Source organism: Zingiber officinale, chromosome 4B (assembly GCF_018446385.1).
Source record: "Zingiber officinale cultivar Zhangliang chromosome 4B, Zo_v1.1, whole genome shotgun sequence".
Classification (NCBI taxonomy): Eukaryota; Viridiplantae; Streptophyta; class Magnoliopsida; order Zingiberales; family Zingiberaceae; genus Zingiber; species Zingiber officinale.
This window is the reverse complement of record NC_055993.1, coordinates 132,761,349-132,822,296: the sequence shown is the minus strand read 5'-3', so window position 1 is coordinate 132,822,296 and position 60,948 is coordinate 132,761,349. Positions and strand designations below refer to the sequence as shown.

Genomic DNA, 60,948 nt, shown 5'->3' with positions numbered 1-60,948 from the left:
CACCGCGAAAAAAGTTGATTTATAATTTGATAGTACTAAATTCAGATATATAAAGTTAATTTTGTAAATCTTAAACTATTGTGTTGTGAAAAAGTAATTAAATTGTTATAAATCTTAAATTAAGATGTGTACAATTAATTTTATAAATCTTAAACTGTGTTTTGTTAATTTTGTGTACAACTAATGTGACCATTTATTTTAAGCTGTTATGAAAAGTAATTAAAGATAACTATTTTAAACTGTTGTCAAACACCCACTCTTTATATGGATCACCTATCACATTCTGACAACACCCACTCTTTATATGGATCATCTATCACATTCTTCTATAATTTGAGATTGAATGAAAGATAAGTGATCATTGTTGGTACCCCAAAGTTGTTTTGATGTGATCAAATAAGTTAAGTTAGGTCCTATTATGTTTAACCCTGTGTCTAAGTGTGCAGAAACTTAGGAGTACAGGATGTCGAGCAAAAGACGCAGCTAGCGAAAAGGACGACACGGGAGAGAGCCGACATGCTCGGTGCATCTGAGGAACGAGGTGCTGCGGAAGAGTACACAGGCGGACGAGAAGGGAGCTTACGGTGTTTCCGAGGGACGAGAAGCCGGAGCGGAAGATTGTTCGAGGAGCAAAAGACGCAGCTGTCTGAGGGACGAAAAGCTGTGTAAGAGTACGTTGGCGGACGAGAAGGAAGCAAGTAGCAATTCCGAGGGACAAGAAGCCGGAGCGGAAGTTTGCTCGAGAAGGTCGAAAGTTGGGTTTAGGTGAGCCCTATTCCGGATGGTCGAAATTACCTAAGCGAGCGAAGCCGGAACGGAAGATTCGGACCAATGCGAGCAGAACTGGAGCAGGGGACCGAGACCAAAATCAACAAAAGTTGATTTTTGGCCCCGGGGCGCCCGGACCAGACCAGGGCGCTCGGAACCCGATTCTTAGTCATTTCGATATGGCATTTGAATGTTGCGTCGGGGATAGAATTCTCTCCCATTCAGGCGCCTGGAATCCTTACAGGCACCTCGAGCAGGGCTATATAAGCAACCATGCTCTTAGAAGCTAACAAGAACAAGAAATATTCAAGCAATACTTGTAGAGGCTTTCATTTCTGTTTAGCTTCATCTATTCTGTGCTTTCATTGTTGTAAAGAGACTTCTCCGACTGAAGGAGAAATTAGTACGACTTCACTGTCTTAGATTAACAACCTTCCCGATTGTAATCAAGTAAATCCGTGTGTCTCTATCTTTTAGTCCTTTTTATTATTCTTATTATTCTAATTAAGTTATAAGTCAAGAAAGGATTTTTTTGCTTTATTTGTGCAGGGGCTATTGATTCTCCTCTAGCCGACCGCCAAGGGTTCTAATAAGTGGTATCAGAGCCAGGTTACTTCAAGAGGACTAACCGTCAAACGAAGCACACGAGATGGCCAGACCAAGCATCTACCCACCAAGGTTCGAGGGAGAGTTTACGAGCTAGAAAAAGAGAATAGAGGTATTTTTTAAAACTGATTTTGAATTGCTTTTAATAATGAAGTTCTGTTTTTTAGCACCTAAAGGTAAGGAAGAATACCAGTAGACGAAGAAGGAGCAGGCCGACTTCGTGGCAAACGGCAAAGCAGAGTTTCATTTGTTGAGTGTCCTACCGTCACAAGAAGTCAATCGGATCAGAGCTTACGAGTCCACCGAGGAGCTCTGAGAAAATTTCTTGGAACTTCACAAAGGAATCTCGGAGGTGAAACTTACAAAACGGGACTTACTTCGTAACCAGATCAACAACCTCCTATCTTTTTCCATAATATGCCAACTTAAAGAAAATCATAAGAATTATGGATTCATTGGTTATTCCAAACTATAAACTATTCTACGATCAGACAAACATGTTGAATAAATTAATACATGAAAACATATCGGTCTTATTTTTTGTTTCTTACTCCAAACCCTAAATTGCAAGACTTTGGGTTATTACTGTTTTCTTCAAGAAGGGTCGCTGCCTTCGCCGTACATGCATCCAGCTCGCGCGATCCACTCTTGTCGCCTCTGCTGCGACCATTGCTACAGTGCTTTCGGACGGTAGCTACCACGACCACTAGAGTTTGGACCCGTGCGCAATGAAGTCAGTGGCCACTCGAGTCTGTCATGCATATGTCGAATTCGAGTGACCACAAGTGCGATCCATTCCCCGTGGCAGCGGGCGGCGACCACACCAGTGGTCGTAGCAGTGGTCACACAACGCGATTGTGCCGACGGATGTGACAAGTGCTGCACGAGGTACTCTTAACAGTAATCGACAGTGGGTGATGGAGAAAAAAATAGAGATGCAGATGGTAGAGAGGGGAAAAAATAGAGATACAATAGGTGATCATTCGATTAATTCAGTCCATAAATTAATTAAATTAATCAAAAACTAATTTAATATTGACTAACAAATTAACGAAATCAAATTAAAAATTAATTATTTCGATTAACACCGAACTTATTTAAAAAATAATAATAAAAGTTATATAAAATTAATAAGAATTAACTGAATGCGCACCCAGATAATTTTGATTAAAACTAATTAGTTGATAATATCGAATGCTGTGCAAAGATAAACGAAGAGATTAAAATTAATAAATTAAAGAATAAAGTTTTAAATTATTTTAGATATTTTGTTTTATTAAATAAAATACAATTTATAATTACAATATTTTTTTTTAATTTATATAAATTTAAAATGGAATATTTTCTGTTTAAATTTTTTTAAAACAGATTTTTTAACAAATATAATTTTGTTTAAGATTCTGTCTATATTTATTTTTTATATTTATTTTTTAATAAAAATTTATTTATAAATTCATCTATTCATTTTAAATTCGGTCTTAAATCTTATTTCATATATTATATTTTATTTAACTGAACATATTAGTAATTATATAGTAAATCTATTTCTAATTTATTAAAATTTAAAATAAATTTTAATTCTGCATTTATAAAGTTCTATTTTCTCGTTACTTAAAGAGTCTCGTGCAGATATAAACTTCAGAATATTGTCACTTAAAAACTGGGAAAACATTTTTTTTCCATTTTTTTTCTTTCCATTAATTATTTCCCACAAAGTCATGAATTGACTTTAACTTGTATGACCTGCTTGGGAGAAAGTTAACTTTGTAAATTACAAGGAAAAACATTTAGTGAATGTCAAATATTGAGCTTATAAATTTAGACCCTACACACTTCTCATTCTCCCAAAACTAGTTTATTCCGGTCAAAATTTAGGAGTCAATTCAAATTGAAGAAGAAGTCAAAGTCAATCTTATTCTCATGGCTTACTTCTAAATTGAGACCCAACGGGATCATGACGGAGCCAATCTGAATGATTTATCTGGGTTATGAGCCTTGAGCGCTGATGTCAATATCGTTATCCTACGATAGCCTTCTCTTTCTATCGATGTTGATATCATCACCTGAGCTAGCCTCCTCTTTCCGTCGATGTCGACTTGGGCTAGCCTTTTCTTTCCCTTGCTTTTTCCTTCCTCCCACATAAATCTCTTTCTCACCCCCTTTTGGCCCTCCCGGCTACAACTTAGGTAGCCACAAACTTGGTTCCGCCCTTGGATGAGATAGTGATTATCCTATAAATTATATTGAATCAATTGATTAAATTGTGAACGTCAGAAATAATATTTTAAAATTTATTGATTCGAAAGAATATCAAGAAGTAGGAAAATATTTATTGATTCGAAAGAATATCAAGAAGTAGGAAAATAAATGACACTGCTGAAAATATTATTAATTCAAAAATTTCTTCTAACATCAATTAACAAACATTTATATAGACCCAAAATCTTAAATTGCAATATCCTAAAAACTAAAAAAATATGAGAAATTACTAAAATTAATAATTTATCAAAAAAATAAAAAAAATCCAATGAATCCTCTTGCATCAGTCATCTCGGGATGAAAAAACTCATTCTCAAATTTAAAGTAGTGTTAGGTAGTAGCCTATGAGGAAGACCATCTGACATCAACTCGATAAAATTTACTAGCAATTACTAAACTTTGGGAATCGTCGTTGATCTGCCGACGAGCACAACTTCATGGATCCATATTCGCATCCCTCAAATACTTCTCCACCGACTCCATGTATTTCTTGAATGAATCCATGTTAAGCTCCTCAAATCGAGCTCAGGTGATCGTGGTGTAAGAGCCATGAACTCGTAGGGCTTCTTGATAAGTCATTGATACATCGTTTCTCAAGATATTTCAACTGATCCTCCTTGAGGGAAAGAGTTATCTTTGTTCCTCTTCTGAGATTCTTAACAAGAATATATATCATGAGTTTTGCTTTCATGCTGAATAGAAAGTTTGTCGGCACTCCTGAAGTTAAATGCAATTGCAAGAGCATGATAACAGATCTTGGTTTAAATATGATCAGGACCGAAGCCATTCATTCTTTTTCAATGCTTCATGCAAATACCGTAGTGCAGATTGCATTTTCCCAATATCCTGGTACATCATAGCAACATTTATGAAGATTGATGCAACACCATCAATATCCATTGGAGTTAGCGGGAAAGAAAATAAAGATTGATCATGATGCACAACACTCATCAGACACCAGAGTACTTGCATCATGCTGAGAAGATAGGTGGATTATCCTCCACCAAGAACAAGTCCTCTTCAAGCTCTAAACTAAACTGGGAAGCAGTTCCATCACCAAATAAATGTTTCATCCAATCCAAATCGTAACATGGAATATCCTGTGCCATCCATAGGATATATTTTGCATACTATCCTGTGCCATCTATAGTAACATGGAATAGCAGAATCTGGTAGTTCAAAATCATCCAGATGAAAAGTCTTTGGCAAAGTAATGGAATGATAAGGTGCAATAGATTCTTCCAGAGGAAGATCGACTACAGTTGATCGGAATGGCTGTTTTACCTTGAGAAAAGCTTCGCTACAATCATGGAATAGATAGTTCAGAATATATTCTCACAACACCTAGAAGGAGAGATGGCTTGATAGGTGAAGTGCAATGGCAATTTCAGGGGAGAGTATAGAATCACTTTCAAATTTGGATTCTTCATTGTCATCGTCATCGCCATCTTCTTCCAAAACATCTTCATCAAATTCGTCATCATCCATTTCATCATCATCATAAATTAGATCATCAACTATTTCAATTTTATCATCCACATCTTAATTCCTTATAATAAAAAATTTCATCCAACTTATCAAACCAATCAAAGACTTTCTTAGTCCGCAAAAACTCGAGAATTGAAGTTCAATTGGAACCCTGAGATCTACGTACAATTCATCTGGACCATGGTTATGGCGATTGTTATAGGGTTTTGCAAAAGTGGAATCTAAATTAAAATAAGAGAACTTACGACTTTTATGATCTTGCGCTGCTAGACGCTGAGACAACTTTGCAACTTATTTCAGTAGATCTTCAAGCATTCTGTTTTGGGTGGTACGATCACGGTGTGAGACTTTCTCAATCGGAACGTGCTTGTCACGACCACAACTACGATAACCATCCATGCGATCTAAAGCTCTTATACCAACTGACACCGAGTGGGATAACAATTATCCTACTGGTTGCATTGAATTTGTTGGTTAGACTCTGAACCGGAAATAATATTATAAAATCTGAATATGAGAAATAAATGCTATTGTCAAAAATATTATTAATCCAAATACTTCTTCTAATATCAACTAACAAAATTTAGACTCAAAATCCTAAATTCTAAGACTCTAAATATAAAAAAAAATCCAAAAATAGTAAAAATAATAAATTACTAAAAAACCCTCCTATATCATAAATCAAACACTCTGGTTTAGGGTAATAGGAGTGGGGAATGGGAATGAGAATCATTGATTCCCATTGTTAATGTTTGGATTATAGGAATAGGAATACAAATAAGGGAATGAATCCTTGAAATTGGGTAATGACTCATTCCCATGTACCTCCCCTTCAATGAGCCATTACCCTATTTTCATCAATCAAAATATTCCCTTATTCCAAAAATACCCTTGACTTAAAACTAAAATTTTCTCCATTAATATCAAATATCAAAATATATTTATTTATTTTTTCTTTCATATCACTTATCTCTCCTTATTCTCTCTCATTATATTTTCTCTCTCATCATAGTTTATCTCTCATCATTTTATCACACACTTTCTCTCTCCTTAATCTCTCCTATCACACTCTCTTTCCTTTTTTTTTTCTCATTACATTTTCTCTCTCATCATACTTTCTCTCTTCTCAATCTCTTCCATCGCACTTTCTTCCTTCTTTTGTTCCTCATCACACTTTCTCTCTCATCACACTTTCTCTCTCCTCAATCTCTCCCATCACACTCTCTTTTTTCTCATCAAACTTTCTCTCTCATCATACATTCTCTCTCCTCAATATCTCTTATCACACTTCCTCCTTTTTTCCTCAACACACTTTCTCTCCAATCTCTCTTATCACACTTACTCCTTTTTTCCTCAACACACTTTCTCTCTCATCATACTTTCTCTCTCCTCAATCTCTCCCATCACACTCTCTCTCATCATTTTTTCTCACTATATTTTCTCTCTCTTCATCCTCTCCTATCATACTTTCTCTCACATCATATTGTCTCTCATCATGCTCTCTCCAATCACACTCTTTTTTTTCATTTTCTCTCATCACACTTTCTCTCTCTTCATTCTTTCTTATCACACTTTCTCTCTCATAATACTTTCTCTCTCATAATTCTCTTTCATCATATTTTTCTCTCACATTCATCTTTCTCTCACATCTAATTTTTTTCTCTTATTTTCCTTTAAGGGTAAAAAAGGAAACTTTGATTTATTCCGATAGAAGATATACAACTAACCAAACATTGCTTTTAAGAGTGATATTCATGCTTATACCCATTCCCATTCCACAATACAATGATTCCCATTCCGATTCCTATTCCTACGAAAGAACCAAACGCCCCCTCAGACTTATCCGCACTATAATTATTCACCAAATAAGCTCAATATATTTTTATAAGAAAAATATTGAGAATTTTATTAGAATATATTTGAACGTAATTATATAAATCCAGTAGCGTTCAAAACCCAACCATCCGCGTGTGGAATGAGTGTAACGTCAACCACACATGAAATTGGAGCCCTTCCCCTAAGCATGCATGACTTGGTATTAACTCATGCATGCATGCACGCTCTGTATAACCCTCCCCCTCGTTGCTCCGGCCACCTTCGTTCCAATGGTCTGTAGGGGTAGGATCGAATCATCTCGTTCCAAACCAAACCATCCATGTGTGGAATGAGTCAATGAGTCTAACGTCAAACAACAAATGAAATTGGAGCCCTTCCCCTACGCATGCATATATGACTTGGTAATAACTCATGCATGCACGCTCTATATAACCTCTTCCTCCTCGCTCCGGCCAGCTTCGTTCCAAACCAAAATCCACGATCAGTAATGGCGGAGACGGGTCTATCACTAACGTGCTCATGGGCGGAACTAAAAAATTTGTTTGAGGGACTGAATTGCACGTATAGTCTTTTTTTTTTTGCTAAATAAATATAATTAATAGTTAAAGTTTTACATTAATAACAATAAAAATATATGAAAAACACAATTATCTCGGTTTGGGTCATTTGGGTCTTATGGTTAGAGGGACCCACGACTAAATAAATGGAGGAGGGGAGGATTCTTTTGTCTTTGTTTGACTTGGGTCACTTATCCGTTTTGATTGACCGACTATTTTTTTAAAAAAAATCCTTTAGTGAAATGATGATGTTCCACTAAAGATTTCTTAACAAAAGTAAAATGGCACCGTTTTTATCAAAACGGTGTCGTTTTACTAAAGAAAAAAAAAAGTAATTGAGTTGCGTTGTGCGATGCAATCTTCTTCTCTAGTAAACTTGTTGTCGGAGATTGAACCGTGCGACCCATGCTGTCGTAGGCTAGGCGTGAGCCGCAACTAGGGGCTACAAAAGCAGCCCCCCATCGCAGGCCACAAGGAGGGCTCCACTACACAACCCATGACAGGAGGCGCCTCCTATTAGGAGGCATACACTGCGGTTATATAGAGGCTCCCTTCCATAGTCGACTGGGGGAGACATGCAGATGGACTACTGGAGCAGCATGCTAGATGGGATGTAGGCCACCAGAAGGAGCACTGCGACATCATGGATGAAGCTTTACCATATATTAACATTGAGTGAGTGTAGTGTGACTAGTGAGGACTGAGGAGAGCTGAGAGGTTTGATAACAATGGATGGAATTATGTAGTAGAACATAAGAGGGACTGCTTGAGATGAGAGTGATGTATAAGAGGGGAGGCCACAATGGAGGGAGTCATGCAGTAGTGTGTGAGAATTGTATGTGGGAGAGATTACATGAGGTGATGGTGATGTATAGATAAATAGATCCACTTAGAATGATCTATCTAGTGCACAGTAAATAACTTACGGTAAAGACATCAAATCCATTTATAACTAGAACTTTGCCAAAAAGCCCAAGAGGGTAAATAAACTCACCATATATAAAAGTTTATCTAGTCCGCAGCAAATGACTCGTGGTAAGGACATCACAAATCTATTTATGCTTGGGGCTTTGCCAAAATGCCCATGAGGGTGCATAGGCTCACCACAAAGGCCTATCTAGTCCGCAGTAAATGGCTCGTGGTAAAGACATATCAAATTCTTTGACAATTGGTCACTTGTTAAATGTGACTTCATGGGATTTAGAGACGATACCAGACGGTCCTACACTCATGGCATAGGAGGAGGTTGATCAAGATGACTTGGACCCAGCGGTGGTTCACAGATATATGATAGAGCCCATGACATGGAGGGTGCAACGACACCCAAGGATAGAGGATGCAGAACAAAGTATAGACAGTGATGATGATGAGACACATGCAGTGTGGTCAGAGATCATGGGCGGTACTAATTGATACCTCAGCTTCGGTACACTGTACGGAGGATAAGTAGGTAGCCATCATGCATCGCAGAGAGAGAGCGAGAGATGGTACATGAGTCAACACATGTACGCTACCATGGCTCCACTTCAAGATCTAATAGTTCGTCAGACATAATATAAGGGGCTTTGTGGTTATTTTATATGGTTGTGCATATTTTGATGATATATATTTACCTTTTCATAAAAACAATACAAAAGTAGCCCCCACATGACTACTGGCGACAACCGGGTTGGGGGAGGCTGAAGCCTCCCTCAGCCTCCCTTGTGCGTTTGCCACTAGTTGTGTTATTTGTTCTGTTGATGCTGGTGGTGAGCTTGCAGTTATGGCAGGGCAAAGTGGTGGTCGTGGTGGTGGTGTGGTTGGTGATGGGGGAGGAGCAGGGGTGGCAGGTTCAACACGACCAATGGCGGAGCCAATTGTGTTGGTTACTTGAGCTTTAGATCGGGCCACTACAAGAAAAAAGTCAAACAACAACGATTTTTCACCGTTGTCGTAGGCCATTTTGAACTGTTGTTAAAGGCCGTGTTGTTAAAAGGGGTGGCAAAAGACAACAGTTTTTAACTGTTGTCTTTGAAGGCAAAGACAACATTTTTTACAACGGTGAAAAACTGTTGTCTTTTCCTTCAAAGACAATAATTTTTCACCGTTGTCTTTGAGCGTCTACCTTTAATAACAGGGTCTTCAACAACAGTTTTAAACAATCTACGACAACGGTGAAAAACCGTTGTCTTTTTTAGAAAAAAAATAAAAAAAATTAATACACAATTTTCCAATATTATAAATCATTCAAAATACTAAATTTCAAAATAAAATTTAATATACAATTTTCTAACATTCAAAAATAATATTTATAACATTCTGAAGAAATTTCATAAGCAACCAACAAAATTTCATAAGCAACCAACAAAATGATAACACTATTAAAACAAAAGTAGAACAATATAACACAAGATTTTCTACTTAGATGTCGGTGAAGAGGAGGGATTGCAGCTCCTAGTGCTCCTTAATTTGTTAAAGTCTCTTCATTTTTTTAGCTTGTCGGCATTCTTCCCAATACTCTTGAGGACACCTAAAAAGAGCAGAATGAAATTATACAATCCTGTGCACAAGAACTATGTAATTCTAAGTGGTGGATCATGTCTGTCACAAGTTCGCCACTAATTTTTTTGACCATTATGCACAGATTGTAGACAAGCATGAAAATAAGCAGAACCATAAATATAAGCGAATAAAGGATACCTTTCAATCTTCGAAATCTTCTTTTCTGGTTGGCCCGTCTCCTTTTCCTCTCTTCTTTTGTTAACTCTGCCTCTTCTTTGATGTTTCCTTTTCCATGAAAAATCTCCTCAGGGGCAAGCATAGCCGCATCTGAGACGACCAATGGAGCAACCTGCAAAACCATTGTATTTCAGTGACTCGAAACTGTTTTTACCATAAACTAAAAGACAACTCCAAAAGATATTTTTACCTCTTCCATTGCTAGAGCAGGTACATTGACTTGTATAGACATATCCTCAATAACCTACATCATAACTTATGGTCAATCAAGAAATAAATACTAAAAGAATTAAACACTTGATAAGCTTTATTGCTAACCGGCTTTGTAAACGAAAGTCCAAGAATAAAAGGTTGTAAAGATAATTACTTAACACTTCTATTAGATAAAAAAATAGAAATTAATTCCATAAGTTTGCCTAAACATAATGCTAGAGCACCGAGAAATGCACTTCCTAAATGTTGTTAAATTGTAAAATGAGTGATTTTAGCAAATAAACCTACTCCTGACAAACTATATGTATTATCACACATTTTCAGTAAAAATCTTACAACAACTAGCACATTTAATTGCTCTGCTTGCACTATTGTACAGTCACAAAGAATATTCTTCATCAGGCTGAAATCTAACTTTAGAATATCTTAATCATTTTAGTAAGGACTGAAGAGTGAAGAGCATTAGTTGATCATTAGTTGTTTTTGTTGTGTCCAAAAACAATTGGACCAATCACACTGCAAAAATTGTTGTAGAATTTAATATTCATTGGCGTGCTTAGCCATTCAAGGACTTTAATGTTCCATGTTCATACAATAAAAACTTCTGGCATGATGAAATCAAATGTAAAGCAACAGTATCTTTATGCCCTTCACAAGCCTAAAGCAACAAACAAGCAAACATATCATCCTTTGGCGCATACTCCATCTTACATTTTATAAGTATAAAGTTGGCAAATTAAGATATGACATACAACGATTGTACACACCAGAAGCTCTACTGATCTGACTAATCATGTCCACTTTATCAGCATCTCTACATGATGATGCATTTAATTAAATTCCAGATTCCACCCTAGTTCAGTAAATATTCTGAAACTTCCTACGTCTACATTATAAATTTTTCTTTCAACATTATAAGAATACTTTATAAATCTAACAACAGATACTTGGAGTAACTTGCACCAAAATACCACTGATTGTGATCAACAAGAATTCTGACAATAGCAGAAGCTTCAACAAATAAATGTTTATATCAGTTAGAAAATACTAGCGCCCTGCTGGATAAAAGTTTCAACAAGGAAAAGGGACATGGAAACACTAGACAGTGGATGCTATTATAAACACAATGTTCCAGATTGGGCCAATAGAAATTATATTAAGAAGATGGCAGTAACTTACATAATGTCTGTCTTCTGAATGTTGAGAATTCAGAGGTTCACAAAACTAGTAATCGTATTAGATAGCTCTCCTTGACATGGCAATGAAATAAGGAAACATTGGTGTATCAATTTACAAGGGAATATTAATGAAGATAATCTAAAATTTCCTTCATTCACATCTAAAACTAGTCTGCTATTGTTATGAATTCAAATAGCATTAAATGTCATCACTCTGAGAGAAATAGCATAACATATCAAACCACGCAAAATTCCTTCTGTCAAACAACCAAACAATATTAAGATGCAATATTAAATGAACCAGGTTTGTACCAAATTCTAACTCAATGTATGAAATTGAACTCACAGTAACTTGCAGCTCACGACTTACCTTCATTTAATACCTGAGCTTGATAATAAATAGATTAATAGCATTCAGCTGAATACATTGCAACATATCAAGTTTCTTTCGTGGAAAATGTTGAGTAAGGATGGAATATGTTGAACTGATGCCAATTTACGAGTTATGTCCTTTTTATAAAATTAAAAAAAATGGAAAATATTCAACTGAACCTCATTGAGTTATGTCCTTTCATGAAAACATTAATTATCCACCCAAATCAAGATAAAAATCCTGTAGAAACAAGTGCAAAAATGCGAAAAGATCAAACCTTTTTGCAAATCCACGATCTGCAACATTGCGATTACAAAGTGGGCAAGTGATGCTTGATTTAAACCAGTGGCTTCCACCAGTAGTCTACGAATCCCTAACACAGAAGAAGTCAAAGAGGGATAGTAGTTCAACTTCAAAGTAAAATGTGTAGAATTCTTCTACCAATTTAATAGAGCTAGCCATAACCAAAGACTTCGTTGCCATTGTAAATAGTCTCCGACGCTGTGAAATGTATTATGTTGATTTAAATGACACCGACTGCTTGCTCCCCGTCATTCCCCGCTGTTGGAGCGACGACTTCCGCGTAGTCTAGGAAGTCCGAAGTGAATCTGAAAAGATGACTGCTTTTAACAACGCTAGAATCATCAATAAGAAACAACTTAAACAAATAATCAAACTCCAGATGGTTCGGAGATGCCAATTCCATCGTAGTGAATGATTCCAAAAACCCTAACAAACGAGATTACAACCCCAAAAACAAAGACATTAGAGAATAGGGAGAAATCAGGATCAAATGAGACATCAATCCACTGCAAGAAAAGCTTCATCCAAACCTTAAAAGTACATAATCGGGAGGGGGAACTTGATATCTCGGGCTTCCCTCTTCCTTGCTTGCTGTAGAGAGAGAAGAAACCTTACTGGTATAGAGAGGAAAGAAAGAAGGTGGTGCTGTGGAGAGGGAAGAACCCTTGTTGCCGTGGATAGGAAAGAAAGAAGGCGGCGTTATAGAGACAGAAAAGGGCGGTGAGGAAGGAGGCAGCGAAGAGGGTGGTGAGGAGGGAGGAGGCGAAGAGGGCGGTGAGGAGGGAGGCGGCGAAGAAGGCGATGAAGAGGGTGGTGAGGAGGGAGGCGACGAAGAGGGCAGTGAGGAGGAGTCGGCGAAGAGTAGGGTTTTGGGAAAGAGACAGAAAAAAACAAGGCGTAAAACAGACAAATGACGAAGGAGAAAAAGTGGCGAAAGAAAAAACAATTGCATTTAACAACACTTAATAGACAACGATTTTTAAAAACCGTTGTCGTAATCCCAAAAAAGCGCATATAGACAACAGTTTTAAAAAACTATTGTCGTACCCTTTAAAAATCGTTGTTGTATCCCCAAAAAAACATAAATAGACAACAGTTTTTAAAAACCTTTGTCATAGGCAAAAAAAATTACTAAAAGACAACAGTTTTTTTTAAAACCGTTGTTAAAAGGCAAAAAGACAACGGTTTGGTATAAAACCGTTGTCGTTTGAGTGTTGTTGAATGACGTTTTTCTTGTAGTGGGCCCATTTTTTTTTAACATGCAATGACAAGGTATCCCAACTAACAATCGGGTTCCACTCCCACATGGACTTTCAGCCCTAGTATATCAGTCAGTCGATATTAGCTCGGGTAGATTTTATTTCTTGGCTTCGTGACGCCGGACGGGATAGTGATTATCCGATAGGTTATTAAATTCGTTGATTCACACATGAATATCGAAAACAATCTTCTACAACTTGTTGATTCTAAAAGGAATACCAGGAAATAGTAACATAATTACAGAACTGTCAAAAATATTATTAAACAAAAAAACTTCTTTCTAAACATCTACTAAACATATGCTTACAATCCTAACTCTAAGATGCAAAGGAAATAAATCTTAATAAAAAGATAAAAGACTTACTATCCTAAAATTCTGAGACAATCTTAGAATCCAAAAATATTAAAGTTAGACATTACCAAAAAATACCTAAAATACCAAAAATATAAAAAAATAATTTACTAAAAGTAATAAAAAAAGAATCCAACGAATCCTCTTGCATCAGTCACCCCGAGTTGAAAAGAACTTGTCCTCAAGTTCTGAGTAGTGCCAAGTGGTAGCCCAGGAGGAAGATCTTTTGGCGTCAACTCTGCAAAATCTATTAGCAGCTGCAGGACTTTGGGAATCCTTGTCAATCCGCTGATGAGCACGACATCGTGGACCTTGCTCTTGTCCATCTCCGTGTCCCTCAAGCATTTCTCCACCAACTCCATAATGACAAAAAAGAAAATAGTTATGAAAAATAATCTCAAATTGATTTTAATCAATCGAGATTTATCATATTTGACATCGTAATACAGCAAAAAATAATATTTTTAAATTTATTGTATTCACTGTTATGATTAATTCAATGTCATATTTAATATTTTTATTATTAGTTAGACAATTTGTATAAGTAAATCCTTTGGCTTTATTAATAAGATCATCTAAAAATAATTATTCTCTATTTTCTTCGTATTTATTTCATGGTATCAAAGCCATGATAATTTGTTTCGTGCTATCAAAGCCATGATACTCAATTTCTTCCATCCATCACTCTTCTTCTAATCCTTCTTCTCTTTGTTATTTGTTGTTTTTTTTAATTTTTTTGCCCGTCACATTTTGTAACTATTTTTCTTTGATTTCTATTTTTTCCCCTCATCTTTTCCACCCCACAACAACTTCTCTTTCCTCCATTTTTTTACCCTTTTGTCATTTTCTGCTTCTCACAGGAAACAAGGAGCACTCCCTTTTGCCTTCCGCTGTCATCCAAAGGCCGCCACCACTGACCTCTTCGCCACTGGAAAAGCTGCTACTGTCAGACTTCTCTGGAGCCACAGCCGCTGACCACAAGGTAGAAGTTCTTCCTTGTGACATAGTCACAACAGCTACCCTCCAGAGCTTGTTGCTATCACTTGGTTTTATTTTTTCCGTTACTAGCCAAGGGTGTTGGAGTAATCCCAATGATCCGTGCGACCATGTGTTTTAATGTTTGGGCAAAGAGTTTAAATTAGGATTACCCTCGTTATTTGATGTGTGTATGTGAGTGTGCAGGTTTGCAAGATACACATATGACTCAGCTTGATGACTTTGGATCCGGTGAAGGATGGAACATCCGATGGACCGTGGACAAGGCAACAAAGAGAAGGGTCGAGGGAAGCGACTTTGAGACATATGCGAAGGATGACATTGGGGACGAGCCACGGGCTTGAATGCATCTGAGGGACGAGAGCCAAAGGAAGTAGGTTTGAAAGCAAGAGGTCAAGGCTGCAAAGAAGAGTCAAGGGAATCGTGAGGGTTCGAGTGTGAGAGAAATGTACTCAGGATGGGAAACCCTAGGTTTAGGGTTGTACCAATTGAGTGGTACTGGGATCAGTCGACTGGTGGTGATCACAGATAGGTTTTGTGCCCGAAAAGGCTAAGATCAATCGACTGGTAGAGAGTCGTTGGGTTGACATCAGTCGACTGGTGCAAGGACAAGTCGACTAGTAACGAAAAATAGCAGGGTAGTTTTCTTCCAAGCTCTATAAGAAGGAGCTTGGGATGATCGGCCAAGGTGACGAAATTAGACTTGGTTAAAGCCTAATTAGTAGTCACCAAACTCCTCAAGGTTCTCTTGTATCCAAGTGTTCTTGGTTGGTGTTGTGTTGAGGTTTCTCCACCCACAAGGAGTTACTTGAGTAGTCGGAGTTTGCCGGGGCTAATCCACCGAAGGATCGTGATCGTCCACCTCTAGGACAACCGTGGAGTAGGAGCCCTAATCTCCGAATCACGTTACATTGATGTGCATTGGTTTGATTGTTCTCTTTCATTGTCTTTAGCTTTCGTATTCATATTAGTATTTGTATTTCTGCTTGTGCACTAATGAATACATAGAAAGCAAGTAATTGGGGGCGTCGTTCATTCAACCACCCTTCTAGCCGGCCGCAGTATCCCCAACAAGTGGTATCAGAACGAGGCTGCTCTTCGTCAGACTAACTGTCGAGGAAGCTAAGAAGATGACCAGCTTGATTGATCCACCGAAGTATGAAGGAGGAAACTTATGGGACATCACCTTTTGGATGGTGAAGATGAAGAGCTTCTTTGAGACGGATTGGGACACAATGATAGTGGTGGAAGAGCCATTTGAAGTCCCAAATGACAAGAAAGGGAAGAAGCTCCGACCACGATATTGGACGGAGGAGCAAACCTCACGATTGAAGGCAAATGATAAGGTAATATTAATTTTAATTGATATGTTGCCTTCTAATGTGATGAGTTGTGTAGGTGAGTACAAGAATGCCCATGAGTTGTGGATCAAGGTAAAGAAGGTTTTAGGAGAATATCTCATGCCTACAAAAAGAAAATCCGAAGAAAAGGATGAAGTCGCTCAAGTTGAGGAGGAGTCAATGGAAGTTGAGTCATGCTTAACATCCGAGGAGGAGAAGGATAAAGAAATGCCATCTGTAAGTGTGGATGAGGAAACATCTGCAAAGGTTGAAGAAGCCAAGATGGATGAAGAAGAGGTCTTGGAGGTCAACCTAATGAGCACCTCCACCGAAGTGAAGTCAAAGGATCACATCACTTGCTTTAGGTGCAATGAGAAGGGACACTACAAGAGTAGGTGTCCAATGGATAAGAAGAAAGTAACTCCTAAACCCATTCAAGTTAATTTGAATACTAACAAAGGTTGTAGGAATGAAGAAGCCCAAAGAAGGAAACTACACATTGTGTGCTTCACGTGTGGGGAGAAGGGCTACTACTACACCAAATGACCCAAGAAAGGGAAGATCAAGAAGCTAGCGCATTTGAAGAAATGAGAGAAGAAGAAGAGAAACTCAAGTCAAGGGGGAGCTTCAAGAGTAAGGGAGGTATACCCTAATTTGAATCGTAATTCAAGTGTTTATTCTCCCATTCATGCTAGGAATAATTTTCATTATATGCCCATGCAAAAATTTAGATTTAAATATTATGATAGGAATATGGTTAATGTAGATCAAAATCCTAAGAAATTTATGCATGATAAACCTAGACATGTTAGATTGTCATTACGTAAGGAGAAGAAGGTAATGGAGAACCTAGGCAGAAATCCCAAGAAGGGGAGACACATGCCTAGAAAAATGGGTAGATCTAGGAATGTTCATGATGGACATGTTGACTCTAGGTTTATGAACCTAGAAAAGGAGAATCAAGCTTTAAGGGACAAGCTTGATAAGTTAGAACAATTCCTTAAGAGATTCAATGTTGGATCTAAGGAATTATGTATGGTGTTGGGTAGTCAAAGATCCAACAATGATAGATCAGGTTTGGGATACCGATGTAGCACCTCCAAGACCAAAAAGAGATCATATGGTAGGGTGGCAAATGATCATGGCAAGGGAGAGTCATCCAAGTCCAAGAAGAAATATGGTAGGGTTGCGTATGACTATGGCAATGATGATGTGTCCAAGGTCAAGAAGATAAGGAAATCTTCTAAGAGACATCATTGTGGTTTAGCTACAATAGATGAGTCATCTAGGGAGGTGACTAAGGTTAAGAGCTCTAGGGGGAGCTCTAAGAGTCAAATTGGTACCCATGGCAAATGGATCTCAAGTGGATTTTATTTGGGAGTCTAAAGGAGCCATGGATTGTGCCAAATGGTTTGGAGATGAACTTGAGTCTTAAACCTAGGAATTTGATACACATGGAATGTGTTTCATGCTTGGAAATATGACATTGGGGTTATATTGCATGATAATTAGTTTTGGATGTATAGATGCCATATAAACCAATGCTAGGGATGCATTGTGGGTAGGTATGAGCAAATGCATCAAGAGGAAGCCAAAACTAGGACTTTAGATCAAGGTTCAATTGAACCATTTAGGTAGTTTTGGGGTTTGTGTCAATCTTGGGATTGATGATAGATACATTTTTGAATGTATTTTTCCCAATTAGACATTAGTCAAACAGACATCTTCATAAAATTTTGAAATTTTTGGAGGTCTGTGAAATTTCTGGTGTATTTCTGAAATCGGGTCAGAAATATTGAAATTTGCAGAAATAGGGTACCAGTCGACTGGTGTAGATACCAGTCGACTGGTGTAAATACCAGTCGACTGGTAACAGTGGATTTCGAACACAAAATGCTTCTGTGTGTTGATTTCAATAGGGGTAGTCGATAAGTACCAAGAGACAGTCGACTGATATCAGCCTGAAAGTGTTTTCAGTGCTGATTTAAACCGTGTCAACTAGTTTAGATGTATGAAATCCATGGGGGATAAATACATGAGTTTAAGGTCAGTTTGGACGACAAGTTTTCAACAATTGGGATATTGCTGGAGAGCTTTTTAGATGTTAGGCAAAGGGGGAGAAGTAAGGTTTAGTTGAGAAAATCTTACGTGCCTTTGCATAGGGGGAGCCTTGTGATAGGTTCTTAAATATCCCTATGGGGAATTCCTAGCTCAATGGAGAGCATAGGTGTAGGGGGAGCCTTGTGGTAGGTTCTTAAATAGCCTTATGGTAAAATTCCTAGCTCAATGGGGAGCATAGGTGTAGGGGGAGTCTTATGATAGGTTCCAATGCATGTTTGCATTTTCATTCAACGGTGTAAGTCCAAGTGTGTAGCCTTGGCAACGTAAGTCCATTCGGTGGTGTAAGTCCAATTGCGTAGCTTTGGCAACGTAAGTTCATTTGTTATTAGCATTGTTATTTGTTATTTATTTTCCCTAACTTAAACGTATTGCCAAACATCAAAAAGGGGGAGATTATTGGAGTAATCCCAATGGTCCATGATACCATATGTTTTGGTGTTTAGGCAAAGAGTTTAAGTTAGGATTACCCTCATTATTTGATATGTGTATGTGAGTGTGCAAGTTTGCATGATGCACATATGACCCAGCTTGATGGCTTCGGGTCTGGTGAAGGATGGAGCATCCGAGGGACCGTGGATAAGGTAGTAAGGACAATGATCGAGGGAAGCGACTTTGAGGCATACGTGAAGGATGACATTGGGGATGAGCCGCAGACTTGAATGCATCCGAGGGACGAGAGCCAAAGGAAATAGGCTTGAAGGCAAGAGGTCAAAGTTGCAAAGAAGAGTCAAGGGAGTCGTGAGGGTCTGAGTGCAAGAGAAATGTACTCTGGATGGGAAACCCTAGGTTTAGGGTTGTACCAGTTGACTGGTACTGGGATCAGTCAAGTGGTACTGGGATCAATCGACTGGTGGTGAGCACAGAGAGGTTCTGTGCCCAAAATGGCTGGGATCAGTCGACTGGTCCATGGACCAGTTGACTGGTAAAGAGTCGTTGGGTTGGCACCAGTCGACTGGTGCAAGGACCAGTTGACTAGTATAGAAAAACTGCAGGGCTGTTTTCTTCCAAACTCTATAAGAAGGAGTTTGGGATGGTCGATCAAGGTGACAAAATTAGACTTGGTTAAAGCCTAATTAGCAGTCACCAAAGTGCTCAAGGTTCTCTTATGTCCAAGTGTTCTTGGTTGGTGTTGTGCTGAGGTTTCTCCACCCACAAGGAGTTACTTGAGTAACCGGAGTTTGTCGGGGGCTAATCCACCGAAGGATCGGGATCATCCACCTCAAGGACAGCGGTGGAGTAGGAGCCCTAATCTCCAAACCACGTTATATCGACGTGCATTGGTTTGCTTGGTCTCTTTCATTGTCTTTAGCTTTCGTATTCATATTATTATTTGTATTTCCGCTTGTGCACTAACGAATACGTAGGAAGCGAGTAATTGGGGGCGTCATCCATTCAACCCTCCTTCTAGCAGGCCGCAAGATCCCCAACAAATGGTCTATGCAAACAACTAGCTTTTTATTTTGTTTTCTAATAAGAAGCCATACCCTCACATAGTCACGTCACGTAAAACAGAGCACCATCATTAGGAGCATCTCCTTCATAGCAAGCCACAGCAGCAAACTTCAGACAGTAATAGTCTATAGTGTTAGTATATGATAAATTATTATTATATAAGGTAGATTAGTCTTTTATTATTATTTTTATTGTCTATTTATATTTTATTTTCCTTTATATACCTAAGTTTTTGCAATACAATTTACTAGCCTCCTTTTTGCGGCTACCTCTTTCTCTCCTTCGCTCTGTTGTCTTTTACACTCTATTTGCATTTTTTATTTTGTTCTCATGGTATCAGAGTCAATCCATCTCCTCATCTCCTCTCTTAGTGAATCGTGGAATAGTTTTATTTTTAGAATTCTTTGAGGCGGCTGTAGAAGAATTGTATTTTCTTGAGTTTCAACCGTTGGATCTCCTTGAAACTTTGAGAGAATGTTCCTCACATCCAGGGCTACATTTTGAATGGTGGAAATTGGATTTTGAGTTTTTTAAGTCCACCTGACAACCAAAAAAGTGACTATTGAGTTTTTGTTGTGCGGAGATGTTGACCTCTACGAATCCTTGACGCATGGATGACTTTTGCAAATAGAATTGGTAATCTCTTGAAGAAATCTATAACTTCCGGTTCATTATTGCAAGCAACAAGGTGGATGTCATGCTCAAAAGTTTTTGTTGAACTTTCATATGGCACAGAGGATCAAAGTTTGAGAAGTATTTACTAGTTTTGGTGAAGTAGTTGAAGCTTGATTTATCATGATAGGGAAACTGGACAGTCCAAGGGGTTTGGCTTTGTGACATTTACTTATAGCAAAGAAGCCTCTGCTTCCATTAGTGGCATGGATGGAAAGAATGTTCATGGCCGGATGATTAGAGTTAATTATGCTACTGATCAAACGGGTGAATTTCATGGTGGTGGTTATGGAGGCAGCTATGGTAGTGGTGGCTATGGTGGCGGGGGTGGTGCTTTTGGAGGTGGCTATGGTGGTGCTGCTTTTATCGAATAATTTCAGAAGTTCCTTGCATCTCAACCACATACCATGTCGGTCTCTTTTCACATAAGTTTGTCCTCTAGTGGTACCTCAGATATACATTTCCCTATCTGGATCCTTGATTCTAGAGCTTCACATCATATGTCGCCTAGTGCCAATTCTTTTATATCTATAAATTTATCACCTTCTGTGTCGGGCATAACCGCCGATGGTTCTCTCATGTCAATTGCTGGTGTTGGCTCTATTTGTACGTCTAATTTATCTCTGTCTAATGTATATCATATTTCTAATGTTACTTTGAATCTTGCCTCGGTCGGTCAATTATATGAGTTTGGTTTCTTAGTTTCTTTTACTTCATCTTCTTGTTATATGCATGATCCGTGATCCCAGAAGCTAATTAGGATAGGTCGTAGGCAAAGGGGACAATATGTATTATAATAGTTGAAAGTTCAAGATGTTACAACTTCTAATGTTAATTTATCATCTTTTTGATTATTTTTTGGAAACTTTTGGAAAAAATAATTTTAAAAATAATTTTAAGGTTTTGAAAAATCTTGATTTTTTTCAATAATAATCATAATTATTTGAAAATATGAAAAAAATTTCAAGTGCAAAATATTTTTATTTTAATCGTAATAAATATTTTTGAACAAATGAAATTATTTTCAAAACTATTTTTAAAAAAAATATTTTTCCATTCCTAAACATTTGGCTAGATTTTATACATATTTCTAATACAACAGTAAGTTTCTAAAAAAATCATGTTTTTCAAAATTTATCTCCTAAATAATTTAAAATTCCCTTTTTTGATGAAAAATTCATAAAAAAATTATAATAATCTAAAAATATATAAAAAAAATTTAATCTAACATAAACAACTTTATTATTACCAAAAAAGAAAAAAAATCAAATTTTGAAACATTTTTATTCATTAAAATTTATTTTTTGAAATAAAAATTTTAAAAACTAATATAATGGTCAGAAAATTTTAAATTTTTTTATGTTATTAGATAACATCTTTATTTTTCACATAGAAAACTTTTAATACAAAGCAAAAAAGAAAGTATGTCAAATAATTAATTTTGTAAACAATATTAAAAATTAAAACAAATTCAATTTAAAACATGCATAAAAGTTAATATTAATTAATCATATTAAGCATGATTTAGGAATAAAAATAAATTCCTATCTACTAGATTTATTTAATATTTTCTATAAATATAATTTTTATATACTTTTATTATTTATTATTTGGCCCTTATGATGCCTTAATCACCAACCAAGCCTCTGATTATTTATAGAATATGAAATTCATGAGAAATTGGAATTTAAGCATGCTTTTTAAAAATTTAATTTGCTCTTTTAGTTTCGCATTTTTATCCTTAACTTTTTCAAAATTTTCTACTAAGGAATCATAGTTCTTTTTTAACTTTAAATATTTTGACTAAGTTTTGCATAGAGATTACTTAACATTTTTATACCCTGTATAATTGATCGGAACATATCTTACTTACTGTGTTGGGCTCAGAGATAGATGCTCCTCCTTTATTAGTGCTCCTTCTAAAGTGAGGTGTCCGATCGGATTTGGCTGATTTGCATGGGTTGATCCCACCGGACATATTACTCGAGCTTGACCTACCTTAGATTTTAACAGCCACTTACGATGGTCCGTTGACCTCCAAACCCCACTTGAGGCTCCTCTTCATTTGCCGTATTAGTATTGATCAGGAAAATGCATATATATGACCGGGTTTAGGTCTGACACTTTTTAATGGAGACGAATGAAATGGGTTCTGCTGACCAAAGTCGTCGTCAATTACTTAACCAGTTCTACGTCGGAATTCAAACCTTAGACCTGACCATACTAATAATTAATAACCTTTGAACACGAATTGTTTCATTCTTCTCCAGAAAATTAAAGAAACCACAACACGGTTCTGCCTCTCTCCAAGATGTTCGCTTCGCACATATGCAGCCCTGCATGCTGAGTCCAAATTAAGCATGCAGTATAGCTTGTTTGAAGGGCACGCAAAGCTTTTACTCGTTCCAAGTCCTGCTCAAGATCTTCCTGACCAACAGTTGACGATAGAGCTCCTCCTTCATGCGGTATCTATAAATAGTCATGCCTTCTGCCTCCCCTCCTTAGTCATACATACAGAATTAAGGAGAAAGCAGTCTGCAACAGGAATATATAGCCATGTCTTGTTCTTCAGCAAGCAGAAGGGTGGTGCTGTTTGCTACAGCGATGCTGTTGGTGAGCTGTGTGCTGATGAGTTCTCAGCCTGTCTGTGCAGCGAGGCTGCTGCTGGGGACGATGGAGATGAGGAAGGGCTTCATCTTCCAAGTCCTGCAGAAGGGCTCGGTCCCCCCTCCGGGATCTGGCTGCACTGGTGGATCAGCAAACAATGGCAGACCCTGTCCTCCAACTCCAAATTAAACGTAGGAGAAACTGGGGAGAAATCTGCATTATAAGCATGTTAAGCATGTATGCATGCCACCATGTCACTAATTCTTTTGTTTGGTCTGGAGGAATTAATTAATGTCTTTCAAACTGTGCAGGCATGAATGTTGGCATGCACGTGATAGATTTGAATATTCTTTTGATTAAGAAAGCTAGTTCAGTGTTTGTTATATAAGCTTCTTACATAAATTTCTAAAATTATCAAAGCACATATCCTAATTTAAGAGTACCGTATATCTATTTCCATTTTTTACCTTTGTTATTGTTCTAGCCAAATACCTTTTTTTGTAAGCAATGTGATCATGTCCGAGTCGCTGAATCGACGGACGCTGAGCACGTGGCGCTCTCCTCTATCTCCGACCAGCTGCACAGACCTCCGGCGAACCTGCACAGAAGTCGGGCCGGGGAGGAGTCCCCGGCGACGACCCTCCGACGCTCAAGTCAGGCAAGAAGAAGACGATGAAATAGCTCCGAAGATCAGAGTTTTTCATACCTCCGGGGAAGTCTGCGGGCTCTTATATAGAGCTCTGAAGAGGCTGATGCACATACACCGAGGCACACACGTGTCCTCAGCCCATACCCAGTATGGGCTTGTCAGAGGAGCTTGCCTGACCCCTTACTGCTACAGTCCGAGCACGTCTCTGATGGGACAGCATAATCTTCTGATGAGATAGCATAATCTTCTGTCTTGTCATTCTAGCCCTTCTGTTTCCGCACCGAGCGGCATGCCGCTCGGCAGTCCCATCACGTCCGACCGGACTAAGGTATACGTCCGTTCGGGGTATTCCTGGTCATGTGCTCTGGACTGTTCGCAGTGTTGATACTTTATTCCTTCGGCCGAGCGGGCCATCCGCTCGGCACTACTATACTGTTCATCATGAGCGTCGGAACCCCGACTTCCCGTCGGGGTGTATTGCTTCCGCTCGGAAGCTTCAGCCGGTCGTCACCATCATTATCCGCTCGGCCAAGCTTCTGGTTGGCCTTTTACCTTTCGACCTCCACGTGGCGTTGACTCTGCTAAATGGGGACTCCCATTCTTACTGCCGGATCACTTGCCTCCCCTTCAAGTCTAGTCGAAGGAGGCGATTAGTCCGACTGACTGGACTATTGTTTCGCCGAACGGCTCTTCCAGGAAATCATTATCCGCTCGGCCGATGAGGCGGTAATTACGGCCTCCGTCAACGCCATCGTCCCTCCTTTCTTGTGCTCGAAAGGGGATTTCTGTCGAAGTATTTTTGATAAGCGAGTCGAACGGCCGTACGTTGCCTTATCCTTCCGCTCGGACGTTTATAGACGCCGGTCCGTCTCTCGATATTTAACGTCGGAGCTCGACGGCGTGGATATTTATAGCCGGTCGGCGCGGCTCTCGATCTTTAGCGACGGGGCTCGTCGGTCTTCCGCTCGGACGTTTATAGACGGCGGCTCGTCTCCCGGTTTCCCGGCTGGAGGGTTTATAGACGCCGGACCGTCTCTCGATTTTTAACGACGGAGCTCGTCGGTCTTCTGCTCGGGGATTTATAGACGCCGGTTCGTCTCTACGGTTTAACGTCTGGGCTAGACGGTCTTCCGCTCGGAGGGTTTATAGACGCCGGCTCGTCTCTCGATCTTTAACGTCGGAGCTCGACGGCGCGGATATTTATAGCCGGTCGGCGCGGCTCTCGATCTTTAGTGACGGAGCTCGTCGGTCTTCCGCTCGGACGTTTATAGACGCCGGCTCGTCTCCCGGTTTCCCGGCCGGAGGGTTTATAGACGCCGGATCGTCTCTCGATTTTTAGCGACGGAGCTCGTCGGCGCGGATATTTATAGCCGGTCGGCGCGACACTCGATCTTTAGCGACGGGGCTCGTCGGCCTTCCGCATAGACGTTTATAGACGCCGGCTCGTCTCTCGATCTTTAACGTCGGAGCTCGACGGCGCGGATATTTATAGCCGGTCGGCGCGGCTCTCGATCTTTAACGACGGAGCTCGTCGGTCTTCCGCTCGGACGTTTATAGACGCCGGCTCGTCTCCCGGTTTCCCGGCCGGAGGGTTTATAGACGCCGGACCGTCTCTCGATTTTTAACGACGGAGCTCGTCGGCGCGGATATTTATAGCCGGTCGGCGCGGCTCTCGATCTTTAGCGACGGGGCTCGTTGGCCTTCCGCTCGGACGTTTATAGACGCCGGCTCGTCTCTCGATCTTTAACGTCGGAGCTCGACGGCGCGGATATTTATAGCCGGTCGGCGCGGCTCTCGATCTTTAACGACGGAGCTCGTCGGCGCCGCCGACTCGTCTCCCGGTTTCCCGGCCGGAGGGTTTATAGACGCCGGACCGTCTCTCGATTTTTAACGACGGAGCTCGTCGGCGCGGATATTTATAGCCGGTCGGCGCGGCTCTCGATCTTTAACGACGGAGCTCGTCGGCCTTCCGCTCGGACGTTTATAGACGCCGGCTCGTCTCCCGGTTTCCCGGCCGGAGGGTTTATAGACGCCGGACCGTCTCTCGATTTTTAACGACGGAGCTCGTCGGCGCGGATATTTATAGTCGGTCGGCGCAGCTCTCGATCTTTAACGACGGAGCTCGTCGGCCTTCCGCTGGGACGTTTATAGACGCCGGCTCGTCTCCCGGTTTCCCGGCCGGAGGGTTTATAGACGCCGGACCGTCTCTCGATTTTTAACGACGGAGCTCGTCGGTCTTCTGCTCGGGGATTTATAGACGCCAGCTCGTCTCTACGGTTTAACGTCTGGGCTAGACGGTCTTCCGCTCGGAGGGTTTATAGACTCCGGCTCGTCTCTCGATCTTTAACGTCGGAGCTCGACGGCGCGGATATTTATAGCCGGTCGGCGCGGCTCTCGATCTTTAACGACGGAGCTCGTCGGTCTTCTAAGCCTAATTTGGACAACGTTTATCTGGCCGAACGACACAGGGTCTTCGGAATTGAGCCTTTGGCTCGTACAATATACCTCCGGCTGAGCAGCTCGGGGCCTTCGTCGTCGAGCGCTTGGCTCGGATAATTTACCTCCGGCCGAGCGGCACGGGGCCTTCGGATACTATACCTCCGGCTGAGCAGCTCGGAGCCTTCGTCGTCAAGCGCTTGGCTCGGATAATTTACCTCCGGCCGAGCGGCACGGGGCCTTCGGATACTATACCTCCGGCTGAGCAGCTCGGGGCCTTCGTCGTCGAGCGCTTGGCTCGGATAATTTACCTCCGGCCGAGCGGCACGGGGCCTTCGGATACTATACCTCCGGCTGAGCAGCTCGGGGCCTTCGTCGTCGAGCGCTTGGCTCGGATAATTTACCTCCGGCCGAGCGGCACGGGATTTATCCCATCGAGCCTTTGGCTCGGTTTATTTACTCCCGGCCGAGCGGCACGGGGTCTTCCCATCGAGCCTTTGGCTCGGGTAATACACTCCCGGCCGAGCGGCACGGGGTCTTCCCATCGAGCTAGGGGCTCGGGTAATACACTCCCGGCCGAGCGGCACGGGGTCTTCCCATCGAGCTAGGGGCTCGGGTAATATATTCCCCGGCCGAACGGCACAGGATTTATCCCATCGAGCCTTTGGCTCGGTTTATTTACTCCCGGCCGAGCGGCGCGGGAGTTTTTACTCAAGAAACTACAAATTTATGAGCAACAGAAATAATTGAAGAACTGACCTGCCGACCAGCAGGGGATCTGACCCAATTTCTTGACTCCCGAATACCCGTGGAGTGAGAAGAATATATATACTTGTCGAAACTCATCAAGGCTTCCTCGTCGGACCGATATCGGGGCAGGCGTTGCTCCCACTTGAATTCCGGTCAGACCCCCATTTTGCCTGTTGCTCCGGTCGGTCCGCTCAGCTGTGCTATCCGCTCAGCTTGAGCCTTCTGTTTCTGTTGCTCCACGAGCTTAGTTTCTCTTGCCTCAATTAGAGCGTCGGGCCTCTCCTGGGAGAGCATCACGGTGTGAGGTCATCCAGCCTCGTCCATTTATTCCGCTCGGATACAGGCGCGTTCCCACAGACGGCGCCAATTTGATCCTGTCCGAGTCGCTGAATCGACGGACGCTGGGCACGTGGCGCTCTCCTCTATCTCCGACCGCCAGTGCACCTCCGACGAACTCGCACAAAGTCGGGCCGGGAGGAGTCCCCGCGACGACCTCCACGCCAAGTCGTGCAAGAAGAAGACGATGAAATAGCTCAAGATCGAGTTTTCATACCTCCGCAAGTCTCGCAGTCTTATATAGAGCTCAAGAGGCCGATGCACATACACCGAGGCACACGTGTCCTCAGCCCATACCCAGATGGGCTTGTCGAGGAGCTTGCGACCCCTCATCGCTACCCGAGCACGTCTCGATGGGACAAGATAATCTTCGATGAGATAGCATAATCTTCGCCTTGTCATTCTAGCCCTTCGCACCGAGCGGCATGCCGCTCGGCAGTCCCATCACGTCCGACCGGACTAAGGTATATGTCCGTTCGGGGTATTCCTGGTCATGTGCTCTGGACTGTTCGCAGTGTTGATACTTTATTCCTTCGGCCGAGCAGGCCATCCGCTCGGCACTACTATACTGTTCATCATGAGCGTCGGAACCCCGACTTCCCGCCGGGGTGTATTGCTTCCGCTCGGAAGCTTCAGCCGGTCGTCACCATCATTATCCGCTCGCCCAAGCTTCTGGTTGGCCTTTTACCTTTCGACCTCCACGTGGCGTTGACTCTGCTAAATGGGGACTCCCATTCTTACTGCCGGATCACAATGGAATCACTTTTGGTTTTTTAGTTAGTTTTGACCCATTTGTGTTTAAAAAAATTATCGCTTTCAATAGAATGAGTAAAATTAATGTTTGAGAGTATTTTTATAATTAAAAGAACTAGACGAACACATAGAAACTTATTTCGTATCATTCTGAGGTCTCTATGTCCATCAATTGGTTTCGATCCAAAAGAACTCCTACATTAGTCATATCAGATTGAAAAGAACTCATCCTTGAATTTAGAGTAGTGTTAGGTGATAGTCCAGGAGGAATTTCATCTGGCATTAAATCAGTAAAATCTATTAGCAGTTGCTAGATTTTGAGAATCTTTGATGATCCAATTGCAACTTTAATTCCAAAATAGAGAAGCTGAAAATTAATTTCGCACGTATCAATTCCATCTCCCCCCAGTTTATTTTCACTTGAATTTTTTTTTGTTGCAGCTCTTATTGTAGATAAATTGTAGGAAGGTAGTGCCTGTAATGTGTTGATCGGACCTAATCCATTATTATACAGAGCAGACTCCTCAGAGCTTATCACAACTGATACAGTATGCTAATAGTGGATTTAGAGGTGGTGTGGTAGTCAAAGTCAAGATGATATGATAGTCAAAGTCAATGTCAAGGTGAGGTAGTAGTCAGAATCGGAGTATATGCAGCTGAACGAGTCATTCTCACCAGGGCTTAGCTCCTCACCCCTAAGCGCTAAGACATTCAGTATATAGCCGGTCGACCCAAGAACAGATCGGGCTTAAGGGGCTTAGCTTCCCACTCTTCACAGAAGAGGTCTCAATACACATTTGGTCGACTCCAGTGTCGGTCAGATTTACGAGGCATAGATCCCTTTTCTTCAAATACTAGTCTCTCAGCATACAGGGCTGTAAACGAGCCGAACCGAGCCGAGCTTTGGGGTATTCAAGCTTGTTTGATAAGGTAACCGAGCCGAGTCGAGCAGTGCTTAAAATGAACCAAACTTTTGAAATTATTGTTCAAACTTGGCTTGGTTTATTTTTTACTAGCTTGAGCTTGTTTGAAGCTTGACTTGAGTTTGGTTCATATAGATGTTATCGAGCTCTCAATTCAAGTTTGACTTGAGCTTGGTTCGTTTAGACGTTATCGAGCTCTCAATTCAAGTTTCTTTGATTGTTTGAAACTTTTAGTTGTTTGTTTCGTTATTGAACTTGATAATTTTAACTTATTTGTTTATTTTATTTGATTATTTATTTAGCATATTGAAAAGAGTTTTATTAATGAATATGGTTCGTGAACATTGCTCATGAACGCTGTTCATGAACATTATTCACGAACGTTGTTTACAAACGTTAACGAGTTGAACACATATGTGTTCAAGCTTGTTTGTTTAATTTAATGAGTTGTTCAAGCTGTTCAAGCTTATTTGTTTAATTAATCTTGTATACATTGAACGAACATAAACAAGCTCTTACCAAGCCGAACACCAAGCTTGTTTATGAATGTTTGATTCATTTACATCCCTATCAACATATGACCGGTCGACCCTAGAGCCGGTCAGACTTTAGGGAGTTCCCACTTTTATAGCACAACTCTTAATATATTGCCAGTCGGCCCAAAAGTCGGTCAGAATTTCATGACATGGTTCCCTATTTCTCAGCTTCAGGACACTCTACATATGAATGATCAACCTAAAGTGTCGGGTGGACCTATGGGGCTAAGATTCCCACTTTTCATGTGTTAGTCTCCCATCATACAGCCGGTTGGCTACAAGGCTGGTCAGGCTGCCTCCAAAAGACAACATTGCCAGAGAATCATAACAACCTATCAGAGAGAAATAACTATTCGTCAAGGAATATTTCGTTACCATAGCATATACATGAGAGGGAACCTTCCTATGAGGGTGTCTGTACAACTTCCATTGCCTATCGTTACTTAGCATATTTTGACATCCAACATTTTCAGCCACCTCGATCATTAATACGGGGTTATAAATGACAGTTCATATACCTATAGCGGAACCTTCCGCGAAGGGTGCCCTTACATATTCCATTATTAGACATATTCCAATACCAGATATTCTCTGATACTTCATGATTATGGAGGTTCTGAGGGTTAGTATAAAAAGGGGTCCTCTCCATTAATTAGGTATGCTTTACACACTTTAGAATGCTTTCTTACGCGTATGCATCTAATGCTCATCTTTTTTCTCCAATTTTTGCTCGGCTATCGTACTGACTTGAGCGTCAGAGTGGCTGATCCAGGGCCCCCTCCCTAGTTCTTACTCTACCGCTCCCCTTTGCTCTTTTTGCGTTGTGTGCAGAAAGAAGTGCTAGGTATCATCTCTTCTCCATCTCAAAGTCTTCTCCCAGTCAATGACAAAGCCATCTACTAAGCGCTCTATCTCCACCGCAAATTGGATGATTCTATTGGATCCTTGGTGACCGGCTAGAGGGGGGTGAATAGCCCTATAAAAATAACACTAACCTTCCTCGAACTTTATAGCTTAATTAAACTAATACTTGCATAAAATAAATAAGAAACTAGAAAGAAGAGGCACAACGAGGTTTACTTGGTTATAATTGGGGAGGTTGTTAATCCAAGAAAGTTGAAGCTCACTATCAAAGTCTCCTTCAGGAGGAGAAGCCTCTTACAACCTTGATGGCTTACAAACAAGTAGTAGAACAAACTAGTGTTGGGGTTGCAAGGTTGCAAACATAGTCCCACATTGAAAACACATGGGAAAGATCATGGGTTTATAAAAGAAAGATATCTCCATTTGGCATGAGGCCTTTTGGGGAGAGCCCAAGAGCAAAACCATGAGGGCTTAGGTCCAAAGTGGACAATATCATGCAATTGTGGAGATATCTAAATTCTTTTTGATTTTACAATTGGTATCAGAGCCTGGACTGTTAGAAGGTTTAATCACCGACTGTACATAAGAGCTATGATCTGATTAAGCCATGTGGGTACAAGATTGACCTCGAACAAAGAAAGTGAGGGCTCGTATGTTCGGATCAAGAGGACCAGACACCAGGCAGGAAGTCCTAGTAGGTCGGGTGGACCGAGGGGCAAGAAGACCTAGTGGGTCGAGGATCGAATGTGGGAAGCCTGTGTTCCTTTGTTTGAGGGGAGGATTGTTGGGGTTGCAAGGTTACAAACATAGTCTCACTTTGAAAACACATGGGAAAGATTATAGGTTTATAAGAGAAAGATATCTCCATTTGGCATGAGACCTTTTGGGGAGAGCCCAAGAGTAAAACCATGAGGGCTTAGGTCCAAAGTGGGCAATATTATGCAATTGTGGAGATATCTAAATTCTTTTCGATCCTATAACTAGAAACATTTACAAGTATTGTTCTGAACCATTGGAACTAGAGTTGTATTTATAGCCCTGTTCGGGGTGCCTGGAAGGGTTCTAGGTGCCTCCAAGGGGATAAAACTGTATCCCCGTTACAACGGATCACATTTGATGTGATCCAGATAAAATTCTTGGTCCGGGCGCCTAGACTCGGTCTAGGCTAAGTTAACATCATCTTAACTGTTTGGTCCGGGTTCTTGCTCCGGCTATGCTCGCTTGGGTCCGGGTCTTTCACTCTGGCTCTGTTTGCTTGGGTGATTTCGACCATCCAGAATATGGCTCACCCAAACCCAGTTTCCGACCTTCGAACAATCTTCCGCTCCGGCTTCTCGTCCCTCGGAAACACCGCACACCTTCTTCTCGTCCGCTCACTTACTCTTCCACAGCATCTCGTCGCTCAAATGCACTGAGCCCGTCGGCTCTCTCTCATGCTTTCCTTCTCGCTAGCTGCATCTTTCGTTCGACTTCCTGTGCTCTTCAGTTCCTGAACACTTAGACATAGGGGTTAAAAATCAACAGGACCTAACCTGACTTGGTTGATTACATCAAAACTACCTTGGGGTACTAACAATCTCCCTCTTTTTAATGTGAACAATCCAAGTTAAGTTAGGGTAAATAAACATAAAGAAATAATAACAAGGTAATACATTTATAACTCAATAATGTGCAAAAAATTAAATTACCCACTCCTAGACTTAATCTTTCCTTCTCCCCCTTTGATCAAATTAAATAAGGTACTTTTAAAATGACTTTGGAAATGCTAAAATTAAAGTCTAAGGAAAATCAGATTTTTTTAAAAAAATTTACATTTGGATAACTAATTCATAGAAAATTTTCTAACGATTAAAAATTCTAAAGAATTGTTTAGATATAGAAAAATAAATTTACTAAAATAACTCTAACAAATATGATTTTTGTTAAATAAATTTTAACGATCAGAATTTTTCTAACAGAAATTTTTACAAACAATTTAAAGCATTTAGTTAAAATAATTAAATGCTTTACAGTTAGTCAATTAAATATTTATTTCAGTAATTGACTTCTAGGCTGTGACGAGGCATTAAACCTTCTTGGATATTAGAACAACAACACTTTCTAGATAAAGCCTTTTAAAGAAATTAAATATTTAACTATATCTCTGAAAGCCCAAAAAAAAAAACTAACTTAAGCATGTTTTCGGAACCCAATATAGGTCTCTTCCTACTGGATTAATTAAAAAATTTTGAGGAATATATTTTCTAGATAATTTTCTTCTTGTAATATCTAAATTACCAATTTAACCCTTTATAGTTCCTAAAATTTGAAGCAGACGAATTTAAACATGCAGAATTTTTTAAATTTTCTATTTGATCCTTTAAATTTACATTCTCAATTTTCAATTTTTCAAGATCCTCTATTTCTATTTTCAGTTTTAATTTTGTCAAGATCTTCTTGAATATAGCTAAGGTTGATTTTAACTTTTTATTTTATTTTTCTAATTTACAGTAATTTTTTGATAATAGTTTTATAAACCGAAATGACTTGTCAGGAGGAAGAGATTGTTGGCGTAGGTAGGCCGGCAAGAGGGGGTGAATTGCCTGTGAAAAGGTAAAAATAAAAAACCCTTCTCGATCTTTCAATTCAAATTAGTAGTACACTTATAAACATAAAATTAAGCAACTAATAAGTAAAAGATACAAAGGAGTTACTTGGTTATAACCTAAGTGATTGTTAATCCAAGACAAAAGAAAGTGCTGAAAAGATCTCCTTCGTATAGGCGAAGAAGCCTATTACAGTCGTTGAACACTCAGAAATGTGCTAAGAAAAGAATGCAGGAGTTGATATCTATTTCCTAGGTCCAGAGATGTTTTTATAGCCCCTGGAAAACCTTATCTGGGGCTGGAAGGCCCCTTCAACATGGTGGAAGGCGCCTCTAGCAAAGCACCATAAGATAAAACTTTATCCACTGCCAACGGTAAAGTTTGCCTGGTCGAAGGCACCTTCTATGCACATTGAAGGCACATTCCATGAAGGGTTGAAGGCACCTTCCATGAAAGCTTGAAGGCGCCTTCCAACAGAAGGCTTTAGCGACTGCCGAGCTCCAAGCTTCTTCTCTTGCTCTTTCACTGCTACTCTCACTCGGGTGATTTAGGCCAACCGAAATAGGGCTCACCCGAATCCATTTTCCTGCCTTTTCCTCGAGTAGACTTCCGCTCCAGCTTCTCATCCTTCGGAACGTTGTACACATCCTTCTCGTCCACCGATGTACTCTTCCGTAGCATCTCGTCCTTTCGATGCACCGACCGCGTCGACTCCCTTCCTGTGTCATCCCTCTCGCTAGCTGCATCTTCCGCTTGACTTCTTGTGTTTCTAAGCTCCTACACACTTAGACACAAGGATTAAACACAACAGGACCTAACTTAACTTGGTTGATCACATCAAAACTATCACGGGATTCCAACAATCTTCCCCTTTTTGATGAGCATCAACCCAAGGTCAAATTAGGGAAAAACAAACAAATTTCAATAACATACGTATTATTGCAAAATAAATGAATTTAAAAAAGTTAGTCGCTAAATTCAAAATTGATAAAAATCCTAACTCCCTCTAAACTTGTACATATTCCTCCCCCTTTGATCACATTAAAAATAAAGAGTCAAGTTGAAGGGGTACATAATAATAAATAGAATGTTAACAATTTAATTTTTTTTTTCATAAAGTCATACTTGGTATTTGACAAGTAATCATTTCAATACATACACCTAATTTTGAAAGAATTAATTTTTCCAAAAACAATTTTAACTTGTTAAAAGATTATAACATTCAACTGTTTAACAGTTAGTTAATTAAATATTTATTTCAATAATTAGCTTCCATGCTGTGGCGAGGTACTAGACCTTCTTGGATATTGGAGCAATAACCACTTTCTAGACAAAGCCTTTTAAAGAAATTAATATTTAATTTTCTCTCTGACATTTAAAATTATAAGCTTTTTAGTCTAAACATGATCTTGGAATCCAATATAAATTCTTACCTACTGAATTAATCAGAAATTTTGATGGAAAATATTTTTTTTAGAATTTTCTTAATTTGTCCCTGGTCATTTCTAATATAGCAGTTGATTCTTCCATAATTAAATCTTGGTTTTTGATAGGAATTAGAACATGCATGGTTATCTTTCAATTTCTCTATTTGTATTTTTAATTTCTCGTTTTCTAATTTCAAATTATCATGCATTTCTATTGGGCATGCATTAGCTAATTGTCTTTTTAAAATAATACTTTCTTGTTCTAATTTGTATAAATTTTTAGAAAGCATTTTGATAAAGTTAAAAGACTGCTTGGGAGATAGTGCACATACCTCACTTACCTCGTGATTTGATGCTCCCCCTTCATCACAGCTTTCCTCTGATGATCCTCCCCCTTGATCGATGCTCATTTTAGAACTGCTTTCTTCTTCTCTTTGATGGTCTGCCAATAGAGCTAGTCTGACGTATTCTTCAACTTCAGATTCTGATGACGATGTTTCATCCCATGCCGCCTTCAGAATTTTGAGCTTCGATTTTATAGGTCATTTGCATTTGTTCTTCAGTTTAGGGCAATCGTTCTTGATATGCCCTTCTTCATTGAAGTTGTAACACCGGACCTTCCTTTTGCTCCATGATTGTTTCTTAGCCTGCATCTTAAATTTATTAGATCTAATAAATTTATTGAACTTTCTTATCATTAGGGCCGCTTTTTCTTCATCGATTGATGCTTCAGAGTCTTGATCTTCCTTCTTGGCTCTCAAGGCAAGATTGTCATTCGTCTTTTCTATTTCTTTAGAATCTACATATCTAGTTTCATGAAGTTCAAATGTAGAAAATGAATTTTGTAGTGTACTTATAATTACCTCGAAATCCTTAGAGATGTAGTATGCATCTACTAAGGATGACCATTCTAGAGTTCTCGGGGAGGCATTGAGCGCATACCGGATTGTTAATCCAAGACAGTTGAACGCGCACTATCAAGCTCCTTCTTCAACAGAGTTAGAGACAAAGTAACCCCTTACAACGTTTAAGAACAAGTAGAATTAAAACATGAATTCAGAAATGTAAGTGTAGTGTGTTATATTAAAACTTCGAGGACCAGAACTCTATTTATTTCTCACTGGTTGAACTAGCTGTTTGCTGATGTGGCAGCTCCCGAACGCCTGGACCCGGTTCAGGCTTCTAGATGTGGTTGTCTTGATCCACTATGCAATGACTCTTCATCAATGAAGTTATCACTATCCGGGCGCTTGGACCGGTCCATGCGCCTGGACCGATCCGAGCGCCTGGAGTCTTGTTGATGTGGACTCCAAATTTGGTCCTTGCTGCAATGGCTCAACAAGGTACCCAAGCTTGTTCAATCGCTCGGACTTGGTCCGAGCGCCTCGTGTTAACTTTTCCGGTAGCTTTTCTGGATGCTTTGGTGATTCTCTGGCCATCTAAAGTTGAGCTCACCCGAACCCAACTCCGCCTTTTCCTTGAGCAGCCTCCCTCCCCGTCTCCTCATCCCTTGGAAGTGCCACATGCATTTTTCTCATCAATCAATGTGCTCTTCAGTAGTTTCTCATCCTTCAGATGTACCGTGCTCGTCGATCGCTTTCCATGTCATCCTTCTCATTCGCTGCATCTTCCACTCAACTTCTTGTATTCCTAAGTCCATAATCAGACACAAGGCATTAATAAATGCAGAGTTTAACTTAATCCAATTGATCACATAAAAACTCACCCGAGGTACTTACAGATTATACTGTCACTATTATTTATATATAAATTAAAGTATTATTACCTGAGACTGATTCTTTTGATTCCTTATACTATGTAGTTCATGCACTATCTTTTTGATACCCAATGAGTCATTTTACTCATTATCCCTTAGTTTTTCTTTTATTTCCAAGTTAGTAGATAGAGAATGTGTCATGTCACTCAGAGGTCCTGACTGTCGGTCCATGTCACTTTGAGATGTTTAATGTTCTATTTGTCTCTACAATTTGATTTTTAGTTCAGTTTTCTTTAGTGCTTGGTACTGGATATTTGTGTTTGTTTGATTGCTATATATATATATATATATATATATATATATATATACACACACATGGTTACTTTTTCTTATTTGTCATTTTGGTATTAGCGATGTTTGGCTTCATATCATGTTGTATCAGATTTGTCACTAACGAATTTCTCCATCATTGGTTGCCCATTTATACACCGGGGCATGACATATAGTGCTAGAGGAAGCTTCAAAGGAGCCTCCGAAGCCGATAGATGAGGAGCTTGCTCCACTAGTAGAGGAGCCTTTACCTACCCCATTGGTGCCTATCGAGGAACTGGTTGTTGCGGCTGAGGATGATGGTGTGAAGACCGTCAAAGCCATTGAAAGGATGATCATCCCAGTTGTCCTTGTTCATCAGGCAAACTCGTCGTCAGAGGATGATGGTGCATCAGCCTACCGCTACCTCCCGGTGTTACATAAGCTCTCCAAATTTCTGGTGATTGACTACGATAAGGACAAGGAGGTGCACTGCTTCAGCAAGGTCGTACTCAGCCTCTGCTTGCACAAGGAGCTCAACATCAACCCTGCGCGCACCCCCAATGGCTACTTCATGGTCGACATTGCCGAGTTCTTAAGACAAGCCTTCTCCCTGGAAAGGGATGCCACTTCAAACATTGAAGAATTCGCAGGTAAGAAAGCCAGGATTCTCATCGTAGCAAGGAAGCAATCTAGAGCATTCACTAATCTACACGAAATAACTCAATTGGCAGACTAGTTGGGATTTGAAATCATCATCAACGACGGCGATGTGGGATCCGATGTGAGCCAATTCGCATGGCTGGTCAACTTGATGGACGTGAAGCTAGGCGTGCACGGCTCTGGGCTCACCAATTTGGTGTTCTTGTTGTCCAACGCGACGGTGATCCAACTGGTGTCATGGGGTAGCCTCGAGTGGATGGCAATACTAGATTTCAGGGAGCCGGCCAAGGACATGAAGCTCAACTACGTCCATCCTCCAGCATGGGTGATGATGTCCACCTTCATGGACAACCATAACGTGAAGCTCGATATAAAGAAGTTCAAGAATGCGGATGCAGTGGCACCGAACAATAAAGCTCTATGCTTGATGTACTCGAGAGGCATGTCCGATTCAATCAAAGTGCTAGAGGGGGTTTTGGAGAGGGTTCCAACTGCAGCTTGGAGATATTGGTCGTGCATCTTTGCAGCATGTATGATATGCTATATGTCAACCACGGTAATGTCAAGAATATTGTGGGTTCCCTACTTTATAGAATTGGACTCATTAGTGGTTAGATGGAGTCTCCAACTCGATTTCATATACGGTGTTGGCACAGAATTGATGAATAACAAAGGATGCAGGAAAAAAGGAAAAAAAAACACACGTAGCACTAAAAAAAAAACACAGTAGCAAGGGGAGAAAAATTGCACAGGTGGAAAGCAATGCACAAATAACCGAAAAATAGAAACTGGAGAAACTTTAATTCTGAGATCTGATTTGTTTCACAACTTCGACCCCTTTAAATACAACTCAAGTGATAAGATTTAACCATAAGAATAGGATAACTCATACCACTAAAATAGGAAAGATTAATATCACAGAAAAAAATAAATAAATCATGAATGTAGCCATGCCATGTCCGAATTATTTTCTTACATTTACTCCCCCTAATTCTGACATTGCTCTAAATCACGAACGCCGAGTAGTTGTCGCATGACAGCTAACTTCACTCCTGGCAGTGCTTTAGTCAATACATCAGCTCGCTGTTCTCCAGTATTAATGAACTCAACCACAATCTGTCCATTCTCAACACATTCTCTGATAAAATGAAATCTTGTATCTATATGCTTGCTTCGACCATGGAATATTGGATTCTTCATGAGTGCTATAACAGATTTGTTGTCAACAAACAACGTTACCGGCTTTGGCTTTTCACCGGTTAATTCGCTAGTAAGACTCCTCAACCACAAAGCATGGCAGGCCGCAGTTGTGGCTGCCATGAATTCTGCCTCACAAGATGAAAGCGTCACTGTCTTCTATTTCTGTGAATTCCAAGACACCAAACTTTCATTAAAATAGAAAGTCATTCCACTTGTGCTTTTCCTCCCATCGAGATCGCCGACTAAATCACTGTCCGAGTAGCCGAATATACTAATTTCCTGGAGTCCCTTTATGTAAGTAAGTCCAAAATGGATTGTACCTTTCAAATACCTGAGAATCTGTTTGACCACTTTGTGATGCATGGTTGTAGGCCTTTCCATGTATCTGCTCGCCATCCCGAAAGGATATGACAAGTCTGGTCGTGTGTGTAGCAAATATCTCAGGCAACCAATGACGCGTCTGTACTCTGTGGCATCAACTGGAGTCCCTTCCAAGTCTTTATGTAGTTGTGTCTTGGGTTCCATCGGATGTTTTGTGGCATTACAATCTGCCACCTTGAATTGAGACAAAATTTTCTTAGCATAAGTTGATTGTCTAAGTAAAATTCGGTTCTTCTGTTGTTCCACTTCAATCCCTAAGTAGTAGGAGAGAAGACCCAAATCACTCATCTCAAATTCTATCATCATTTGTTGCTTGAACTTGTTGATTCTGCCTGTGCTATTTCCTGTCACGATGAGGTCGTCGACATACACTCCAACAAGTATACTTGCTTCTCCTTCACCTCTTGTATATACTGCATGTTCTTGAATACATTTTTTGAAGCCGAGCTCTACCAGACTCCTGTTCAGCCGCATGTTCCAAGCTCGTGGAGCCTGCCGCAGTCCATAGAGTGCCTTGAATAACCTGTACACCTTATGTTTCTGATTTTGTGCCTCAAACCCTTCCGGTTGAGAGACGTATATTTCTTCTTCTAACTCTCCGTTAAGGAATGCTGACTTCACATCTAGATGGTGTACCTCCCAGCTTCGACTCCCTGCAAGTGCAAGAATGACTCGAATAGTATCAAGTCTAGCGACCGGTGTAAATACCTCTTCAAAGTCGACGCCTTGTCTTTGTACATAGTCTTTAGCAACTAATCTTACTTTATACTTAACAACTTTCCCAGCTGAATCTTTCTTCAGTTTGTACACCCACTTTAGGCCAATAGGTTTGTGGCCTAATGGGAGCTCAGTTAGGGTCCAGGTCTTGTTCATCTTAATAGTTTCCAGTTCTTCCTCCATTGCTTTGTACCAGCAAGCCTTGGTTGTAGCCTCTTGGTAACAGGTCGGCTCTTCAGACATCATCAACATTACCTCATTCTCTTCTTCATCAATACCAACCACTTCCTCAGTGTTGGCATAGATATCGGCAATGGACCTAAACCGAACTGGCCCTTCATGAGAGTCAGGTGAGGTAGTTGTATGGGTGCTCGATGATGATGTAGATGGACTTGATGCTCTTGTCATGGGTACCACGGCTGTTGCCGGTGGTGCGACATCTTCTGTTCCTGCCTCAATGTCTGCTACAACAATCACCTCGTCGGTGTCGAGTGCATCCTCCACCATAAACTCCGGTAAGTTTTCTTCATGGTTAGCACCTGCAGTCCATGTCCATTCACTATTTTCTTGAAATACTACATCTCTACTTACTTGTAGCTTGCCATGCCTTGGATCAAATAGACGATGAGCTTTGCAGCTTTCCTCGACACCCAAGTATACCATGGGTGAACTTCTGTCGTCAAGTTTCTTCAGGTGAGGGGTTGTATTTTTCACGTATGCAACACAACCGAACACTCTCAAGTGGGCGAGATGTGGCTTTCTCCCCATCCAAGCTTCAAATGGGGTACGGTCTCCTAGCGCCTTAGTTGGGAGACGATTTAGCAGATAGACAGCATGCCTAACTGCCTCTCCCCAGAACCTTGCCGGCATATGTGTACCCTTGAGGAGAGATCTTGCCATGGCCATCACAGTGCGATTACGGCGCTCTACAACGCCATTCTGTTGGGGTGTGTAGGGAGCCGTAAGGTGCCGCTCGATCCCTTCATTTTCACAGAATCGAGTGAACTCTGTGGATAGAAACTCACCGCCACGGTCTGTCCGAAGTGTTTTGATCTTGTACTCAGTCGTGTTCTCCGTCACGGACTTGAATTTCTTGAATGCTTGGAATACATCTTTCTTTGCTGCCAATACAAATACCCACATCCATCTTGTACAATCATCAACAATCAAAAAGAAATATTTGTTACCAGCCAGTGTACTTGGTGAAATTGGCCCGCAAATATCAGCATGGAGAAGTTCCAACGGCTTTGTCGCTCTAAAGTTTGCTTGGTGCGGGAATGGTGACCTTGCATGTTTAGCGACCACACATACCTCGCAAAGCTTGTTCGGCTGGGGCAATGGAGGCACATCAACTGCCAATTTCTTCTCCCCTAACAGCTTCAAATCGTGAAAATTGACATGTCCGAGCCTTGTGTGCCATAACCAGCTTGGGTCTTCTAGGCTTGCTAGGAGACAGACTTGCTTGCATGTCTTCAAGGTTACCTTGTACAAGCGATTTTGTGTTCGCTTTACCCGCATCAAGAGCTTCCCGCTCCTATCAATCACCTTCATGATATCTTTCTCCATGTGCACTTCGTTCCCAGTTTCTGTCAATTGACCGAGACTTATGATATTACTACAAAGTTTCGGAATGTAGTATACCTCGTGGAGAGCCTTCCGATCGCCATTCTTGCATTCGAACACAACCGTCCCCTTGCCCATGATCTCAATGGTTGATCCATCGCCAAATCTCACCCTCCCTGTGATGGTTTCATCTAGTTCTTGAAACTTCTCGCGATGGCCAGTCATGTGGTTGCTGGCACCGTTGTCAAGGTGCCAGACGTCTTTATCTTCTTTCTTAACGTCGCGGTACATCTCCGGTAGCAATCTATCTTCACTGAGCAGAATGGTATCCTACCGCTCACGCCTAGTGTCAGACTCCTCGTGAGACACGGTCATCATCAGTGCCGACTCTTCATCGGTGGCACAAGTGAGGTGAGCCTCATCATCACGCCGCTTGTTGTAGCATTCGGACGCATAATGCCCCATTTTCTCGTAATTGAAACATTTTATATGTCTCTTGTCTCGAGTGCCACTGTTGTTGCCGCTAGTCCCTCCTGCACTATCTTGGCGTTGCGTACCACGGCCACGATCGCGCCCTCGCCCACGTCCACGCCATTTGCCACGACTAGGGCTGCTGGACCCACGCCCCTTTCCTCCTGACGAAGTGTCCACGTTGCTCCCCTTCTGTCGCATTTGCCATTCGGCATGAGTTAATAGGAGCTCACCTTCAGTGCCGTTGGTGTTGCTGCGTAGTCGTAGCGTTCGTTCTTCGTACGCCTTCAGTCGCCCTATAGCCTCCTCAAATGGTATAGACTCAAGGTCGTAGAATTGCTCAATACCAGTAACAATAGGAAAGAATTTATCAGGGACAGAATCGAGCAATTTTTTTACCAACGAGGAATCTTCAAGCGTGGCACCAAGGGTGGAGAACTTGCTGCTTAGGGCGCTGAGTTTGCCAGCAAACTCATCAATCGTTTCGGTCTCTTTCATCCGGAGAGCGTCAAACTCGCTCTTCAATGTTTGTACACGTGCCTTCTTCACCCGATCACTACCAAGGTACCTCGTCTTGAGGCTGTCCCAGACTTCCTTCGCCGTCTTCTTTGTTGCGATCTGGAGAAGGATGTCTTTGGGGACACACTGAAGGATGTATGCACGTGCCTTTTTGTCCTTCTTTGCATCCACCTGGGCTCCTTTCACTGGCTCCACCGCCTCCCAGACTCCCTGGGCATCAAGGATCGCCTCTGTCTTTATTGCCCACACAGTATAATTGTGAGGACTTAGCATCGGATAGGGAAATGACACTCCGCCGTTCTCCTTTACTGGGATGCTCGACATTTTATGGAATCGTAGATTCTTGGATGTCTTATACTACCAACGCTCTGATACCAAGTGTTGGCACAGAATTGATGAATAGCAAAGGATGCAGGAAAAAAGGAAAAAAAAACACACGTAGCACTAAAAAAAAAATACAGTAGCAAGGGGAGAAAAACTGCACAGGTGGAAAGTAATGCACAAATAATCGAAAAATAGAAACTAGAGAAACTTTAATTCTGAGATCTGATTTGTTTCATAGCTTCGACCCCTTTAAATACAACTCAAGTGATAAGATTTAACCATAAGAATAGGATGACTCATACCACTAAAATAGGAAAGATTAATATCACAGAAAAAAATAAATAAATTATGAACGTGGCCATGCCATGTCCGAATTATTTTCCTACATACGATTGCTAAAAGAATATTGAGGTAGAATTTGGATTATAGTTTAATTTATTTATTCTTCTAAAATTGCAAGTTAGTGCTGATAAAAAAGCAAGCACTTCTAATTTGCTCTTTTGCATTGGAGATACGGTATTCATTTGAAGTTCAAAAAAATTAAGCAATTGACTTCGACGTTATTATGAAGCAGGATAAATAGCGGCCTTCAAAGTCCGCATGGAATGGGTTCTGCTTACCAAAGTCCTCATCTGTTATTTATTAACCAGTTACACGTCGGAATACAATTCAAAGCTTAGACCGGCTGACCACGCAAAATAAATAAATGACATATATCGACGACCCTTGAACGAACCCGAATTCTTTCATTCTTCTCCAGAAAGAAACCACAACACGGTGTTGCCTCTCTCCATATGTTCTCACAAATGCAGCCATGAATGCTGAGACCAAATTAAGCATGCACTATGTAGCTTGTTTGAAGGGCAGGAAAAGCTTAGCTTTTACTCGTTCCAAGTCCTGCTCAAGATCTTCCTAACCCACGGTTGACGAGGTCCTCCTTCATGCAGTATCTATAAATAGCCGTGCCTTCTGCCTCCCCTCCTTAGTTATATATACGTACAGAATTAAGGAGAAAACAGTCTGCAACAAGAATATATAGCCATGTCTTGTTCTTCAGCAAGCAGAAGGGTGGTGCTGTTTGCTACAGCGATGCTGTTGGTGAGCTGTGTGCTGATGAGTTCTCAGCCTGTCTGTGCAGCGAGGCTGCTGCTGGGGACGATGGAGATGAGGAAGGGCTTCATCTTTCAAGTCCTGCCGAAGGGCGGGGTCCCCACTCCGGGATCTGGCTGCACCGGTGGATCAGCAAACAATGGCAAACACTGTCCTCCAATCAAGCCTTAGACGTAGGAGAAAACTGGGGAGAAATCTACATATAGAAGCATGCATGCATGCATGGGGAGTTCTATTTTGTTATTCTCTAATTCTTTTGTTTGGGCTGGAGTAATTACATGCATCAAAGTTGGCATGCACATAGATTTGAATATTCTTTTGGTTAATAAAGCTAGTTCAGTACTATTTGTTATGGAAACAAAACTTTAATAACTCTTTTGTTTAATTGTTCTTTGTAAAGATCTAAGTTATGACGTTAGGTTTCCTAGTCGATCGACTACGATCCAAAGTCTAGTTTTAATGACTATCATCCTCCTCGAATTCTAACGGAGGTGAAGAAATCTCTTACTAAAAAAAATTATTCGATATATCAGGATTAATCGGATCAAGTCATCCGATCAAATCAAATTAATATTAAAAATTTAATAATTATATATTAATCAAATTATTAGAATAATTATTAAATCCTAATACTAATTTGATTTGATCCTGTGACTTAATCCGGTCAATTTCGATATATTAAATGATTATCTTTTACTTACAACCCTTTCATATCAAATACAAGCAATACGATGATACAAATTACCAATGAAAAGTGAAAATTGTAGGGATTTTATGCATAAAATAATACATAACACAGTGGAAAAAGGATCACTCCAGAGATCCATGCGAATACGGTATACTTGTTCTTGCTACTCTACTGATAGAATACCTTTGATGTGTGACCAGTATTCTCGATAGTAACTTTGATTCGGTTGCAGATCTCAATTCGATCAGAACGTCTATGCCTATATGGTATCCACATGAACATGTTTTCCGTTCGTCGCATGAACACATATTCGGAGAAGAACTACCTACATGGTGCTAGCCACAAGAGATGTTTGGCTAAGGCAAGAAGAAGAAGAAGAAGATCAAGAGTCTCATCAACCAAATACAATGCCCTAAAAGCCTTTTATATTCATCCAATGAATACCAAGAGATTTTATCCTTTGGTCTTCCTCTTCAATGCATAATTAATCTCCATAATTATCTTTAATAGGTCAAATTTTAGTATATTAGATTAACCATTAACCCAATAAGTTAATCCGTATTCATTAACCTAATAAACATAATCATCTTATAATTGACTCTTAGAGCTAATAGAAACAATCTCCCACTAGTACTAGTGTTAATCACTCAAAAATGACATCAACACTTTGGATTAACTCATTATTCTTAAGGTCCTTAGTATTTTAGTCAAACTAAAATAAACTTATCTCTAAAACAATATATTCTTTGTGCGTGGCCTAATAAGCTCTCATAACATTGGAAATGAATCTAAAATCATTTTAGATACATAAGCAATGAGTAACATCTAGAAATACATCATTGCTACTCAAGTGATAAGAATGTCGAGATCCGACTTAACCGTTCTATGTCTATTATCTTGTATAACTCAGTCATTCTATCCTTGATATCTAGATTGATCAATGATGCATAGACCGTGTCATCCTTTTATCAATCTTTGTGTTTCTTAATTCGTAAGTAGACACACTCAATCAAATAAGCTCAATATCTCATATTGACTAATTTGAGTATGACTATACATTTTTATGTCCTACTTAATCAAGGGGCCCATAAATATCATTTCTATCATATGGAAGGGATGGATCACTTATTGCATACTCAGTGATCGACTTTATAATCCACCTTATTACATGTGACATTTGCCTATACCAAAGTATGCAACTCCTTATATAAGTAAACGTAGTGACTTCATGTCTAAAGACTATTCATACCAATAGTCACTATGAAAATGTTTATGCCACTCATATAATGATCTATGAAATATTCTCATGGTGGGTCAATTCAGTATATATTATCTAATATATATCCATGTGTCAACTTGATATCTTATATCCATGGCTTATGAGATTAAGTCATCAGTTGACCTCTATGCTAGTCTCAAAGTATTAATATTGTCCTTATATATTAATGTTTGACTAGGAATAGTTAAGAGTAGTGTTTATATATATCTACAATCTCCCACTATCAATTCAACTAATTGATATATTGTACAATAGAACTCACTACCCTAGAATATTATTATACTTATTCATTTGGCACATATCTGAAGTAAATATAATAATCATTACCTTAGGGCTAATAATAACAATATCCTTATGTCACTAGTGTTAATTACTGAAATATTTAATATCAGTGACCTAGTGTGACCATCATTCTTCCTCCGTGCAAAAGCCTTGGTCAAAGGATTTACAATGTTGGCATTGGTTGATATTCTGCATAGTCTCACATCTCCTCTATCGATGATCACTCGAATGAGATGGAACCGCCATAATATCTAATACCTAGCACCACCATTTAAGTAAAATACATACCCTGACTGCGATATGTGATCATCCTTATTAATTTGGAAGCTTGCATCGCTGTAACCTTTTATAGCGAGCTCCTTATCACCTCCAAATATCAAGAAATATTTTTTCATTTTTCTCAAGTACTTAAGAATATTCTTGACTACTATCCAGTAACCTTCACTTGGATTTGATTAGTATCTGCTCATCATCCTTAACGCATATGAGACATCAGGGCGAGTACAAAAACATGACGTACATGATAGACCCTATAGCAGATGCATAAGGAATCTGATTTATACAATCCTATTCTTCCCTAGAAGAGGGGGATTGAGCTTTCAAAAGGCTCATACCATGTGACATCGACAGGAATCCTTTTTGGAATTTTACATGGCAAAACGATTTAGCACCTTGTCAATATATGTACTCCGACTTAGACCAAGCAATCTGTTAGATCTATCTCTGATCCCGTCCGGAAGCTGAGTCGGATGAAGGCGAGCCTTGTTGTGCGGAAAGTTGACGGAGAGTCGTTGAAGCATTGGATCTACTGGGTACCCTCCTGGAAAGGTTCACACGGGCGACCGAAGGCGATAGATGACTAGGGCGATGATGCTGTTGCTCTGCGCACACTCAGACGAATCCCACCAGTTGTTAGAGACCAGAAACCAAGGAAAAAGTCCCCGGGTCAGGCCCTCCGACGCTCAAGTCAGGTACTTTTTCCCCCAGAAATCACAGAGAAAGGACGAAAATTAAAGACTGGTGAGAAATGACGAGTGAGCGTACATGCATAAGGGACAAAACCTCCCTTTTTATACTGCAACGGAAGTTTTTTGGTCTGACGGGTGTCAGGGAATGTCGGCTGTCAGGCTTTGTCTGGCGGTGGATGACAAGTGGCACCTTTTCGTAGGCTGACGATGGAATCAAAAGGGGTAATGAGCCCTGCCTGTGAGAATATCCCCTAACATGCTGATTATTCTCTGACATTCTCTGACAAGCGGTTGTGATTCCTTGGCTTGTTCGTCTTGTAGCGTCTGGACGCCAAGTTTACCTTCCGAGATCTGCACCCGCCCTGCTTTTATATATTATTATCCGACTTTTATGTCCCAATCTGTGTTTTAAGCTTGCATTCTGACCCGCCATTGTCATCTGCGACTTATGGTCTCTACATCCCGATCTGCCCGCTGGGTCTGTGCCAGACCTCTGATCCTTGGCTTGGATGTCCCGATCTGCACGCCATGTCTGTGTCCAGACCTGTGATCCTTGGCTTGGATGTCCCGACCTGCACGATGGATCTGTGCCAGACCTCTGATCCTTGGCTTGGATGTCCCGACCTGCACGCCAGGTCTGTGTCCAGACTTGTGATCCTTGGCTCGGATGTACCAATCTGCATGCTGGATCTGTCCCAGACCTCTGATCCTTGGCTTGGATGTCCCGACCTGCACGCCAGGTCTGTGTCCAAACTTGTGATCCTTGGCTCGGATGTACCGACCTGCACGCTAGGTCTATGCCAGACCTCTGATCCTTGGCTTAGATGTCCCGACCTGCACGCCAGGTCTGTGTCCAGACTTGTGATCCTTGGCTCGGATGTACCGACCTGCACGCTGGGTCTATGCCAGACCTCTTTATTTGTAGTCTCAGTCCTCAGCTATACCTGGCCCACGGGCCCGTTTATTACCCACTGTCAGGGCTGGTCTTATAATCCCCTCCTTTGACCGTCCTGTCCACTGAGACTTTGACTTTGGCCACGTAAGCTTGACTTTTGACCTCCCTGCTGTCCATGTCACCTTGACTGCTGACCGGCCATGACGGCTTGACTTCTGACCTTCCTGACCTCCACGTCAGCTTGATTGCTGACCGACCACGGAGGCTTGACTTCTGACCTTCCTGACCTCCAGGTCAGCTTGACTTCTGACCCTCTTGTGGCCTTGACTCATAACCACATCATCCTATCGACCCCACAAAACATGCACCGTATCACAAGCCTCCCCCTCAAGTCTAGTCGAAGGAGGTTCCAGTCCGACTGACTAGACCCCAATCTTTGTGTCACCTGACTTGATTCCCGCGTCCTTTGCTGACCTGTCTTTCATCGTATTCTGCAAAATTTCCCTCCATCTTGGGAGATGAACGATCTCCTTCTGAACTTATGAGGACTCTTCAACTTCTGGGCGCACTTTCTTCCTATGAATGTTATGCTGTTTTCTGAGCACCGCCTCGAATCCCGAGGAAATCCCTTCACCTTCTCCTCCCTTATAAAAGATCCGGACGTCCAATGCTTCCGACTATCTTCTTGTTAATATAGTACCTTATTTCCATGGAACCTACCACAGAACCTAGCGAACTTGCTTCTTTGCTTCGACAGACTTCCCATCTGTTGGAGTTATCAGCTCAAAAAGAAGAAGCCTCGCTCCAGCAAATTGCCACTCTGACGGAGTTGCTGGCTCAAAAGGAAGGCATCCTTCAGGAGATGACCGCGAGCAGAGATCTTCAGGCTTCCCTTACTCATGAGATGGAGAGCCTCTGGCTGGCCGCCAAATCTAGGACCCGAGCCGAAATCGCTCTTAAGCATAAAGCTCAATCGGACTTTCAGAGTCAGGGGCAGTATATTGTTTATTTGAAGAGGAAGCATGAAGATGAAGTGGTTCTTTTGAAAGAGGAAGGACGTATCAAAGATGAAACCATTGGGCAACTGAAGCATACCATCAACCTTATTACATAAGATCTAATTAAAGTCCGAGCTCATCTGACTAAGCAGGTTCAAGCATCTAGCTCTGATAGCCATGTAAATCCTTAAAGAATGCACCTCTGATTTTAACGGAACAACAGTTGTTTTTGGTATTCCCCTCTTGTTGTAGCTTCACACTTTGTCTAGGGTATCCTCATGTTTTATAAAACACCTGTGTCTGTCTAATATTTCTAACAAAAACAACAGTAATAAAAGTAGCTTGCTTACCCAATGTTACCTCATACCATATGCACTTTTGACTAAAGCCAATGAACCGGTTGAGGATATGGCTGCGAGATTCTCTATTTAATTAGAACCCTTGAATACTGCTTATTGACCATCCTGACGTGATAACTTAGCTTGCGGCTTGGTGCATCGGCGAATATAAGACATACTGCTCGAGAAAATCATTGCCCGACCGAGAAGGTCGTTGGTCGTGAGAGCCCTGCTCACTTATAACTCGCACTGGGGTGAGAGTCTGAGACATCCGACCTGGAAGGTCGTTGGGTGTGAGCGTCATGCTCACTTATAACTCGCACTGGGGCGAGAGTCTGAGATAGACGACCTGGAAGGTCGTTGGGCGTGAGAGTCATGCTCACTTATAACTCGCACTAGCGTGAGAGTCTGGGACAGTCGACCTGGAAGGTCGTTGGGCGTGAGAGTCATGCTCACTTATAACTCGCATTGGGGCGAGAGTCTGGGACAACCGACCGGGAAGTAATTTCTCGACCAGGATAGATGTTGCTGACCTGGAGGTAATTTCCCGACCAGGTATTATTTGAAGCCCACTTGACTTTGTCTGTAGGCAAAAAATATAGTATAAAAGGTATTGTAAGGATAAAGAGATTTAAAATACTACTTAGCCCCTAAGACGTTTTGTGGACTTGTGACATTTGAACTTCTTTCCCGCCTATTTTCTTCGGCATTTCCCAAGAGATCGCCTAGTGAACGTTTTCCCTATGCCCACTTCACCTCATGATTTCCTTATCACGTCCATCATTAATACACTTCCTAGGGGAGCGACACCTGTCCCACGCCTTTATTGCTTACGCCGTATGACGCCGCCAACTGCACTACTTTTTGTACACGTCCTCCAATAAAAACGTATCGTTCCATGATCGGACGGCTTTAGGCGCTTTGCCCAAAAATATACTCGACACTGCCTTTCGATATTCCCTAGGAAAACCCTCGTTATAAGCCCTAAAGGCAGTCCACCGTCGTTGCCTTGAGCGTTTCTACTGCCTTCGTCTTCTTGCTGCTTCGCTGTCTCTGGTGCATCGTCTCCTCCCCTTCTAAATGTTGATACAGTCTGACCTGGCTGTTGTTTTGATGTTGACACTGATTTAAGTTTGTATCAGATGTTAATTTAACTCAGATTAATTACTAATCTATGTTGACTTGGTTGACCTGATTGAGAAAGTCCTAACTGGGATGTTAGGCAGTTGGAAAGTCCTGGTGAGTGAAGCCAGGCAGATTGGAAATCCTGGTGAGTGAAGCCAGGTGAAAATCCTAGTGAGTGAAGCTAGGTGCAAGTCCTGGTGAGTGAAGCCAGGCAAGGGAAAATCCAGATGGATCAAGGGTGATCGGACATCTGGTGTTGAAAAGTCCAAGTATGGTGACTTGGCACGGAATGGTCAGAGAGGGCTCGGTAGCTCGTTCTCTGGACCGGACAAAGTCAGAGAGAGCTCGGTAGCTCATTCTCAGGACCAATCCTAATATCACATAGGCGTTGGATCGGTCAACAGACCGATCCAGTGAGATTTTAATTGCCTGATCGGTGCACAGACCGACCTGATGAAACTAGGCTTGCTGATCGGTCTGGTGACCGATCAGGCGTGCTAAAATGCTTACTGATCGATCCCCAGACCGATCAGAAACCCCATGAGATCGGTAATCGATCGGCCCAGACCGATCGAGATGATGTCGTGAGAAGGAAAAAGGGATCTGTGGACCGATCCATATGCACTCGATCGGTCTGTAGGACCGTCCAGACCTATCTCTTATCGGTCTTGGGACCGATCAGTGACGATCTTAGAGTGCGAGGAACCGCACTATTAGCCTTGATCGGTCCGCATCGATCATGCCATACCCCGATCCGCTGCGCGACCGATCGACATCAATTCAGTGTGGATCGTCCACCGACCGATCCACCACAATGTCTGCACACACTGTCAGGTTCTACTGGTTTCGATTCGTTTGAACTAATCAACTCACCGTGAGCTTTATGTGGTGCAGTTGCAGTTCCATTCCGGCTTAATTTCAAATTAAGCCTCATCAAAGGAATAAGACAGAGCTTACTTTCTTCTGTGTATCACTGCGATGAGGGAAGATTGAGCATCAACGGATACTGATGCTAACATACTGCAATCTCTGTTCGCGATCAGCTTGACTCCTGTGGGTTGGTTGGAGCTCAGAAGACACCAGCAAGACCAAGGATGGTATTGGTGTGAGTTCAGAGAACTAGCTGAGGAGGAAGAGTGATTGGCGATGCTTGTGTTTACAGCAGAGATTCGACGCAGAGTTTCGGCAGCGAAAGAGCAGAGGCATAAGAAGAGAGACGAGGAAGCAAGGAATAGAGCTCTCGGTTGATTGTGTAAAACAAGCTGTGCTGTGCTGTGCTGTGCTTTGTGCTTGAAGAGAGGCTGTATTCTTGTGTTCCTGCTTGTGCTTATTCTTCGCTGATTGTGGCTGTGAGCTTCCTTTGATCATTTCACTTGAGCCACTACTGTAAGTCTTATGCTTAATTTCTTACTGCTGTTAAAGACTTTGTGGAGAGGTTACTCCACCGAGAAGGAGAATCCTTTAGCCAGATAGCTTCCGGGGTGTGATCTACCTGAAGATCAAGGGATCGTCCACCTTACGGACACGCCGAGGAGTAGGGGCAAGTTATCCCCGAACCTCGTAAATCTCTAAGTTAGTGTGCTGTGTTGTCTCTTTGTTTTAGCTTTCTAATTCCGCTGTGCTAACAAAGTTCTTGAAGAAATTTGTGTTTAGTATTTTTCAAAGAGGCTATTCACCCCCCTCTAGCCATCTAAGATCCCAACAAGTGGTATCAGAGCAAGGGGCTCTTTGATTCGGATTAACACCCAAAAGAGCAAACAAGGATGGCTATGAAGGAAGGCTTTAGCACAAATCGACCACCCTACTTCGAAGGAGCAGATTTTCAATATTGGAAGGGTCGCATGGAGTATTACCTCAAGACCGACATTGCCATGTGGTTCTCAGTCAAGGAAGGTTTCACACCACCAAAGGATGAAGAAGGTAAGGAACTCGATTCGTCAAGGTGGTCTACCGAACAACTCCGCAAAGCACAAGTCAATGCCAAGGCTATGGTCACTTTGCAATGTGGAATCACCAAGGACCAACTCGTCAAGGTAGGTCCGTTCTCGAGTGCAAGAGACCTATGGAACAAACTCATCGAGCTCCAAGAGGGAACTCGAGATTCTTGGATTGCCAAGAGGGACCTATTCTTGAATCAGCTCCAAAATCTAACCATGAAGGACAATGAAACGGTAAGTGAACTTCAAGGGAGATTCAAGGATATCATCAACGGTCTACACTCTGTGTACGAACGAGTGGAGAATCGCGATCTAGTAAGGTACGCTCTTAAATCTTTTCCTAGGAATGCCTTGTGGTCATCTATGGTAGATGCCTACAAGGTATCCAAGGATCTTTCCATTGTTAAACTAGATGAATTTTTCTGTGAGATGGAACTTCATGAGCTTGCTAACAAAGGTCAAAAAGAGAAGGGTATTGCTTTATTTGCAGGACCAAAGAGCAAGGATGGAAGAAGGAAGAAGGAAAAGGAGATTTCCTCATCCACCTCTTCCTCTGAATCCGATGATGAAAGTGGATCATCATCAAGTGAGATGGCGAACTTCGTAAGAAGGATTATGAGAAGAAGCCGAAGATACAAAGGAAAAGGTAAAACTAATGATCAAAATTTTGATAAATCTAATGTTATATGTTATGAGTGTAGCAAGAAAGGACACATTCGGAGCGAGTGTCCGAAATTAAAGATGAAGGAGGAACGAGCCAAAAAGAAGGAGGAAAGAGTCAAGAAGAAGAAGGCTCTCAAGGCCACTTGGGATGAGTCCTCATCTAGCTCATCGGAGGAAGAAGAGAAGATAGAAAAGAGCACACGACAATTAGCACTCATGGCAAGGGAGGTTTCGGACTCCTGAAGTGAGGGAGATTCGAGCGACGCTTCAACCGCGGCTTCATCATCTTCGGATGATGAAGAGGTAACCTCTTCTCATATAGAAAAGTGTTATAAGACTATCACTCACTTATCTACATTGCTTAAAAAGTCAAAAATAGAAAATAAATTGTTAAAAGAAGAAGTAAAAACCTTAAGGACCCTTAGGGAAGATGAGGTCGATAACCTACATCTAGAAGTCCTTGAGGATGAGAATAAGGCTTTAAAGGGTGAGGTTGAGAAACTCAAGAAAATGCTTGAGAAGTTCTCAACTAGCTCTAAGACTCTAGACATGATTCTAAATGCCCAAAGGGCAGTCTACAACAAGGCCGGGCTAGGGTATCAACCCAAGGAGTCGAGTTTCATTTCTCTAATGTCTAGAACTCAAAATAGTAGATCTCATGTTTCTAGGGCTCATGGAACTAGGAAAGGTATGACCAAGGCACGAGTTCCTAGGTCTTTCGTTGTAGAAGCATTAGGTCCCAAGATTTGGGTACCTAAAACCTCTATCTTCCGTGTCTTGTAGGCATTGGTCGAGGGGGAGCATCTATCAACTTGGTTTGTTGATAGTGGATGCTCCAAGCACATGACGGGGGACAAATCACTGTTTACAACCATTCAAAACAAAAGTAGAGGTAATGTGTCTTTTGGTAATAATGGTAGCCTTAAGGTTGTAGGAGTTGGAGACATTCATATATCCGAATGTCTCCATATCAAGAATGTCCTTCTAGTCAAGGGGATGACTTTTAATCTCCTAAGTGTCAGTCAATTGTGTGATACGGGTTACACAATTAAATTTCATTCAAGTCAATGTTTGGTTAAACACATTGACACACTTGACACGGTACTAGTAGGCACAAGGGTTGATAATATTTATCAAGTATCGTTTAAAAGTGCTACTAATGCTTTGATTAAGTGTTTCATGTCAAAAGAAGAAGAGTCTTGGCTATGGTATAGAAGGTTGACACATGTAAACATGAAGAACATTCGGAAGTTGGCCAACCAAGGATTAGTGCGAGACTTACCCAGCATCAAGTACCACAAGACCAAACTATGTGATGCATGTCAAAAGGGTAAGCAAACAAAAGTTGTTCATAAAGGTAAAAGCACTGTAAGTACATCTACTGCTTTAGATTTATTGCACATGGACCTATTTGATTGCAGTAGTGTAATATCATTGAATGGAAGTAGATATTGCTTGGTAATCGTTGATGATTTTACTAGATACACATGGACTTTCTTCTTGAAACATAAGGACCAAACTATAGATATTTTTATTTCTTTTTGTAGAAGAACTGAAAATGAAAAATCGACAACAATTAAAACCATTAGAAGTGATTATGGTGGGGAATTTCAAAATCATAGGTTTTTAGAGTTTTGTCAAGAAAAGGGATATAGGCATGAGTTCTCTACTTCAAGGACCCCACAGCAAAATGGGGTTGTGGAGAGAAAGAACCGAGTCCTACAAGAGGCTGCACGAAGCATGCTCAATGAGTACTCACTACCGAGCTACTTATGGGCTGAAGCTGTGAATACAGCTTGCTATGTGGAAAATTGAGTTTTAATACATAGATTTTTAGGAAAGACTCCCCATGAACTTTGGTTTGGGAAACCGCCTACAATTAAACATCTTAGGGTGTTTGGTTGTAAGGTGTTTATCTTGAACACCAAGGATCATCTTGGGAAGTTCACGGCTAAGGCTGATCAAGGGATACGGGTCTACAATGAGAGGACTAAATTGATTGAAGAGTCCTCGGATGTAGCTTTCGAAGAAATCCCTGATAATCAATCAAGGAATGTAGAAGAAATTCAATTCGAACTTAGAAGGTTAGGTTTGAATGATCCAAACATGGAAAGAGTCGAAATTGACTCTGATGATGATGAGCAAGGGCAACAAAGAACTCAGGCAGACCCGTTGCCTGATACTGAGTCCTCGCCTGTGCCGAGTGAGACCACTCATGAGGCACCGCCAACACCAAGGCAATCTAGGTTAGCCTCTAGTCATTCCCAAGACCAAATTGTGGGAGACATCCAACAAGGGGTTAGGACTAGGTCATTCTTTAGAAATGAGTCTAATGAAGTCGCATTGATTTCAGAGATTGAACCAAAAATAGTTGATGAGGCATTGCACGATCCTGATTGGATTTTAGCTATGCAAGATGAGTTAGGTCAATTTGAAAGGAGCCAAGTGTGAGACTTAGTTCCTAGACCTAAGAAGACCACCATTATTGGAACTAAATGGGTCTTCAAAAATAAGTTAAACCAAAAGGGAGAAGTCGTAAGGAACAAGGCGAGACTCGTAGCCAAGGGCTATAGTCAAGTCGAAGGCCTCGATTATGATGAGACTTATGCTCCCGTGGCACGATTAGAGTCCATTCGTTTATTGCTAGCTTTTGTTGCACATAGAGGTTTCAAGCTCTATCAAATGGATGTTAAATCAGCCTTCTTAAATGGTTTCATTAAAGAAGAGGTCTATGTTGAACAACCACCGGGGTTTGTGAATACCGAAGTTCCAAACCACGTGTACAAACTCAAGAAAGCTCTTTATGGGCTTAAACAAGCACCTCGAGCATGGTACGAGAGGTTGTCAACTTACCTATTAGAAAAGGGTTTTGTAAGAGGCCAAATAGACCCAACACTATTTCTGCGTAGAGATGGTGAAAACATTTTTGTAGCCCAAGTGTATGTCGATGACATAATTTGTGGCTCAAATAACAAGGGCTATTTGAATGAATTCATTTCTCACATGGAAAGTGAGTTTGAGATGAGTCTAGTAGGAGAATTGACATTCTTCCTCGGACTTGAAATCAAACAAACTCGAGATGAAATTTATGTCCATCAGACAAAATACACTCAAGAGATGCTTAGAAAATTCAATATGAGTGACTCTAAGGAAGTGTCCACTCCAATGGCGACAAACACTCGCCATGACAATGATGAGAGTGGAAAATCAATTGATCTAACGCAATATAGAAGCATGATTGGTAGTCTTCTATATCTCACAACTAGTCGACCGGACATACTCTTTGCTGTGGGCATGTGCGTTAGGTATCAAGTCTGTGCCAAGGAATCTCACTTAATTGCAGTTAAGAGAATTCTGAGATACCTTAAAGGCACAATTAGAGTAGGTCTTTGGTACCCACGTACTGAGTCTTTTGACTTGATAAGTTATGCTGGGTGCAAATTGGATCGAAAAAGTACTAGTGGGGGCTGCCAATTTTTAGGTTCATCTTTAGTTAGTTGGTCAAGTCGGAAGCAACATTGTGTTGCTCTCTCCATGACCGAGGCCGAATATATTGCCATGGGAGAGAGTGTATCACAGTTGTTGTGAATGATACACACCCTAGAGGATTATGGACTTTCTTATAAGGGTGTACAAGTGCTATGTGACAATATTAGCACGATCAACCTAACTAAAAATCCAGTCCATCATTCGAGGACCAAACACATTGAAGTGCGTCATCACTTCATAAGAGATCACGTAGCTAGGGGAGACATTGCACTCACATATGTTGAGTCAAAGTCAAACCTAGCTGATATTTTCACCAAACCCCTTCCGGAGAATGAATTTAGTCATTTAAGGAGGGAGTTGGGAATGTGTTTGGCTCCTTAGGTCATTAGAACTTCACCATGATCAATAAGGATTAGTAAAATGACAAGAGTAATTGGGATAATAACTTGGACAACTTGGGAACATCCCACACAAACTATAAGGTTTAACAAAATATTTTTGTTTGCTAGAAATGGGGTGAGATGCTAGGAACAACCAAATTATTCAAAATGTATCATGCATCCCTTGAATAATTAGGTTGAAGAGACATTAATTGAGTATGGGGAACACCATTACATAATTCATGTGTAATTGGTTCCTTGATCTTACTCATATATGTTGGATCGAGAAGCGCTAGAGGGGGGGGGGGTGAATAGCGCTCGTGGCTATTTTGTTCGATTATCGAAAAACTATCGGAGTTATTAAAATGCAGCGGAATAAAATAAAGACAAAGACACAAAGGGATTTACTTCGTTCGGAGCCTAAGACGACTCCTACTCGAAGGCCCGCGATCCTTGATCGCTTCCGGTGGGCAACAACTATAATTCGTGAAAGTTACAGATTAATTACAATTCAAAGCAGTAAAAGATTATACCGACAACAGAAAACTAAATCTGAAGCTCCGGGTTGTCGGGATGTCGTTTACAGCACTTTCTGGATCGAGTCGTTAGCAGCTTGTCGCAAGGAGATTGCTTAGAAGATTGTTTTCAATGAAGCTGCACCTCAACCCTCCTTTTATATGCCGTTCCGGGCGCCTGGATCCCTTCCGGGCGCCTGGAGTGTGATGTGGCCAACCAACCAGGATGCTCCACGTGGCGAAGTCGCGCAGGGGATAAACTTTGGTCCCGGGCGCCCGGACCTCCGGGCGACCGGATCCATTCCGGCGCCCGGACACTTTTTCCAGCAGGTTCCTCACCTGCAAACAAAGGTTAGTCCGAGCAAAATACCCCAAGACAGTGTTAGAATATGATAAAACATAGTAGGAATAAACGAGCCTTCTTGACTGTCCGAGTCCGACTTGGATTCTCATCCGAAACCCTAGGTCGACCTAACGCCTACTGCTCCCTCTGCGGGAACGCGTCCTCACCTACTCCACTCAGGAGATTATTGCCAGCCGATCCTCCGGATCGACCGGACTTTTGCTCAAGACTCGACGCTTACTTTCTACTGGACATCCGCTTCCCGGCCAGCCCAGTTCGCGACACCGGGACTTTTCACCTAGGGTTACCACCCCTAGGAATTTTGCTGAAGCCATCGACCGCCAAGACTTTCCGCATAGGGTTACCACCCACCTAGGGTTACCGGCCCCTAGGGTTTTCCCTTTGCCTAACCGCAGCTAGGACTTTTCTCCACCTAGGGTTACCACCCCCTAGGACCTAGGGTTACCACCCCCTAGGGTTTTCACTTGCCTAACCGCAGTTAGGACTTTCCTGAAACACTTAGTCAAGCACGTTAGATCACAAACATCTTAACTTTTAATCCTTTACCATTATCAAAACTCAGGTTCGATCGTCGGATGCTTCCCGCACCAACAATCTCCCCCTTTTTGATTATGACAACCCAAATTCAAAGTTAAGTAAAACAAACGCATGAATATATCAAAAGGTTTAAGTGAGCAAGCTTAAGTACATAAATTCAAATAAAAGCATAACTTAAGCTAACACTTAAACTTTGCGAAGCTCCCCCTTAATACAGGGCTTCCTTTTACTTTTGAATTAGATTTTGATCTTTACTTTGAATTTCCTAATTCTGAAAACTTTGAATTTCCTACTCTCCCCCTTTGCCATTTATCAAAAAATAAGCCAGTTTTAAGCAATTTTTAATTTTTCTTAAAAAAATTAGGCTTATGAATGGTAAATTACTTTGGAAAAAAATTTAACTAAGTTTAAAAGGCTAATATTTAGTAGACTATTAAGAATGATTTTAGCCACTTTTGAAATTTAGTTGATTTTTGAAATATACTTGGCTAAATTTTGAAAAAAAAATTATTTTGAAGGCAGTGAGTAAGAATTTTGCAAAAATATGATTTTTAATACTTTAAGGTAAAAAAACTTAGTAAGAATTTATTAAAAGTTTGATTTGAAAGGTTAGCTAAGTTTGCAAAAGTTTGAAGGTTTTTATATGAACTACTTAGCTTAGTCTTTTGCAAACATTGAATTTGAAAATATAGCTTAAGTTAAAAAGACACTTAGCTTAACAATACTTATTGTTGAAAAATTAGGAGTAAGAACTTGTTAATTTTTAGGACGAAGAGGGGGAAACTAAATGTTTGATTTAGTTTATTTAATCAAATTCAGTTGGTCCTTAAGTTTAAGCATGAGTCAAGTTAACTAGATGTTAAGATATCTAAGTTGTTTTGATCAGGTATCAGAGCTCTAAAGTACAAGCATGCTCAATCTTAGACGTATAAGTTGATGAAAAGTTTAAAGTTTTTTAAAAAAATTAGATTTGCTTTAACTTTTCAAAGAGTTTAACTGTTAAAGATAATTAAAACCATAAAATTTATTTTAAAAGAAACTTAGCTTGACTCCACTCACTCCCCCTTAATTAATGCCACATTAAGTCCTGAGGGTTCTAGAGTCCAAGCATGTAAATTAAAAAATAGTTATTTTATATTTTCCTAAATTACCATCTCACCCATTCTAGGTTTTCAGGCATGATTAGCTTATGAGTGAGTGTTAGATAAAGTTAACTTTGTTTTAAAATATTGAGAATATAAGTTAGAATTCCAAATAAGTGACCATTTAATTATTTTGAAGATTTAAGAATTAATTGAGTTTAGAATTTCAAATAACTTCTGAAAAGGGTTTTGAAATTAATCTTTCAAGGGATTTTTCAAATGATTTTGAATGAGTTTTTCAAAGATTTTTCAAAGGATTTTTTAAAAAGATTTTAAATAATTTGAAAAGATTTTCAAATGATTTTGAATGAGTTTTTGAATTTGAAAAGATTTTTAAATAATTTTGAAATTGATTTTGAAAAGATTTTAAATAATTTTGAAATTGATTTTGAAAAGATTTCGAAATTGATTTTGAAAAGATTTTTAAATAATTTTGAAATTGAATTTGAAAAGATTTTAAATAATTTTGAAATTGAATTTGAAAAGATTTTAAATAATTTTGAAATTGATTTTGAAAAGATTTTAAATAATTTTGAAATTGAATTTGAAAAGATTTTTAAATAATTTTGAAATTGAATTTGAAAAGATTTTCAAATAATTTTGAAATTGAATTTTGAAAAGATTTTAAATAATTTTGAAATTGAATTTGAAAAGATTTTTAAATAATTTTGAAAAGATTTTAAATAATTTTGAAATTGATTTTGAAAAGATTTTAAATAATTTTGAAATTGAATTTGAAAAGATTTTTAAATAATTTTGAAATTGATTTTGAAAAGATTTTAAATAATTTTGAAATTGAATTTTGAAAAGATTTTAAATAATTTTGAAATTGAATTTGAAAAGATTTTTAAATAATTTTGAAATTGATTTTGAAAAGATTTTAAATAATTTTGAAATTGAATTTTGAAAAGATTTTTAAATAATTTTGAAATTGATTTTGAAAAGATTTTAAATAATTTTGAAATTGAATTTTGAAAAGATTTTAAATAATTTTGAAAAGATTTTAAATAATTTTGAAATTGAATTTGAAAAGATTTTGAAAAGTTTTTTTTTTTAAGTAATTTTGAAAAAAATTTGAAAATATTTTTCAATAATTTTGAAATTGATTTTTGAATTCCTTAGTCATCTCACCCGATCTAAATTTTCAATCAGGTAATCCTATAATTGTTGTGAGATGAATTATGGTTGAATTTTGGGGTATGGTTTAACTTTGTGTTAGATTCAGGTTTAGGTTTGGGTTCAACAAGTAAGCATTCTTTGGATAAACTTCTGGGCTATGGTGAGTCACAAGGAACTCATTAAAGTAACTATGCCTTCGAGGTTTCCCAAATAGTCCTACCCATTAAACTTAATACTAAACCTTGGTCTAACTAGTTAGGATCCATTTAAGGGTAGCTTCGGTCAGTTCCACTTGGCCAAATGCACCAGGTCGAAGCCAAAAACTTCCTAGACATGCGATGCCCAAGCTTCCCTAACGTACTATCATCCAAAAACTTCACCAGTACCGTGGGTCAAGTTAAACCTAACTCATTTTGTCTAACCTTAATTACCCTGCCGGGTAATCTACTCTTGTTTTACCCATTTCGGGTAGATTAGGTTCAGTTACCCTGTCGGGTAGTTCAGTTGGGGGTGCCAGCGAGTCTGAATCCACCATTTATTTTTGAATTTAGAATTTCTTATTTTTATTTCAAATTTTGATTTTGATTTAGAATTTCGAATTTAAGGATTTCAAATTTTTGATTTAGAATTTAGAATTTAGAATTTCGAATTTTGAATTTGTAATTTGAATTTTGAATTTTTGAAATTTAAATTAATTTCGAATTTTGAATTTGTAATTTGAATTTTGAATTTTTGAATTTTAAATTAATTTCGAATTTTGAATTTTTGAATTTGAATTTTGAATTTTTGAATTTTAAATTAATTTCGAATTTTGAATTTTTGAATTTGAATTTTGAATTTTTGAATTTTGAATTTTTAATTTAATTTCGAATTTTGAATTTTGAATTTTTGAATTTT

General features: G+C 40.3%; 2 protein-coding genes across 2 annotated transcripts; one reads left to right on the top strand and one right to left on the bottom strand.

The window, feature by feature from the left end:
- The first annotated feature begins 20,434 nt into the window (after positions 1-20,434).
- Positions 20,435-20,866, top strand: LOC121978713 (glycine-rich RNA-binding protein 3, mitochondrial-like). The gene is made up of 2 exons (XM_042531015.1): positions 20,435-20,508; positions 20,623-20,866. The coding sequence occupies exons 1-2, from the start codon at positions 20,435-20,437 to the stop codon at positions 20,864-20,866; spliced, it is 318 nt and encodes a 105-aa protein (XP_042386949.1).
- A 20,372-nt stretch (positions 20,867-41,238) lies between these two features.
- On the bottom strand, positions 41,239-42,222 carry LOC121978712. Its single transcript, XM_042531013.1, has one exon. It carries the CDS (start codon positions 42,220-42,222, stop codon positions 41,239-41,241), a length of 984 nt encoding a protein of 327 aa, XP_042386947.1.
- Positions 42,223-60,948: the final 18,726 nt, after the last annotated feature.

Coding starts and splice junctions, on each gene's coding strand:
- LOC121978713 (XM_042531015.1), top strand. CDS start 20,435: ATGACTTTTGCAAATAGAATTGGTAATCTCTTGAAGAAATCTATAACT. Junction 20,509..20,622: donor TCATTATTGCAAGCAACAAG/GTGGATGTCATG, acceptor TTATCATGATAG/GGAAACTGGACAGTCCAAGG.
- LOC121978712 (XM_042531013.1), bottom strand. CDS start 42,222: ATGTCGAGCATCCCAGTAAAGGAGAACGGCGGAGTGTCATTTCCCTAT.